We start from the raw sequence: 67,130 nt of genomic DNA, 5'->3' as shown, positions 1-67,130 counted from the left end.
CCTTCAGTTAGCTCAGTCTCCTACCAACACTGCATTGTTATCATATCACACAGTGACCAACACACTAAAACTGAATCTGCCTACATTTAATACAGAAAATAACAATTTATACAACAAACATCCTCAGCAGTTACTGCATACCCTACAGCACACACATTTCGTGCTGCGGAGAATCTCGTGAAGGTGACTCACAAGGCTCCACAGCACCCATGCAAACATTTCTGTTCCAAACCCAAAACAAGGGTCCCACTAATCACTCCTTGCTTTAAAGCAGCCTCAGGAGCATTCTGGGCCCCAAGTGTTTGGCTGAGTAGTGAGAGAGGTGCATTTGAAATATGCCTCTGCTTCTCTGAAGGGATTTTTACATACCAGTTGGTTGGATACATCTGCGTGATCCTTCCTTGTCATGCCCTCTCCAATAGCTGACTTCATCAGTCGAGACAAGGAGGGCAAGACATTAATAGGTGGGTAAATCTGAAAAAAGAAAAAGACATCCCCCAAAAAATCAGTAATAGTACTTCAAAAAAGCATAGAAATGATCTTAAACAGGTTCCAACCACTGTGGTACACACCTGCCTGTTGTGCAGCTGCCTGTCCACGTAGATTTGTCCCTCAGTGATGTATCCAGTCAAGTCAGGGATAGGATGAGTAATATCTTTGGGGAAAAAACGGTTTGTCAGTTTTCAGACCTTTTATATTCATTCTAGCAGTGATGTGCCAGCTTTTTCAAACACTTAAATAACTTCTAAAGTAAAATGCCATCAGTTAGTACCCCCATAAATCACTAAGTGCTCTTATGCAAGAGCTGCAAGTACTCCTGACAGAGCTGGAGAACAGTCCTGAAGTCTTAAATGGGCAAAGTATTTCTCTTAACCACACAGAGAAGACAGCCAACAAGTGCACTACCCAAATGAAAACCTAAAGGCCACAGGACCTACCTCGCTGTGCATCAGCAATAGGGCAGTCTGCTCTGAAGGAGTCCTTTAAAGTGCTAGTTATGAAAACCATTTGAAAATTACTCACCGTCATTGGGCATGGTAAGAATAGGAATCTGAGTAATGGAACCATTTCTGCCTTCCACACGCCCAGCACGCTCGTAGATGGTAGCCAAGTCAGTGTACATGTAACCTGGGAAGCCACGACGGCCAGGGACTTCCTCTCTAGCTGCTGAAACCTGAGAGTCAAGAGAAGCATTTGAGGAAGCCAGCTCACTCGCACAGACCTGCCACCTCCCCTAATTAATCCATAGCAGTCACTTAAAGGACCTATTCCCACGGCTGATACTGAAATACAGCCAATAAGCCCCTATAAAGGGAAATATGTCACCCCAGCTGTGTATGATGAGACAAGATGCCAAGGCAAACCAGAAAGTATTAAGCTGCTGAATGCCGCTAGTCAAATAAGTTTAGCTGTGAAAAAGGCAATAGCTTTTTGACTGCTGAATATAATTCTAGGCAATAAATGAGTAACTAAAAGCCTCACTGGCTAATTTAAGAACATTGTAAGGAATACTAATTGTAACAGCTTGAGCACAGATTTATATTCACATTATACTATGAACCCTTTGTGCCAACACCCAGCATACGAGTTAATAAATGCGTACCTCTCGCAGGGCTTCAGCGTAGGAGCTCATATCTGTCAGAATGACCAGCACATGCTTCTCACACTGATATGCCAAGAACTCTGCTGTTGTTAGAGCTAGACGAGGTGTGATAATGCGTTCAATGCTGAAACAGAACAGCACGGCCTATTTACGACAGGTACTTTAAGGCAGCAAAGTAACAGTTTGAAGTTATATACATTAAAACCCTCTGAAAAGTCTGCTACATGCACCGACTGGAGCACCAGCATTGCCAATTCCACTCAGCTGCAAAATGTCAACCAAAATGACACCTGGCAGGTCAACAGTGACGCTCTGGCTTCCAGTTTATTTGCTCTTCTCAGCCTTTTCCCAGCCAACGCAGGTAACTTACGTTGGATCGTTGGCCAAATTCAAGAACAGGCACACGTTGTCCATGGACCCATTTTCCTCAAAGTCCGATTTGAAGAACCGAGCAGTTTCCATGTTCACCTGAATCGTAATATTAAAGCATCAGTTCCAGACCAGATTTTAGCATCCTTCAGGTCTAAACACCTTATTACTAATCCATAAGCAAAGCTCTTCACACCACAGACTCCCCTTCAATCCCAACTGAATGAGTTATTTCTACAGAATTCCACCCAAGGGACAAAGTTTAATATTTTACTCTGACCAGGGAATCACTTTGGCTGAAAATCCCAAATAGATGGTAGTACTTTAACATTCAGCCAATTTACTATTTAGTTACACACATGACCTACCCAGAGAACTTTCAGAAAAAGTAACGTCCAGCTACCTGCAGCACTGTCTCATTACTTGAGCATCATTTTCCTCCAACAATATTGACTTACACCCATAGCAGCAAACACGATGGCAAAGTTTTCTTCACTGTAGTCCATCACATCTTTGGATTTCTTCACCAAGCCAGCTTGGCGACATATCTGAGCTGCAATCTAAAGGAGAAAGCTTATTAGTCCCTCTGCATATTTGATGCAGAATTTAACCTGCTTACTTTTTAACCCCAGTGAAATGCAATTTGCTTTAGCAGTTTTAAGAACAGCACTGAATACCCACCTCATTGTGGGGCAAGCCAGCAGCTGAGAATATTGGGATTTTCTGCCCCCTGGCAATACTGTTCATACCATCTATAGCAGAAATGCCAGTCTGGATCATTTCTTCTGGATAGATTCGACACTGGGGGTTAATTGGCTGACCTGTTATGTGTTTAGAGAACACACATTATTCCATATACATGTTTGAAGTTTGATCAAACTATCACTGATCCAAGGCTCATGTCAGAAGCTAGAAACCCCACCTTTAGGCCCATAAATTTTAAGATGCACCTGGTCAAATCTGAGCCTTTTGCTGATCTCAAGACTCTGGTATTCTACATTCATGTGAATGGTAAGAGTGCTTTCAAGAAAAGTCTGTCAGGTTATTACCTTTTTATCTCTAAGGCTATATAGTTAAGAGTCTACATACACTTCTCTGAACAGGTTTCAAGCACTTCTTCTACCCTAACCACCTGTACTTATATGAATTTGATTTGAGTTTGATGCTACACAGAAAAATAAAGATTAAACTCCTTCTAACATTTAGAACCTACGTTCAAAAACAAATCTATTTTAACACTCAGAAAACAGGAACAACAGATGCAAATAAATACCAGAAATGGACTAACATACCCATAATGTCAAGGAAATCTTCAGCCAAAACAATAGGGCCTCTGTCTATAGGTTTTCCTGATCCATTAAATACTCTGCCTGCAAGAAACAGCAATAAAAATAGAAGTGTAAGTTACTGCAAAAATAAGTTAGTGGGTAGTAAGTTTGTTCACTCTTCAAAGCAAGACTCAAGTACTTACCAAGCATATCTTCAGAGACAGGGGTTCGAAGAATATCCCCAGTAAATTCACAAGATGTTTTCTTTGCATCAATACCTGAAGTTCCCTCAAATACCTGTCAAAATACCAGGGAAAAAAGAAAGCACAAGAAAAAGTAGTATTGTGCTTTACAAAATAATGCACAGGAATGCTGCTTCACAGCTTGAGAATTTGATCAGCCGGAGGGAAGGAAAGCCAGGCAGTCCCCTGCTAGCAGAGGATTTCAGAAGCAGTTCACTCGTACAAAACATGACATAAAAACCTACTTTAAACAAAATTCATGAGGTGTATCAGCAGCAACCAACAAACCCAGTGCCATTCTTTTGATCTCAAGTATTTTCCTTTGCCAACAGGGTAAAGTTCTTCAGATAAGAAGAATTGTTATTAACAAGAAACAGCTGCCTAGAAGACAGACCTGCATCTGCATATCAGAGGAGCTGATCCTGAACCTAACGCTGTACAAACATAGTATGATTCCCTTAATCTAGCTGCAAGGGAATCAGGGTGTTGAGGGAGTGCAAATAAAAAAAAAAAAGTCATTCTCCGCTCCAGTTTTCAATCTTTTAAAATTATTCATACCATTTGCACTTGGAATAAGTGGATTTTTATTTATTTTTTACTTACAGTACAAAAAAATGCATCACAAGACATCTGACAAAGTTCAAATGTATACTGATTAATAAAGTATTTCTCCGTTGCATCCAGAGACAATACAGTCCCCAGTCTTACCTGAACAACAGCTTTGGAGCCACTGACTTCCAGAACCTGTCCGCTTCTTCTTGTGCCATCAGGAAGAGTCAAGTGGACAATCTCTGCATATCTAGGAAACTGAAAATGAGCAAGAAAGATCCATTAAATCTGTTTGTGGTTCCCTTTGAAATGGCACTATTATAATAACTAAAAGATCAAGAACAGAGTGATTATATATGTTTCTTCATTTAAGTTTGACAACATTGGGAGAGTTTGGTAGAACTGGAACGTTTCCTTTCCTTCTCAACAGCTTCAGCTACTCATCCCTTTCTGCTGGCACTGGGACAACTCTTTGGCTTTAATACCAATGGGCTTATTTTCTTTTATTTCAGCAGTCAAAAGCATATCTAGCGTTTAAATTGCTCAGACGACCCACAGATTTCACAACAGTCTGCATTTAAACTCTCACAGCTTATCCTGGAAAATATCCCTCAACAACTTCATTAAGAGTCTTTGTCTTTACCTTAACTTGATCCAAGATAACCAGGGGACCATTCACACCCGAAACTGTTTTATAAGCTGGAAGAAAGAGCCACAAGTCAGGTACTTCCTCAAAACATTGGAAATATCCCACATCAAGTTCTCAAAGTCTCATTCTTATCACCAGCCACAGTTTTGCAGATTTTGGGCCCAGCTCTGCATTGCTTCTCTGTTTATTATGAGCTCCACAAGAAGGATTCGGTGCTGAGCTGCATTGCCAGCATTTTGCCAGTACTCACAAAGCAGTGGAGGTAACTTTAAGATACACAATTCTGCCATTTTCTCGTCTGTCACAAATTCATCGATGCAAGCATTGTATCTGGGGATAACCAGAATGCTGGTGAAGTTCACCCTGCCACCAGAAACACAACTACAACGTAAAGCTACCATTTTAAAACAAAACAGTCATTTAAAATAAAACACTTCTTGAGCTATTCTGTGTTGACTTAAGGATTGACACCAGATACAAGGCCACGGCTCACCGGTGCACCACTAGGCTCATGCCTTAAACATCAGCAGCTCAGGTATAAGCACTAAATGCAGCTTTGCAAGGCACCAGAGTGCCCAGAAGTTAGAATTCATTACTCTGATATCAGCACTGCCGAAAAGCTGTGGAAACAGTGAAAAACCCTGCCCTGCTCCAAGGACACGCGAGCACCCCACCATCACTTGATCCAGGCAGAAGTAACGCCGAGTCAGAGCGTTATCAGGGTCACAAGGGAGCAGTGACCCAGAGCCAGCGTTAATCACTTGTCCCTAGGGGAAAAAATGAGCAAGTGGAGCCATTCACAGCACACAGAGACAGCAGCACCGCTACAAGGCAGGGGAAACGGGTGCCACAAAAAAGGTCCCAAATCCCACCGAGGCCAAGCTGCAGGGAATTGCCTACCTTAGGCACCCTGCAGCTCTGCCCAGGCCTGGCACACACACCTGGTGCTGTATCAACCATCAACAGAGCGCTGTTTACACCTAAGCAAAGCATTTGAACTGTTGCAATGTAATCTCTTAACTGCAACAATCAAAGCTGCATCAGATAAGGTCAGTGGGTGATGAGGCACATGAAGAGGCCTAATGCCAGAATTCCTCCTGTCTCAGTTTTAGCTCTTGTCTCACGTTGTTTGGCAGGATTTTGGTGTTATAAAATTGGCTTTAAACCAAAGCACAATGGGCCGCTGCTGTCACCTGGGCAAGGAGAATGACACAGGCCTCGGCCTGAGGAGAGGCCTCTGCACGGCCTGCGAGGGCTGGCAGCACAGCAAGAAGAGGGGAACATCCTCTTGAGCAACACACCTCATCCCATGACAGTCTTGTGAGCGTTTCTTCCTCATTTCCCTTGCTCTGACCACCAGAAAACATCCCTGGCACAAACAGCCCCAATCCCACCAGTGCAGCTCACCGCTGACTTTAATCCCCATCCCCAGGCAGATCGAGCCGCACCATGACAACCCAAAAGGAACCGAAACACCGCATTTCCCACACGCAGACGAAAGCAGAGGCAGTTTGGGGCAAAAGCCAGACAAAACGCGAATTGTGCAGGAAGCCGCAGCAGCTCCAGCCCTCAAGCCTTCACTACAGGCACAAGCAGAGCAGCTGGGCTGTGGTGGGAGGCCTTTTACGGATAGATTTGGATTTTATACCAGATAGAAGCGTTCAGGAAACAAACAGCACGGCCTAGGGAGCGCTCGCAGCGCCTCAGGGCCCGGCTGGCCCCGCACCCAGCCGCCTCCCGCAGCACCCCGCGACGCTCCCAAACCCCGCGGCTCCCCTCTTTCCTTCTCCCCCCAGCTCCCCGGCTCCCTTTTAGAGGCCGTGCGGCACTCACTGAGGCGAGGCTGGCTCACGAAGTCCCGCACCAGGACCGCCGCCTGCTCGCGGGCCCCGCCGAGCCCGGCGCCGTTGGGCAGCCCCCGGCCCGCCGCCGCCGCCCGCACCGCCGCCATCTTGTGCGCCCTGCGCCGCCCGGGCTCGGCTGCTGCGCATGCGCACATATAGGGGAGGGGAGGGGCCGGCCGCGGGGGGGAGGGAGCTGGCCAGGGTGCTGCGGGGGGGGGGGGAAAGGGGAAAAGGAAAGGAAATGAGGGAAAAAGGGAAAATAAAAGGAAATAAAGGAAATAAAAAGAGGGAAAAGAGGAAAAAATAAAGGAAAAAAAATAAAAGGAAATAAAAATGAGGAAAAGGAAATAAAGGAATAAATAAAAGGAAATAAAAAGAGGAAAGGGAAAAAAAATGGAAAAAAAGGAAAAAGGAAAAATAAAAGGAAAAGGAAATAAACGAAAAAGGAAAAATAAAAGGAAGTAAAAAACAAGAGGAAAAATGAAAAGAAAATAAAGGGGGAAATGAAATAAAAAGAGGAAAAGGAACAAAGGAAAAGGAAAAGGAAAAGGAAGGGAAAAAGGGTAAAGGGAGAGGAAAAGGAAGAGGAAAAAAGAAAATGGGAAAGGGAAAGGAAAAAAGGGAAAGGAAAAAGGGAAGAGGAAAATGAAATAAAGGGAAAAAAGAAAAGGAAAATAAAAATTAGGGAAAGAATAAAGAAAAAGAAAAAAGAAAAAGAAGAAGAATGAAAGAAAGAAGTACTAGAGAAAGAAGAAATAGAGAAAGAAGGAAAATGAGAATTAGAGAAGAAGTAGAGAAAGAAGAATTAGGGGAAAAAGTCTTTCTCCCAGACCTTTGCTTTAATAAAAAAGTTAGTGGCCGTAGTTAGAGCCGGCCCTGACTACCTCAGGCCACACTCATTTTGTTTCCGTACGGTTTTTGAAAGAAAAAAATCATGGAAAACATTTATCATTGTTAAAATAACAGAAATACTCAAAGAGAACTGCCTGGAAAAAGCTGACGGGCATGTGGAAATGCTTCCAAAGCACATCTGAGCAAGCTTTCCCGTCAGCTCTGCAGAGCAAGTGACATGACATTGCAGTCTCCTTCAGCCAAACGAGATGGTGCCTGACCTTGGGGCCCACAGGAGAATGAGATAACAACAATAATGTCTCCACAAGTCCCTCTTTGCCTGAAGGAGAGTCTAAAGTATTTTCTGCACAAAGCCCGAGTAGAGCTGAGCAATTCTGAGCTCCCTCAGTAGATGGTAGTGGTGCACTGCTCATCCGCTGTCTACTCTGCAGGTACTTTGAAAGTAATTTCCAGGCCTAGACGTTCAATTCTCAGCTCACAAAATGTATTTAAAGGCTTCAGCTTCTGCTGTAATGCACAGCCAGGGAATTCCTTGGTGGGATGCACTATTCTCATGTTATTGGCAATAGTTTTGGGCCATGCAGAAGCCAGACAAATAGCTTCAGTGGCAGATTTACATGTCAACAGAGAGAAGGTGAATATGTTTGGGATTTATTTTCTTTTACTGCAGTAAATCTCTGTATCCTGAATGAATGATGGTATCAGTTTGGGTTTAAAAAAGAAATGAAGGAGCTTTATGTCAAAAGTTTAAGAAGATAGAAATGATGGAAGAAAAGAGATAGCATTTTAAATAATATTTGCAGTACCTCAATCATGCACGGATGATTTCCATCCAGCTTTGCTTACGGGAAACCAGCCTTGTTAGTCTGAGAAATAGCTGGCTCCTGTCCCTGGAGATGAAGCAGGCAGGGTAAAAGTGCAGGGGAAGGCTGTGCTCGAAGCTCACCACTGCCAGCATCCCTCTGGATGCAGGCAACAGCAGAATATCGGACGCAGAGTGACCACAACTGTTTGGACCACAGCTGCTCTGGGATCGTGGCCTGGATCAGTGGATTTTGGCCTTAAAAATACTTCCGTCCACTATGAACGCTTATCATCACACTTTTAGTTTTGGAAATCCTGAAGTGATGATTTGCGTTGTGGACTGGGTAAAGGCAGCTTGCCAGTGCCCTGTGGACCAGCCAGAGCCTGGGGGCCAAGGAACCAGATATTTCTATATTCCTTCAGAGGAAGAGCTTTCTCTCAGTTTATTCTCCTTCTGATGTTAAAAAACATTCAGCACAAAAAGGGAAAAAACAAGCTGAGAAGCGATCCCTTGGAGGGAGCTGCTTGTACCACCTCCCACGGGAGAAGCTCTTGTACAAGCAGCTGCGGGGATTGTTCGACACACGGCTCTTTCCCCTCCCTTTGTAGGTTGTAAAGCAAAGCAGAGCTCACTGCAAAGCCTCCTCAAAACCCACAGCTGCTGCCTTTCCAGCTGGGTATCCTGCAGAAGCATCTCCCATCCTCACAGGGAGTCCCTCCAGACCCGATCGCTGGTGCAGCTCCTTCACCACATGCCTGCTGGGGGAGAGGGGATACAACCCCCATCTTTCTTCACATCGGGCTCCCCAAGTGATGGATGAGTTAACCCAAAATCCCCAGGGCACAGCAGGTCTCGCTGCTGACACCTGCCTGTGTTTATTGCAGGATGTGCAACACGGAGCCAAAGCTGGGGAGAGGACAGATGCACCAGGGACAAGCAGCTTTGGGCAGTGAGAAAATGGCCAGCAGTCACTGGAGGGTAGTCCAAGACCTAGACTGTGACCTGTTTTAAGATTGTGTTTCCCAGGGCCATTTAATGACGTTATTCTTTCCTCCCAGCCATGAATCCACACGCTGTTATTCCACAGGGGCAGATCAGGCTTGCCCTACAGAACAGAGGGTCCCCAGGCAGTAGGCTCGGTGTGCTCAGAAACAGACTGGCAGGGAGATGAGCATCACAGAGAGCCTGGCTAAATGCTTCTGAGATAAACGCTGCCGCCTCTCCCCCCGTCCCTCCGGTCCTGCTCTGACGCAGGGGGAGCTGCAGGGCTGAAGGAAACTTGTTTGAGCTCCTAATTACATCTCCATGGAAGAGGGACACTCATATCCTCTTCTGATAAAAGGCAGCGATAAATCCTCCGGGAGCAGCAGCTCCAGAGCACACCGCTGCCCGCTGCCACCAGCTCCTCACTCCGGGATGCACCCAGGGGTAAGGGGTTATTTCGCCCTGCTCCATGCAACAGGACTGTGCCTTGCGATTTGGGGGCTTCTTTACTCTGCTTGTCTTTATTTTCCCTACTTTCTTTACTCTCCTCTGTCCCAGTTGTTTTATACATATATATTTCTATTCTCCTGCATTCATTCTATTATTTTGTCTTTGCTCTTACCAGCTTAGTGACTCGTGTGGCACTCAGATCAGATGATGGAGGGTCTGGAGGCTTTGCTCTGTTTTGTTTTTTTATTGAAAATTGATAAATACCATTGCCTGGGATTTCAGGAAACCACAGGAGTACTGGCAAGAATGATAGTTGAGGCTCAGCTCTGTTCATTTTGCCGCTTAGTCGCTCAAGTTGCTACCAGCTATAAAAACGTAAAGGGCTAATTGGTTGGGTGGCTTAGCACAAATTTCTCTCTGATGTTTTCGGTGTGACCGAGAGAGTGATCTTCTCTCAGCCCCTCTGAAGCCCTGATCTTAATCACATATGTTAGGCTTTCAAGTCCTGAATCTTGCCATGACATTTCAATTAGGTCAAATGAAAAGACACGCAAGGTAAATGAATTTTCTTTGAGACCTAATTTAATCTCCAAAGAACAAACAGGGAAGGAAAGATGTAGAGATTACCACAGATAAGCTACTGGCCTGATTTGTGCTTTGAGTCTTTGAAAGACGACTTAAGTGATGCCTTGAAGCAGAGACGAGATGTCTCCGGAGAGTGGAAAGGGGCTAGAGAGTGCTGCGCCTCTTGGCCGTGATGACTTTAAATGTGAGATTGATGAAAATACGGTTTTTCATAGCAAAACCAGTGCTCACAGGGCACAGACACTGAGCGATCTTAGGCAGGAGGGAGAAGCCTTGAACCCTCGGGAGGTGCTAACCTCCTGCATCTCCTACAAAGGTGTCAGGACGCCCCCAGCCCTGAGCACCGGGAGGGAGCCAGAGGACCGAGCCCCCCGGCGATGCCCCCGGGTGCCGTCCCCGCGCCCCGGCGCTGGCTGGCGGAGGGCAGGGCGTCACGGAGGCTGGCGCTGGCGGTGGTGTTCGTGGCCCTGCTGCTGGACAACATGCTGCTGACGGTCGTGGGTAGGGCTGCGGGCCACCTCGGGGGGGATCCTGCATGCAGGGATGGCTGTGGTTTTGCTGGAAGGGGACAGCCACGGGGAGGGATGGGTGAGGGGGCTGCCAGGGCATCATCGTTGAGCCAGCACCCAGTTTAGCTGCCACAAAACCAACTAAAATCACTAACAACCATTTTATTTTTTTTTTCCAGTACCGATCATCCCCACCTTCCTTTACACAACAGAGTACAAAGGTGCTAACAGCTCTGCTGCCCCTCGCCAGCCTGAGACGGCTCCTCCAGCCGTGGAGGCTTCTCCTTTCTCCTCCGTGTTCTCCTATTTTGACAACAGCACCGTGACCGTCTCAGGCTCCAGCAGCACCGCAGAGCCGCTGAACGGGACCACGAGCGGGCACACGCTGCCGCCCCCCACGAGCCCCTCACCACCACCGAGGGGCTGCCTGGAGGGCGAGGAGTTCCTCGCCAACGAAAACGTCCGTGTGGGGCTGCTCTTTGCCTCCAAGGCTCTCGTCCAGCTCATGGTCAACCCCTTTGTGGGCCTCCTGACCAACAGGTACGTCCGAGACCCGCTCAGCACAGCCCTTTAGGGTGGCATATTTCCCCATCCACGCGTTCAGGAGGTGCTTACAGCCCCTCAGAGATGTGCGGGGTAAGGCTGGGCAGCAAGGCCAGGTCTCCGCCGGGAAATGAGCAACCCCCAGTGAGATCTTGCCTCTTTCCTCCCGTTCCAGGATAGGATACCACATCCCCATGTTCATCGGCTTCATCATCATGTTCCTCTCCACAGTCAGTGAGTATTGCCCTGCGGTCTGCCCTTCACACAAAGCAGGATGCTGGGCCTTTTCCCCAGCCACCAATCTGAAATAAAAGCAGAAAGAGAGAAAATTCCCCTGCTGTGTGCCCAGGCATGAGAAACAAGAAAGAGCAGAGCAGCTGCCTCAGAAACTGGAGGCAGGAATGGACGAGCAGTGCCCTCCACCCAGCAGCACCCAGGCTGGGCTCAAGCAGAGGCTGCTGTCACCCTTGGCAGGGTTTTAGATCTGCAGCTCTGCCTGACTCTCTGTTTCTCCTTCCTCCACAGTGTTTGCCTTCTCCGGCACCTACACCTTGCTGTTCATTGCCCGAGCTCTCCAAGGCGTCGGTTCCTCGTTCTCATCAGTGGCAGGTGAATGTTTGAGCTCCCTGCATGCTGCTACACCCAGCCTCAGCTCCTGCCCTACGCCACAGGGTCTGCGTTAGCTCAGTGAGCATCTTGGGTTCCCTCTGCCCCCAGGCTTGGGCATGCTGGCCAGCATCTACACGGACGACTTCGAGAGGGGCAACGCCATGGGCATCGCTCTCGGAGGCTTGGCTTTGGGTGTGCTGAGTAAGGATATTTTGCTCCCGAGGGGTTTTGCGCCCGCAGCACCTCCATCACACGCTGCTTTTGGTGGGCTGAGCATCCTTCAGCCCCACGGCCATGCCTGGCCCCTGCTGCTGTGTGACGAAGCCTTTCCCTTGCAGTCGGGGCCCCCTTCGGAAGCGTGATGTATGAATTCATGGGGAAAGCCTCTCCCTTCCTGGTCCTGGCCTTCTTAGCTCTGCTGGATGGAGGTGAGGAGCTGAGTGGTTCAATCCAACCAAAAAAACAAAGCCCGTGGCAGACACAAACACTGCTGTCTCGGGAAGGATCTCACAGGGCCCATGTAAAGGCAGAGGCAGATGAATGCAGCATGGGTGCTAGCATCAGCACGGGTTATTCTGTTATTGCTAAATCATATGTTTCCTACCGCCAGATGCATGACATAGCAGTACAGGAAGAATTAGTCCCTCATTACTTAATAAACCCTTTGATTGCTTTAATGGCTTGAATAGCACGCTCAGTAAAGCTCTGCGAGCAGAGTGCTCTCTGTACAAGGCACACGTGGTGCTGCCTGCAGCCTCTCCACCGTGCCACACGGGGATCAGACTTTGCCGGTGTGAACGGGGATCTGTGTTTTCTCAGAGAGAGGTACTATAAATCCAGGCCACGACGGTGTTCAGAGTGCAACAGCAAAGTTAGAGATAGCAGAAATGTGCATTTTTAGTGGAAAGCATTACGCTAATTAAATTACAGTCACAGTTACCATCTCTGCCTAGATGTAATGTGAGACATCTTTAATGAAGCGTGTAAGAGCCTTAGGAAAATGAAATATCGGTTCCCCACACTTGAAACCTTTTATTTTTTTTTATTTTTTTCTTTCATCCTATTCTTTTCCACGTCTAATTTCTGCCATGCTCCATTTGTGGCTCGATGGTGAGCAGCTCTGAGCCCGACAGTGAGCATTTCCAGATCTGTTTTGTGCCCGGATAAACCACTTGGAGCACGATGGCTGGCTCCTGCTCCTATTTCAGCTGACGGGAGCTCTGCTGTGCTCCCACAGGGGCAGGGCTGGCAACCAGCTCCCCCCACGGTGTCCCACGGGCACAGCTCCCTCATCCCTGGGGTCTCTGCTGATGGTCAGCACCCCGCTGAAGGAAAAGCCAGCGGGAGACGTGGCCTGAAGTGCTGCCACCCCCAAAAGTAGCCTAACAGCAGCATTTTCTTCCCAGCTTTGCAGCTTTGCATCCTGCAGCCCTCCAAGATCTCCCCCGAGGTGAGTACACTTTCCTCCCTCCTAAGAGGAGAGGGGAAAGGCGCTGTGAGCAACGTAGGTGGGAGGGCAGCTCGTGTCCCCCCTGCCCACGGCACCCGTGACCCCTCCATCTCCACCAGAGCACCCAGGGCACGCCGGTGCTCACCCTGCTGCGGGACCCCTACATCCTGGTGGCTGCAGGTAAGGTCTCTCCGCACCCAAACCTCCCCATCGGCTCCTGCCTGCCCCATTCAGCAGCAGGAGCAGCCCGAAGCAGAGCTTTTCTCCTTTTTCTCCCCACCAGGAGCCCTCTGCTTCTCCAACATGGGGGTGGCCATGCTGGAACCCACGCTGCCCATCTGGATGATGCAAACCATGTGCTCCCCGAAATGGCAGCTCGGTAGGCTGCTCCAATTTCAGCTGGAAGTGTCCTTAGCGGTAGCTGCACAATGTGTTTTTCCCTATTATTGAAAAAATTGTATAGAATCGGGCTCCCCACAACAGCAATAACAGCAGAAGAAAGGCAGTTTCGTGCACATGAAGCCTGTTGAATCCTCTGTTCTGCAGGGCAGAGAATCGTGGCGTGCTGGGCTGGAGTCATGGCAGCCAGATGGGTTTTGCAGAGGCAGCTCTGAGTAAAACAAGGCCATTTTGAGAGTCCCACAGAGGGCAGGATGGTACATGCGAATTACCAGCTGCCTCGAAAATGTGATCTAGAGATAGCATTGTCTGTCTTTGCTGCAAAAATAAAAACTGATTGTTATAAAACCCAACTGGCTGGGGAACGACCTGGGGGATGCCCCAGGTTACACTTAGATCCCAAATTGAATTGCAGCCTGGGAGCAGCAGGGCTGAGAAAGCCCCTAATCGAGTTATTCTCCGCTCAGGCAGGAGCATCCATCCCAATAAGAGCTCGGGATGCGTCGCCTGAGCAAGTGAGGGGGCAAGAGTGGGCGAGGGCAGAGCAGCGTCCCAGGGCTGAGCTGAGCTTGAGGGGAATCTTTGGGGTGACAGGTTTCACTGTGTCCTGTTAAAGAGGGGAAAGAAAATTAAACCTAAATCTGGGTGTTTCCATAAGGAAGTTGTCTTAGTGAAATACAGCTGGCTGGTTTTATTTCCAGTCGGCGGGAGAGTATATTAAAAATAAACAACGGGTAAATCAGCACGCCGTTCAAATATTTACATTTGGCTACATGACGAGCACTGAGCTTTACGCTTAAAGCAGTTTTATTCCGCTGTATTTGGTGAGCCAAAAGCAGGGAGAGAGAGGTGGAAGAGGAAGAAGATCTGACAGGAGAGGAGGTTGAAAGCAGTGGGGCTGAACAGTTCTGATTTCGCTGCTGGTTCCCCAAATGAGACATGCAGTCAGTGAAGGGAATGCTTTTGCAAATTCTCGCCAATTCCCCGTATTTCCTGGAGGATTACATGCTCTTTTTTATTCCTTCTCTCTCCTAGGGATGGCGTTCCTTCCTGCCAGCATATCCTACCTCATCGGCACCAACCTCTTTGGGGTCCTGGCTAACAAAATGGGCCGGTAAGTGGAAGGTGGAGATTTCAGCCTGGCCCTGTGTTGGCACCGACTCTGTTCATGGTGCTGCGACACCGAGAGCATCGCCTTGTGCTAACTGTGGCCTCCTTGCAGGTGGCTGTGCTCCCTGATCGGCATGGCTGTGGTGGGAATCAGTCTCCTTTGTGTGAGTAGAGACAATACTGGGAATATTCTGTGGAATAATCAGCAGGGGTGTGTGGGTGAGAGTATAGACGATCCCCTCCGCAGGGAGGGGACAGCAAAGCCCCAAATCTGCAACCAGACGTTCAGAGCATGCACCCCTGGGTGCGTTTCCCTCCCCTCAGAGCCCTTCTGGCCCCATTCACGCCTTCTCTCTTTCTTCTCCAAGGTGCCTCTGGCCAAAAGCATTTACGGGCTGATCGGCCCCAACGGCGGGCTGGGCTTTGCCATAGGTAAGCTGCCAGTATTCGGGTTTCAAAGGCAACCCAGAGGAGGCGATGACTGCCGAGGCTGTCCTTGCTTTGGGCAGGAATGGTGGATTCCTCCATGATGCCTCTCATGGGCTACCTCGTGGACCTTCGCCACACCTCGGTCTACGGCAATGTCTATGCCATAGCCGACGTCGCCTTCTGCATGGGCTTTGCGATTGGTATGGCCCAATTCGTGCACCTTCACCCCGTTTACCACCCTCTCTCCACCCCCTGTTCGCTGGCAGCAACTGATTCTGCCACAGTAACAGATCCCCTCCAAACCAGAGAGGCAAATTTTGCTCTTTTTCTGTCATCTGAGCTTTTTTTTTTTTTTTTACTTTTTAAACATCCAGGTCCATCCACAGGCGGTGCGATTGTACGAGCTGTGGGGTTTCCCTCGCTGATGGTCGTCATCGGAGTTCTCAACATTGCCTACGCCCCTCTCTGCTGGTACTTGCGCAGCCCTCCTGCTAGGGAGGAGAAGATCGTGAGTTTAAGTTTGGTTTATTCCCTTAAAGCATAGGGGCTGGATAATCCAGAGGCTCGTGGCAGATCAGAATGAATTTGGCAGGGACTTTGTCCTCCCTTTTGGGCTCTACTGTGCCCTCAGTGAAGGGACAGAGCAATCAGACAACAAAACCAGAAAGGTTTGGAGCTATGGTCCTTCTAACTCACAGATTGTGTTCCCTGGGCAAAAGTTGGCTGCTTTGGCTTTCTCTAAAAGTGGTAATGCTCCCATTTATTATTAATCACCATTCTCACTGAAGCATGACTTCTCTCCTTCATCCAGGCCATCCTAAACCAGGAATGCCCCATGCAAACCAAAAGCTATACCACTCAGAAGCCCCTGCGAGACTTCCCTCTCACAGATGACAGTGACGTGGAGGCAGAAAATGAGGAATAGCAGCAGCAAGGATGCGTGTCCTGTTTGAAGCTTAAGTTTACAGAGCCGTGGATGTGATTGCCCCAAGAATAACCCCGACTGCGCAAGACTAGTGACACAGGATGAATGTGGGCTGTGTTGTTCTCCATTCTCCAGGCCATGCAGCCCACATCAGGGACCCAGGATTTGGAGGCTCTGTCTGTTTAGCTGTGCTGTTCCTTTGCTGTGTGATTTCCAGGCAAGTCACCCAAATCACATCTCATCTGTAAAAAAATTAGGAGGATGAAAAGAACTGCATCATCCTGTCCTGCAAAACAACACTGTCCTGGGCACAGTCTGCCCACGTAGTAAGGGATAAGACCAACACCTCTCCCAGATGAGTCCAGTGGCATTTGCTAATGTCTTTAAAGTCCTTACTGCTCTTGAAAGAAAAGCACCAGAGAAATCTGAAATGAAATAATTAGCAACATTTCTTTCACCTGTGTCACTGCCAGTCTGCCAATAAAGGTATCTTTGTACTGTTAATGTGCTCCATGCTTGTCTGAAGACAGCTAAAAAAGTAGTTCATTGTTGTCTCGGTAAAGCTCTATGTGTTTTCCCACTTATGTACCGTTTATGGCTTCTTGTGCATCCCTTCTACCATTCATGAACTTTAAGAACCCTTTAAGAAATTCAGGTAGAAATAAGGTTGAAAGCAGTTTTAAAATCAGACAAAGAATTAACGAAGCTACTTAGCTCACTTGCACGAGTGACTAACAGAGCACTTTTAAATCTCAGCTTTTAGTGGAGATGGGGTAACAGGCTGTTTGTGACCCCAAGCCATCGCAATAAGCAGTACAGTAGGTTGATTTAATTGCCATTTTTCAATTTCCTGGCCCTGAGTTTAGAAAGAGAGCAGCTGCACTGTTTACAATACTAATGAAGTGTAATAAATTATCTTTAATACGGAAGTGATGTAAAGAGGGAGAGTTAGGTTATAAAAGTCACCAAATAATTATAAACCTGTCAAAGGAATTCACATGATTTTTATTTATTTATTTATTTATTTTTGTCAGTGAAATCTCAAAACTTGTAACTTCTCCAGCTCCACAGCTGGCAGTTTATGAACTCATTTCTGCATTGAAGGAGCAGGTGTTTATGGAAGGTGACTCCACTTGCCAAAAAACAACAGTTATCTCTGCTCTAGAGCCCCAGCAGCACAATGCTTTTGCCAGGAGGAAACAGGATAATAATAACTAAAATTAATCATCATTTGGTACCTCATGACTCATTACCAAAGGTCATAAGGCTATCATCAGAGAACCTCACGTACAGAGCATGAAACCCTCGCCCTGCACGTACAGGATGAAATTATATTTCTTAGGCTGACTGGAAATGACTAAGGCTAAGCCTGCCCTAAATCAACGTGGCTATTTTTATCTTCCACCTGCTTCCCTGCCTCGCCAAGACTCAAAGGAAAGCGCTCCCCCTCAGCAGCACCAGCCGCCATTTTGTATCGCCCCTGCCCCGTCACCATGGCAACCTGCCGCCATGACACCCCCTCGTTGCCATGGCAACCGCCCCGTCGCTCTCGCGAGACGCTGCTGTCCCCGCCCCTTCCGGTAATGGCCGCGCGGCCGACGAGCCGGCAGCATGCACTCGGACGATGTGAGTCCGCCGCTTGCTTCGGTCCCGTCCGCCGGTTGCTTCGGTTCCGTCCACCGCCTCCAGGCAGCCGCGTCGCAGCCAATCAGCGCCCGCCCCGCCGTTGGGTCGGCTGCGTCCGGCCGGGGCAGCGCCCCCCCCCGCCCCATTCCAGACACGTGGGGGCGGCTGGGGGCAGATTTTGGGGGGGGGGGGACCAGGAATAATGGGAATGGGGCTGGGGCTGGGGGGAGAAGGGGAGTTTGGGGGCAGCCAGGGGGTGGCCCTGTGTTTCCTCTCCCTGCCCCATTAGGTTGGGGGGTGCTGTGTTACAGCCTGGCTGGGGGGCAGAGGGATTTGGGGGGGGGGTCGGTAATAGGGTTGGTAATGGGGTAGGGGGGCGCAGGGTGCTGGGAGGGGGTCCCTGATTGGGGTTTTGTCCCCGCAGGTTGTCTGGGACACGCTGGGGAACAAGCAGTTCTGCTCCTACAAGATCAGGTGAGTCTATGGGATGTGGCCTCAGGGGCGGATGTGCTCCGGGGTGGGGGGTGGGGGGGCAAATTTGGGAATTTGGGTGCCCCCAGCTGGCAGCCCGCTCCCTGCGAGCTGCGTTTCCCTCCTCATTTGCAGGACGAAGACGCAGGGCTTCTGCCGCAATGAGTACAACCTGACCGGGCTCTGCAACCGCTCCTCCTGCCCGCTGGCCAACAGCCAGTACGCCACCATCAGGGAGGAGAAAGGTGAGCGCCCAGCTCTGTCCCCCCCCCATGTAAATGGGGGTTCGGTGCCTCTGTGGGGTCACCTTGCTCCTCTCCTCTTCCCTCCAGGCCGCTGTTACCTCTACATGAAGACGATCGAGCGGGCGCCCTTTCCCAGCCGACTGTGGGAGCGGGTGAGTTGTGATCAGGCTGCTGCCCGCAGCTGCTCTGACCTCCTCCCAAGCACAGAGGTGTTCTTGGGGTGTTGCTGCTCCGGATTTCAACCCTAATCCTTTTTTCCCCCCCACCCCAGGTTCTGCTGAGCAAGAACTACGAGAAAGCCCTGGAGGAGATAGACGAGAATCTCATCTACTGGCCCCGCTTCATCCGGCACAAATGCAAGCAGCGCTTCACCAAGATAACGCAGTACCTCATCCGCATCCGCAAGCTGACGCTGAAGCGACAGTAAGCGCTGCTACGAGCGAGCTGCCGTGCTGGTTTGCTGCCTGCAGAGACCTTCCCTGGCTCTAGTGCCCCTCCAGGCACTCGCTGTTTTCCTGCAGGGTGCAGGTTTTGGCAGGCTTGTAAAGAAACCCAGTTAAAAGCGATGTAATTGTGGTGTGAGGTGACTTTATAGGTGCACCTGAACTAGAACAGCCCCATTTCTGAGGATGCAGCCGCTGGTTTTTGCCCTGAGTGAGCATTTTCTCACCTGCTACAGAGGGGGCTGAAGGATTCCCTAATTGTTCTTGTTCCCTCGCAGGAGGAAAATCGTTCCCTTAAGCAGAAAGATTGAAAGGCGAGAGAAAAGAAGAGAGGTAACGTGGCTGTTCCCTGCGATCTCCTCTTGGTGCTTCTGTTCTCGCGTCTCTGAGCGCGCTGACACGAGGCCTCTTTGCTCTGGTAGGAGAAAGCCCTGATCGCTGCTCAGCTGGACAACGCCATCGAGAAGGAATTGCTGGAGAGGCTGAAGCAGGACACGGTAGGGATCACCCTTGTCAGAGCACAGCAGGAAAAGTGCTCCCAGTGCCCTCTGTCCCGATGCTTCTGCAGGGAGGGGGTGCGGGTTGGTACGAAGGGAGGGCAGGGGGTGACTGCTGAGTGGGTTTGGAGCAGCCTGGAGAACTTCTTCCCCAAAAGGCAGAGCCCTGAAACGTGAATTTGGTTTTTTAGAATAGGAAATTGTCTTTTCTGTGAAGCTCGTGCTTCAGAATTAGGAAAGTGGGAACCTCCAGTTGAGCCTGTCTCGATGCAGGCCTCAGACGACCCCAGCACCGCTGGCTGTTTCCCCTCAGCACCTCACAAAACGTTTTCCTTTTCAGTACGGGGACATTTACAACTTCCCCATCCACGCCTTCGACAAAGCTCTGCAGCAGCAAGACGAAGGAAGCGAGAGCGAGTCTGACGTGGAAAAGGAAGAGGAAGAAGATGAAGACAAGGAGGTAAGGGTAACGCTCCCCCCACAGCACCACGCTCGATCTTTCCCTGCTGGTGAAGGCTGTGATGAGCTCCCGGCTTTGTTTCTTACAGGAAACAGATGAAAGAGAGTTCGTGGAAGCAGATGACAGCGACATCAGTGACTTTGAGGTAAATAAAACACCAGGCGTGAATGTTTGGAAGTGACCTCCACCAGCCTGGTGTCCCTGGTGATGGATCAGAGCTGGTGGAAGCGGGTTTGAGGAGCACAAGACAGAGTCAGGCTGCTCTGCTGCACCCCTGGCCCTCTGGCTGGGACCAGGAATTAGGAAGTGGGATTGGATAATTCTGCAGAAAGTGGAGGTTTTGGTACTACACACACACCTCTTCCTTTCTCAGGACATGGATAAGTTGGAGACGAGCAGCGAAGAGGAGCAGGAAGACGAGGAAGAAACAGAGAAGAAAGCGCACTCCAAATCCAAGGGGAAAACTCCCCTGAAAGGGCCAACCAGAAGAAAACGTCCCCACCTGGAAATCGAGTATGAAAAGGAAACAGAGCCAGCTGCCAAGAGTAAAGCCTCCTGACTCCCTCCTGGACTGGTGTTTTTTACTGAATGACCACATCTGTCCTCTGGATCTGCTCCAGCTTCGCCCCTCTGAGCACCATCAGAAGTTACTTCTCCAATATTTTAGAGCAAAAACTTTCTTTTTTTTTTAAAGGAAAGGAGGGTTTCAGGATGTCCGGGTTTCTGTCCTGACCCCAGGCAGTTGCAATAACTTTGGACAGCTCTGCACAAAGTGCAGTTTTTAGGAAGAAGGCTCCCCAAAACCACGCGAGGCTCAGCTCAGCGTGCTTCAGGAAAGAACCTGGCCTCAGAACGCCGCTGCAGCAACCCGCAGGCAGCTCGGAGAGGCACAACCCAACCTCGTTCGGGGCAGGTATGAGGCTAACGGGGCAGAGATGGGGGAAAGACAACTTAAAAATAAATATTTTACTGTACAAAGCCGGCGAGCAGCGGATCAGCCGTGCCTCCTCACGTGTTCTCTCGCACTTTCCTGAGGCAGTCCCGCACGCAGCTCTCCTCGCAGCTGCTGTAGACGCCCTCCAGCAGGATCTGGAACAGAAAGCAGCGTTTTCCAGAGCCCTGGCACACCGAGGCTAACGGCATTACCAGCCCTGCCCAGCGGTCTGTTGGAAGGGAATGATATTGAGCACCTTATCTCTGGTTGTACATAAAGTCACCCATCAGTTAGGTCAGATACTAACCCCGGGGTGAGTGGAAATCTTTGTAAATCTTGTTTTACTGAAGCAGGCTCCTGCATGTAGTGTCCTGCCGCTTCCTTTAAGGGGGCAGAGAGCAGAAATGAAGCAGGAGGTCCCCAGCTCACCTTCACCTGTCCCGCAGAGCAGCGATCCAGCAGGATGAGGCACTCGGTGGCCCCCTGGAGCAGGGCAGCTTTCACCGGCTCCGGCGTCGGGCCTTGGTCGGTGTGGACATCCCACATCATCCTCAGCAGGGCCTGGAGGAGCTCGGGGAGCCTGCAGGGCATCCTGAGAAGGGAATCCAGCACGTGCAGCTTTTTGTAAATGCTCTTTGTGAGCCGGGTAAAGCACAGCCCTGCTCAGCAGTACCAGCCAGTGATGTGTGAAGGTAAACTGCAGCTGGGCTGGGAGGGAAATGCAGGTGGAGTAACAAAAACTGCCAGCACAGGGCCCTAATTAGCAGCATGGGGCTTATTACGCAGCTCTGCTGTGCACAGAATGTAGATTCTGTAGATTCAGCTCTTAGCCAAAGTTATTTTCACCTGACTTTTTCCTGCTCTAGAAGCACGAGGGCCCAAATTAACTTTTGGGCAAGGTTTTCCCAGGAAAGCAGCAATGCTAACGATTGTTTCCTAAGAGGTTTTGGAGCCCTTTCCTCAAACAACCCTAACTTTGGCTCTGGAAAAGACGTAACATTCAGGATAAGCTTCCTTAAGGATCTTTTACCCCCAGAGCAGCACCTGGGCCAGGCGTGCTCTATGGTGCACCTCAGCGTCTGCAGGATTCCCAGCCTGGCTTCCTCCTCGGGGCCGTCGCAGACTTCCAGGTAGCCCACGATGACTCGCTGCAGCCTCTTCAGGTGCCGCACCACCAGGACGCCCAGCCTGCCGCCACGAAGCACAAAACTGAGGGAGGGGACACACCCCAGGGCTAAAGCACATCCCTGCGGGTTTTGGGGGCCGCTCTCACCTCTGCACGAAGGCAGGCAGGCTCCTGGCGTACAGGCGCCGCAGCGCCAGGCGATGCTCGGCCTCCATGTGGGTCAGCAGCAGCTGCAGCACCTCGTCGGAGCGGCTGGGAGCTCTGGGCTGCTGCTGCTGCCGGTGCTGAGCTCGCTCCAGGACGGGCAGCAAGTCCAGCAGGCACAGCAGCACTGCCTGGGGGGGGACAGGACGCCTGGGTGATCCCCCAAAAGTCCCCTCACAGCCCCCCCAGTTCACTTGGCAGCCTGCTACTGCCTGCGGCCACTGAGGCCGGCCCTGAGGGCTGCCACCTCCTTTGAGTTGTTCCTAAAATCCTCTGAGTTATTCCTGGCCGCAAGGATCGGCTGTTAACAGCCTGAAGCTAGGCCTGGAGCGCCTGTGAGTGCTCCTCCTCGTGCCCTCAGCTCCCTGTCCCATGTAGGATTGATTCACAGCACTGTGAGGCTGCTAAAAATTCAGTTCTGCTGCCCTACCTGGAGGAGGGGGGCCTCTCGTGAGTAGAGGTGGTTGTAGAGGGCGTGGTACACGACCTGAGCCCTGTTGTACTGGCACAGATCAGCACCTGGCTGCAACAAGAGGGAGAGAAACATCATTCCTGTGCCTCATGCTATTGAGCACAGGGCAAAATCCCGAGGTTAATACAAGAACCAGAAAGAAAAGTTCGGAAATCCAACAGGCACCCAACCCCCTTCCTTCAAACAACGCCCACAGAGGGATGTGGCTCCCCAGCCCCTTACCACATTGAGGACGAGGTGATGCAGGCAGCGCACGCCCAGGATCTTGTTCTCCTCACGGTAATCGTCCGAGATGAGCAGCGACGGGGGGAGGACGCTCTCCAGGTAGTGGCTGAGCCAGGGCCGCGTGACGTGAGGCAGCGTCCAGGAGAAGACGTGCTTCGTGGCAGGGTTACGCTTCCACGTGTCTCTAGGAGCACAAACTCAGTGAATGCTGGAACTGCAGAGCTCTCATTTCTTGTAATTTGTCCCTCTCGGTACAGGATTTCCCTTCCTCTTGCCCCATTATCAGGGTGTTTCTCAAGTTCTTGGTCCTATGTTTATCACCTAGTGCTTGTACCACGTGCACTCACAGCTGCACCAGCACAATTCCCCGATTCTCCCAGTATTTCCTCCGTGGAGACCAGCCAAACACGCCACCCCCTCCGCTGCAGCCCTCCCCTCCTTACTCACTTGGTCAGCTCCTGCTTCAGCAGCCCCATCACGGCCGCGAATCTCCCCTCCTCGTCCTCCTTCTTCCCCCGCAGGAACTCCGCCACCGACCTGCAGTCTGCAGCCCGAACCAGCGACTCCAGCAGCTCCCTGGCCACCGCCCGAGACCTCGCATTTGTCCAGGGCTGGTCCACGACGTGTGTCACAGCGCAGATATAGATGGGCGCTGCCACACGGCGCAGGATCGGACCCACCACGGGCTCACCCGGAGTCTCTTCAGTCCTGGCAGCCTCCAGCTTGGCGAGGAGGCGCAGGAGCACGGCGCCCACCTCCACCGCTCGCTCAGCGACGGCCTCGTAGGCGCTGTCCTTGGCGGGCAGCTCGGCAGCCTCCTGCTGCTGCTCGGGAGGCGCCGCGAAGCGGCTCAGCGAAGCCACCAGCTCGCCCAGCGTGCCGGGGCTCACGTCCCCGAAGAGCCGGCGGCTGCCCGCGGCCTCCAGGAGCGCCCCCAGCTCGCTGAGCGCCCCGGGACCCTCAGTGGTGAGCGGCCGGGGCTGGGGCAGCGCCCGCTCAGCCGGCGGCGGGGCTGGGGGCGGCCGCTCCCCGGGCACCTGAGGGGGCTGCAAGAAGCCGGCGAGCTCCATGACCCCTTCCCTGGCTCCTCGAGTCTTTTAAGCGCTCCCCAAATCCTTTAAGACCCCCCCCCAAACCCTTTAAGGTTCCCCTAAATCTTTTAAGGCGCCCCCGGGACGGAGAAGCCGCGACGCTCCTCAGCGCTCCCCTCAGACACAACCCGCCGCCGTAAAGCGCGCCGCCGCCGCCGAGCTCGCAGCAGTCGCAAAACCACAACTGTCGTAAAGGCGAGGCGAGTGGGCGTGGCGCTGCGTGAATAAATTAGCATGGGTAATAAGGCAAAAACGGGGGTGTTTTTTGGCCCCAAAAAGGCTCAAAACGAGAAGCAGCGAGCGCAAAGCTCTGGTGGACACTGGAATGAATTAAAATAAGGTGGGAAATTTGGGATATCGCTGCTCGCCGTGACCTTAGGATCAGTGGCGCGGCCTTGGGGTGGGGCGCTGCAAACCTGGGCCCGATCCTTCCGGTTCATAGCGCATGATGAATGGGAGTGGCACGCGGCTGCGTGACGTGTGCACCCTGCGTTACGACGTGGCACAGTCCCTTCTGAGCGCCGGGGGGTCAATGGCGTTATTGATGGCGTCACTTCAGGACGTTTTAGTTCAAAATCACTCGATTTTGGGGACTTAAAGAGATCGTGGGCTACTAATGCTTTTCCGTCGGCCACCCCAAAATGCCCCGGAACCCACCCGAGTATCCAGAGCCGGCTGACAAACTGTCCTTTTAATCGTGGCGTTACACAAAACTGCGCAATCCCTCCCCAAAACGGGGAGCCTCAGAGTCCGGAGGGGGCAGCTACAAAAACAACCCCACGCGGGGAGCAGCGGGGGCGCAGCCCTGCCCGTGCCGTGGGCTCTGCCTTCCGTCAGCAAGCCCAGGCGGTCCTGACAGAGAGCATCCAGGGGTGGCATTAAAAATCACCCCCAAAACCAACGCAACGCCCCCATGAGTTAAAAACCCCAGCTCCGAAATCCCGAATCCTCCAAGACGAAGCGTTCGTCCCCCCCAGGGACACGGGGCCGCTCACACCAGCTCGTCCAGCAGCGTCCCGATGCCGGCGCGGGGCTGTGCCGGCCCCGCCATGGGCTTGTTGCACATGGGGCACACGCAGCGCACCTCCAGCCACTTCACCAGGCACCTGCAGGGGTGTGGGGGGGAAATGTGAGGCTGAAAAACCCCCGTGGGGAGGAAATCCCCGCTCCCCGCTGCACTGTACTCACTTTCGGTGGAAGGCGTGCTGGCACGGCAGCACCCCCAGCTCCTCCTTCGCCTTGAAATCCTCCAGGCAGACGGCACAGGTCTGCTGCGGGAGATGAGATGGGGGTTTGGGATGGTGTGAAAGCACAGGACCCTATAAAATGCCCACGCACAGCCTGCTATGCTCCTGCTATGATGCTGTGGCCAGGGAAAGCCCTGGGTGGTGGGGTCTCTTCCCAGGAATTTTTGGCAGGGAGTTTCCCTCCCCAATTTCCAACCAGTTTCATGCGGTGCTGGCACGTCCCTGTCCTGCCTCGCGGAGCAATGGGGACCCAAAGCACCATCCCCGTGAGCCCCAGAGGGGTTTCTGCGCTCACCCCATGCACGTTCAGCCTCCGGGCATCGCCTTTCAAAACCACCTGCGGGAAAAAAGGAGACAGGATCAGGAGCAGGAGCAGCCAGGACCGAGCTGGGCAGTGGGATTCACTGCAAACAAGCACTGAGCTGGCAAAAATCCAGGCTGGATGGGCAGCGACCGCGTGTCCAGGCCTGGATCCCATCGGGATTTTGCCAATGGGATCCAAAATGAGCCAGGAAAGGGCAGGTCGAGCTCAGGCACAGCAGCAGCAGTGTCCCATCACGCGGCCTTTGAATATCTCAGGTCAGCTGGGGACGAGAAGCATCAGTCCCTGCTGCACCCCCACCTCCCGCTTGGCCCCAAATCAATGTCTGCGTGTAGGAAACAGCCGTGACTTTACCTCCTTGTACCCGAACCTCTCGCTCTGAGCCTGGTGCCGCAGTTTGCTGGAGAAGGGGGGAGAAAAAGGCACCGTGAGCTTTACAACACCCTCAAGAGCCACCTGGGAGCAGCACAACCCCGAAATTTCAGGAGGCACCAGGGCAGCGTGGTGCTGCCCAGCCCGGGGATGGGATTTAGGGCTGAGTCGTGCTGGGGCAGGACCCAGTCCCACAGCACTGGGGAGCTGTCAGGAATCAGCAGCAGGGTGCGATAAGAGCCGGCGGCCCCGATTGTTTGCCTTAGGAAGTCGTTGGTGGCGCAGGAAGCGCTCGATTTCCAGCGCTCGCCCGCCGGCAGCTCCCAGCCCCGCTGCGACTTTGGCCGAGGCGAGGGTGCCAGGGAAAACTGCCTCGGAGAGAGCCCCAGCAAGGCACAGGGGGAAGGAGACCTCACTGCCTTCGCTTCTCCTCCACGCCAAGCCCCGAAACGTCCTTCTGCAGCCCCCCCGGAGCGGCTGAGAGATGCTGGGGCTGGCAGCAGAGAGTTGGGGCATCCCACAGAGAAGGGCTGGAGGCCCGCAGAAAGGCCAGCTGCTGCCTCCGAGTTTAAAAATAGCCCTGGCTGAGCAGGGAGGGCAATGTAAAGACATCCTCTGCCGTGCAGCGCCGCTCCTCCCCCTGCCCGACACAATGCAGCCCTCCGAAACGTCCCCTGGAAAACAGGAGCCCCTTCCTGCGCTTCCTGCCCTGCTCCACCGCGGGGACCACGGGGGCTGCAGGCGTGCCTGGCCCCGCTCCGGGGTCAGATCCCCGTGGCAAAAGGCTCCTGGGGTGTGGGGCAGAACAATGGGGCACGGGGAAGGGCAAGGCGGGGGCGCCTACGGGGCTGGGATGGCTCCGAGGGGGGTGGCCGGCTCACCTGATGAAGTAGCAGCAGAAAATGAGGCTGAGCACGAAGACGAAGATGCCGGTGCCGAAAATGACCATGTAGATGTTGAGCGGCAGGTCCTGGAACGTGATGGGGGGCATCGTGCAGGGTTTAGGGGTATAAATCAGGCCCAGACTGCAGGAGCACCCTTGGGGGAGGAAAGAGAAGTCAGCAGTTAGAATGGAAGAGGAAAAGAGCCCCTGAAGTGGCTGCAGCCACTTCTGTGCTTTCACGGTCCCAAAAACCCTTCTCCAGCAGCACAAATGCGAGGCAAAGTCCCGGTGTCTGGAAGGAAAGGAGGCCCCAGGGGAGCCAGGAGGGGATTTAGGGAGGGATGGAGCTCGGAAAGCCGGAGCAGCTGGTGCCTGTCAGTGCTTGGAGGGAGCCAGGAGCAGCCCCGGGGCTGTGCTGGGTGGCACAGAGACCAAACGGGGCAGGAGGGCACCGCACGGGGTGGTGGCAGCACAGGGAGGGCAGCAGGGTGCCCACCCAGCGAGGGAACACCAAACCCACTGCTGGCTGATGCAAAATCGGGGTCTGGCAGCGGGTGAGTGCTGCTGCTTGTCTTGAAACGGTGCTGACCCCACAAGGGCTTTGATTTCCCAGCAGATCGGGCTCACACGGGACTTCAAAGCAGAGCGGAGGCCCCGGCTGTGCTCTGCGGAGCATCTGCCCGCGATGCGCAGCGCAGGGACAGAGGGTGCCGGGCCAGCTCATCAAAAAGCTCCTCCAGAAACACTTCTGGGTTTAATTACAGCCCGCTAAAATCCTCCGCCTGCTTCTCAGGAGAGGAGGAAAACTGCTTTCCACCGGGACAGCAGAGACAGGCAGGGCACGGCGTTAGAAAGCTCTGCACGAGCAGCGAGGTCCCTGGGGAGCAGCAGGACGCACACCGATGCCCCCAGCCTCGTGGTGCTCCCAGCTGGGCTTCTGCCGGGTGTCTGTGTCCTCGTGCACGCTGAATTTACTCAGAGTTTACACGTGGTGTGCTGGCCAAACCCTGCGTGGCTGGAGAGAGGCGTCTGGGCTGTAGGAAACGTGTTTTTTTTTTGCTGGCCACGCCACCTCTGCCTCCTCACCCACACAGCAGGGAAAGGGAGGATTTGTTTGCTGGGTCCTGCTCTCCCTGCCTCCTGCTCTCGAGACCACCAGGTGCAGGGAAAGACAATAAGAAAGCTGTTTTTTTATTTTTTTTTTTCTCTTTTTCTTTTTTTTTTTTTTTTCCATTTCCTTACTGGAAATGATTGAGAAATGCTCGGAAAATAGAATGAGAAAAAAAAAAACACCAAACAAACAAGTCAATGAGGTAATGCTGGTGTGTGGTGGGGGGACATGGGCTGGCAGCAGCTGTCGATGGGACATTAAAAATCCCTTGCACGGGCACCCGAGGGGCAGCAGAAGAGGGAAAAGGCGAGGTGGAAGAGGAGAAGCCCCAAGTCCCGGCCCTGTACCGAAGAGGAGCTGGTCCAACACGTCCCCGCCAGCCGCAGCACAGCTGGCAAGGCTAATTTTAGGCTCGCCAGCTCAGCCGGGCTCATTCCTGCTAAAGAAGCTTTCCAGCCCCCACGAGCTCCAGGCAGAGCCACGGGCTGGGAGGCGAAGCTGCTGCCGGGGGAAGCCCTCGAGCAGCGGGTCCCAGGGGGGAGATGCGACCCCCTCCCCAAATCCGGGGCCTCCCCAACCCTGGCCGGCCCCTTCCAGCTCCCCCCAGCAGCAGGCTGGGCGCTGGCTCGGCTGTGGTTTTAATTAGCACAACCCCCTTCTCCTGACAAAGGCTTTCAATATTTTTAGCTCGGGAGGCACAGAAGGCAGCTGGTTTTAATACAATGAAGGCCTGAGGGGCACCAAACCCAAACCGAAACAACCCCGTCACCAGCCTCAGTCCACCCAGGGACGGTTTTGCACCTGAAGCCAGGAGCCTTGAAAGCTGCTCCAACAATTATTTAGGTGAAAAAAAGGAGAAAAGAGGACATCTGCAGAAGGGCTGCAGACACACGGTGTCTTTCTCACCCTTCTCGCTACCCGAGGGCTGCTCGGGAAGGCGGCGTGCCCTGCCAGCGGAGCGTTTTCTCATGCCAACCCCAAAAACTCCCCTGTGTAAGCAGGAAAGGTGCAGCCCGACCTGTCGGGGCACTGGGGTTGCGCCACCTCCAACCCCAGCAGGTTCAGGCTGCCTGGTGGATTTCGGTGCTGAGCTGGCCCAAATAACAACGCACGCAGCGTGAGGGTGACCCCGTCCTGCTCCCCCGGCCAGGATTAATTCCTCCGGGACACGCAGCCAGGAGCAGTGACACTTCTCAAGGTCCCAGCCATCCTTCTCACTGGCCTGGAGAAAAACTACAGAGGAAAAGCAGACACCTAACTGTGTCCCCCTCCGATTCCAGCCCTGACGCTGCAACGCGCCTCTGAGAGCCCCGGGGATAATTTCTGCCGCCAAATGACCAAAAAATGGATGCATGGTCCAAAAAATGCCCCCCACATCCATGTCTGTGCCCTGCAAAGTGCTGGGCTGAAGTCACGGGGCCCCGCAGCATTTGGGGTCGAACAGCACACCTTTGACCACCGCGACCCCCCAGCTCCAGGCAGGATTTTAAACCGGGACAGACACGAGCTCTGCACGGGCACTGGGTTTTTGGGTTTTTGCTGAGCCGAGCTTCTCCCTCACCCCAATTCTTCTTCAACACCAGGAATGGAAAACTCAGCAGGTCATGAAATAAAACCCATTCTTTCCCCTCCCACACAAAAGCCGTGGGCTTCGCATCACAAAATTGAATGCAGCTTCCAGGTCACGTCTGCTGTGATGCGGGAACGGGCTTCCTCCAAAAGGCTCCCCTGTGCCAGGCAGCTCGCAGCGGGGGTAGCCAAGTCCCCGCCGGACCAAATTACCTGCAAAATGCCCCAAACTACGGCTGAGCAACAGGAGGAGCCGTGATGTGAAAGAGGAGCTGCAACTCCAAGCCAGCACAGCGCCTGCCTGCTGCTCAGACCTTTGGGACGTGTCTGTGAACGGCGAAAACTTCATTTCTTTACTGAGATTCGGACTTAAACCACCGGCCCTTGTTCTTGCCAGGGTCCTCAGCAGCGCTTCCCCCTGCCCCCGGGGGGGTGACACCATGGGGGTGACCCCAAAGAGCACGGCACCCCTTGCCTGGGGGGCAAAACTTATTGGGGTGGATGTGGGGGGCTGCCTGCTCCCCGGCATTGCTGCCCCCAAAACTCCCAGAAGGAGCAGCAGCCCCCTGACCCCCCAAAGCCCTCCTGACCCCACAAACTCCTCCTGCCCCCTCCAAACCCCTTGTACACCCCCAAACTCCTCTTGCCCCCCCAGACCCCTCCTGGTGCCCCTAAACTCCCTCCCAGCCTCCCCAAAACCCCTCCTGACCCCCAAACCCCTCCTTCCCCCTCCAAACCCCTTGTACCCCCCCAAACTCCTCCTGCCTCCCCCTTTAACCCCCCCAAACCCCTCCTGACCCCAAACCCCCTCCTTCCCCTCCAGCCCCCTTGTACCCCCCATAAACTCCTCCTACCCTATCCCAACCCCCTCCTGGCGCCCCTAAACCCCTCCCAGCCCCCCCAGGACCCCCAAAACCCCCCCAAAAAAACCCTTTTCTCACCGTGGCACCACTGGAACGGGGGCATCCGGGAGCGGCTCCGCGGGGCCGGGCCGGCTCCGCCGTGCGCGGCTCGGGGCCATGGCCGGGAGCGGGGCCGGGCCGGGAGCCGGGGAACGGGGCCGGGCCGCAAACTCCGCCCCAAGCCGGGCCCCCAAGTCCCGGGGCCGCCCCCGAGTTAAAGGGGGGACCGGTGAAGGGCTCCGGGACCCCCCCAGGGCATGGGGAGGCAGCTGGATGTAGCACCGGGTTGGGGCTCGCACGCAGCGTGGGGCCCCCAAGGCGTGGGGAGCCCAGCCCTATAGAGCCCCCCCGGCCCTATAGAGCTCCCCCTGGTCCCATAGAGCCCCCCCGGCCCTATAGAACCCCCCTTGGTCCCAAACAGCTTCCCCTGGGGGTGTGTGGCCCCCAAAAGGGAAAGCTCCAGGGGAGCTGGGGGGGGTCTCTGTTTTGGGGCACAGGGTTGGGACCTGGGTAAAGGCTTTGAACTAAAATAGCAGGGATTTGGGTTGGATATACGGAAGAAATTTTTCACTCTGAGGGCAGTGAGGTGCTCCACAGGGTGCCCCAAAGAGCTGGGGGTGCCCCCCATGCCTGGCAGTGGCCAAGGTCAGGCTGGGTGGGCTTTGGGCGAGCTGGGCTCAGGCAGGGGGTTGGGATGAGATGATCTTGAAGGGCCCTTCCACCCCAAAGCAGCCTGTGGTCCTGTTCACCAGCCCTTTTGGGAGCCTTGCTGAAGCTCCCAGTGTCTCTCAGCCTTGTGCAGGAGGTTTTGGACACTGTCAGCACCCCCAGCCATGCCGGGGAGCCTGCAGGAGACCCCAAGGGGGCCATAGGGTGGGCACCATAGGGTGCCACCCAGGGCAAGGCTTCTCCACCAAGCCAGATCCTGGCCCAAACAAAAAGTCTGTCCTAAAGCACTCGAGGGACGGCCAGACTTCTTCCTTAGCGCTGTCTTTATTTTCACAGGTTAACACTAGGCGTGGAGGACATCCAAACACGATGACAAAAGGCCTGTTTGCCAGAGCCCACACACCAGACCGACTTCACATTGCTACACAGACCGAAAACAAATGGGAAACGAGACGAGGAACACACACAGCTTCAGTCTCCCGGGAGGGAGGGATGGGACCGGCTTGGCAAATGCGTCTGCCACGTGGGAGAGCCAACCCTTGAAGGCTTCCTGGAGCCAAACGGGGTAGGGAAAAACCTGAAACGTGGGGCTGAGTCCCTCCAGAGGCATCTCTGAGCGAGCAGGCTGGGAAGGAGGCGATAGATCAGGCCTACCGAAGTGCTGAGATTGCAGGTTGAGGGCCTAGACTTTACCACTAGGAATAGCTCGCATGTCTGGGGACCCCCTCAGCTGAGGGGGGGGCCGGTTGCACGGGACCCTATTTAGCTGCCAAGCATCTGCACTGGGAGGAAAGGCCTACCCCTATCACTCAGCGGGCACGGGGGAAAGGGGAGCACCGCACAGCCCTTCTCATCCTCCTTCACGAACTCCTCTTCAGCCTCAGGGCATTGTCCAGGGCGACCAGCTGGCGCAAGAAGCCCCGGTTGGGGATGATACCGCGGTGGTCCTTCACCGTCTTTATGGCTTCTACAAGGGGCATGTGGTGGCGGATCATGAGGTAGGCGAGGACCAAGGTGGCCGACCTGCTCACCCCGACAGCACAGTGCACAAGGATCCTTCCTGGGGAGGGGGCAAAACACAGGGGCTGTGTCACAGCAGACCAAATATCCCAATTAAAAAATAAATAAATAAAAGAGGACCCAACCGTTTGTCATGGTGCAGCCTAGCACTGCAGGTGTGCAGCCTCCAGGGCCCCAAATTTAATAGGGACGTGATGCACTGAGGTCCTCCTCTTGGGAAAGGGTGTCAGTGCATCAGGATATCCCAAAACAGCCTGAATAGGAACTGGACACAGGGTGAGGCTGTGATCTATGGGGCTAGTGCTCTAATTTTGCCCATCTCCTCTTTGGATCAGGCAATCCAGAGCAGAAGACACCACACCAATCTAGAAATACCCCCATTTTCTACGATGCTTAGCAATAGGATGTTGATCCAGCTTTCCACCCACCAAAGGGAGCTTCTCCCTTCCCCAATTCGCCCCACCAGTCTTTACCACTGACCTTCATTCAGCGCCTGGTGGATGAAGTCAGCGGCAGGGTAGAAGTAGGGGCTCATGTCGAAGGAAGGCGAGTCGTGGGCCTCGATGCCCAGGTAGCGGATGCCCGTGCCCTCGTAGTACTCGGCGCCCCCCCTCCACTTGCTGTGCGAGGCGTTGAGGATGTGGGTGATGCGCAGGTGGGCCAGCTCGCGGCGGTTGGCTGCTATATCTCTGCAGGGAGGAACAGAGAAGAGGTGTGCGAGTTTAGAAACGTCAAACGCTAAAAAAAATAATCCCAAGGACGGTGTAAGGGCTGTCCATTTTCATCAGAGGCAAAGGAAAGATGCCAGGCTCAGATGCCAGAATTTTAAGTCAATCTCATGGACTCCATGGGCACACCACCTCCTCCCACCCTCCCACAGCAGCTCTCTCAGCACAGCTGTGCTCACGTCCTTCCTCCTCCAACCCATCGCATCCTCCTCTCCCTCACACTTCCAGCTTTCCTCTCCCGGACCTCTGCGTTTCAAGCACCCCTCAGCCCCCCGTTCTTGTCCCCCTCCGATACATACTGATCGCCCAGGTAGAGGCCTGGCCAGACCTCGTCGGCGTGGTTGCAGGCTGTCTTCCCCGTGTACAGCAGCCTTTCCAGTTCGAAGACGCTGAGGATGGGGTGGTTGCTGCGCTCCTCCCGCGAGCCCCGGCTCGGCGACCTGGTGCCGTTCCTGGAGAACCTGGACAGGAAAGCCATGGGAGCTGCCGAGACCCACAAGGCATACCTGTGGGGTCGTGAAGGCCGGCGGGGGGCCTGGAGGTCTCTTCTGCTGCTGCTGCCACCCACGGTCCTGGCACAGAAGCGGAGGAGATGCTGTTAGAAGAGCCGGGGACCTCTCGCTCCAGCCCTTTTGTAGAAATGCTGGCCCGAAGCAGCCAAAAGCCTGACCTTCCTGGCAAGAGGGCTGTGTCGAGCCAACTTCCCAGCAGCTCCTGCTGTGAGACACGCTCACCTGCGCTCCCTTCCAAGAAGGGATGCTGCTGGGGAGCAGCTTGCGGTGCCAGGGAAGCTGGAGAAGCAGCCAGATTGCTGAGTCTCCACGGGCTGAGGTTTTGCTCCAGCCCCACGAGTTGGGTTGAGGCCACATTGGCAGGAGATGCTCTGTACAGGACCACCTTCCTCCTGAGCTGGCTCGGGGGTTTTGCCTGCCAGCGGGACAATGCCAGCTCGAGAACTGACGCTGCCAACCTGTGATCAGAAGCAGCGGAAGGCGGCCAGCTCCGGGCAAGCCATCAGGATCGGGGAGGAAAAGCCCCAAACAGGTGGAGGATTCCATATGGCACCACGTGGAGTCTGGCTGGGGCCCAGACTCCTGCGGACCAGGCACAAAAGCCTGCGGGGAGGGAGAGGCAGCCTTAACCCCTCCGAACACAGCCGTCTTGCTGCTGCATTTGAACACCCAGGGACAGGTTTGGGGTGGGTAAGAGTTAATTTCAGGGGATGTGAAAGCTCATTTAACAGAGCCCATCCTCTGGGACACGGCTCTGCCTTCAGCCCTTTAGATGATGCCGATATTTGTCAGGAAACCTCCCTGGCCAGCCTCGGAGCAGTGACAGTCCCCGTGGCCAGGCAGAGCCCCCTGGTTTTGCTCGCTGGCTGCTGCCTCACCAGCTCGCAGAGCCCCCCTACATGAGCAGATCGAGCAGATCATTTCCCTTCCTGCCCTGGAGGGGCTGGAAGGTGTCCAAAATGCGTCCCACCTCAGCCACCCAGCGCTGGCACCCTTGGGCCGGGCTGGCTGCCCTCAGCCTGCCTGCTCGGACATCTCGCCCAAGGCGCAGGCCAGCAGCCAACAGTGCAGAAGGAAGCAGCCTCCGGCCATTTCTTGGCAAGGCACGGAGGAGGAAAACATTGCAAGGGCATGAGGCAGCTCAGGGGGAGACTGGAGACACTGCACGTCTCCCTCCCCACTCCCTGTTCTGCAAGGGGAGCAGCTCAGACCCTGCCTGGCACCCTGGGGTGCTGCCCATGCTGCTCGCCCCTAGCACAGAGCACAGGCCACCCCCTCTGCCCTGATGAATTTTGGACTCCTTCTCGCTGGGCATCCCGACTTGGCAAAACCCACCTGGAAATGGCATTTGGCACGGCCGCGTGCCGGGCCCTTAAACCTTGGGTGACCTTGGCTGCAGCACAGCCACGCGCCACCAGCCCCGGGCAGCGTCAGGGAACGGGCAGCAGAGGGGTCTGAAAAACCACCATGTCCCCAACACAAGGCTGTAAAGAGCCAGACAGCCCCTCGGATTGCTACAGCCCGCTGGTAAAACAGCAGCCTGTACCTATGGAGGGATGTAGCTCACAAAACCTCAGGCCCAGAGCTGGCCTCCAGCATCCCCCCCCCCAGCACACCACCGTGCCAGCCCCCCCAAGTGCTGCAGGGAAGAGAAATTGCCCCCATTCATGTCCTCCAAACAGCCCCCCCAGCACTCCCAGCACCCAAATCCCTCCCAAACCCCACCTGCATCCCCCCTGTGGGTGCCAAGCCCGGAGGGGGGGCTCGCTCCCAGCTCTCCCAAGCAGGCTCCTGGCTGTCCCCAAGCCCCTCTGGCAGCCGTGCAGGGCTCGGAGGGAAGGGGGAAGCAGCCAGAGGCTGCCTGGGCGCAGAGCAAGAGGCATCGCCGAGCGAGCACAGGCTCACGGAGACAGACAGACAGACACGGGGAGGAAGGAGACGCCCCCCCCGTACTCTACCTTAGCGAGGGCTGAGGCTTCCCCTGCTCAGAGCGAGGGTGGCAGGCAGATCCAGTCGGCCATGTCTTCCTGCTGCTGCCGCCGCCGCTGGAGAACGGCTGATGTATGAACATCTATTTTAAGCCATGGCATGTCCAGAGGCAGGTTTGTTTATAGCACGCCGTGCATGGGTGGCTACGGGAGGAACGAGGGAGACGGGCACGGAGTCGGAGACCGCATGCAGGCATGCACAGGCACACACGGAGGTGCCCATCACTATGCGGACGAAAACAGCAGCAGCAGCAACAACACACCGAAACGCTGCTGCCAGCTTTGCTTTCACTCCTCCTCCTGCAAACCAAAAGCCACAGGCATGCAGAGAAGGAGAAAAAGCTGACAAAGTGGTGCCGATGACATGGTTACCTACATCGGAGCTCTGTGGCTGTCTCCAGAGGATGCTCTCTCATTTCTTTTTTATAATTGACCCCATCCAACCCCCCTCGCTTAGGGTCGGTTTGGCAGAGCCAGGGCTTGGTGACATTTTCTTCATTTGCTAAGAAAATAAGCCTGTGTGTATGTGTGTGTGTGTGTGTGTGTGTGTAGATACGTGGTATCTATTTACAAATTCACATCAAAGTCAGGGAATACCTTTTTTCCCCCCTAGAAAAAATAAAAAGTTCAAAAAATTGAAGCTTTTTGTTTTGACATTCTCTAAATGACACCATTCATTTCAGAAGCGCTGCAATATTTCACTTAAGCATTTTCCAGGCAGAATATTCTCCATCCCCTTAGAAGTGCTGGCGTTTGATTTAAAAGTTTGACTCAAATCAGAAAGTAGGAGTGTGGTGGGAAAAACAATCTGAGGAAGAGTCGAAACACGCTGTTCCAGGCCAAACAACACATCCCAAGGTTTGTGGCGTTCCCTGCCTCCCTCCTGTTCAATTAAACGGGAACATTTTCTGTCTTGTTTTCGTCTGAATCTGTAATGGTCTCAGATGCAACCTCAGAAGCTCTGGGCACGAACCCAGCATCACCAGCAACCTGCCCTGTCCCCTACACTGGGTATGGATGCCTCCACATCCCTCAGCCACACACCAAGGAATTACAGTCCCAGTAGTCTGAAAAACATGCTTCTACACAGAAGTGCCTACAACCCTCGTCACAAAAGGTTAAATCTGAGTAAGAAGAAAACAACATGGAATAAAATTAGCTGGATAAACGTTTTGGCAGAGAGTTGCCCGCAGGGAACTTACTGGCCGTTTAAACAGAGGATTAGTAGTTGGTATGTTTTTACTCCAATAATAATACTGGAATTGCTTTGTAAAGCAGCCAGAAGTCCCCAGCAAAGCCAGTGACTGCTTCTTAGATAATGAAGTCTCAGACGCTTCAGAATGCCTGGGCAGCTGCAGCAAGAAGTGTCAGCAATCTGGCTTTTTATAAGGGAAGTTTCTCAGACATGCAGCTGACCTCCCTGACTCGCCTCCTCTCCTTGTTTTCCATAAACATCGGTGTTGTAGCAGAGGCTGACTCACTCCTTGCTCCCTGATAGCATTTATCGGCTCGGCGTGTCCCTTCTCCCTTCTGAAGCATCTCTCCTTGAAGGCAGGAGGTGACCCGAAGCACTGCAACGGGTCTGCAGGCTCGGAGGGGGCACAAACACTGCTGGGGGGTTGAAACCTTCTCTCTTACCAGCGGTGACTCTCAAAACTGCTCCCCAGGGATGTACCCAGATGCAGAACCAGCCCCAAAAACATCCTGCAACCCCACTTTCCTCTGGGCTTCATCACCTCGTGATGCTGAGCCCCCTGAGCAGGGCCATTGGTGCTGGGCAGCTAAAGCACAGCTGTGGGCACCCAGGAGAGGTAAAGGCCAGCTCTCCCCAGCCATGGGCACCACCACAGGCTGCTCTAGGGTTGGACAGCACCAGCATGGATTTCCTACATCCCCTAGCTGGCAGACTTGCTTGCAGCGGGGTGCTGCTGTTCCAGCAGGGGCAGGATGCTGGCACAGGCAGCCACCACATCCCCACGTCTCATCTAGTGTCAGAAACTGCTGCGTGCAGCAGCGAGGACAGAGCAGCTGCTTTCAGCTCCATTAGGAGGGGAATCGGCTCCCAGCAGAATAAGCAGGGCACCCGCTGCTCCCAGCTGTCCCTTTTCACCGAGCCAGAGCTCGGAGCAGGGAGGAATCGGGGTTGGGGCTCTGCAAAACCCGCAAGCAAGCTACAATAAAGGGCAGCTCGGAAAAGTTCACAGCTCCAACCACTGGAGGCTGCTCTGGTTATACATAAATCACCACCGCGCGCATTGTCAAACATGGAAAACTCAGCCCAAGGAAATAAAGGGCAGGGGTTAGAGAGTTTCAGAGCTGCTATTTCCTGGCTTTACACGCCACACGCATGCAAATTCGCCGCGGTCTTCACAGCTCTATTTTAAAGATCAGAGATCAATCACTTCACGCACTAAATGCTGCAAGTCCAAAAGCCACCTGGAAGGCAGAGGCGCCAGAGTTTATTACACTCAATCATAAACAGAAAGAATATGTATTTCATCCAACGTGTGCCATATGATAGGCCCGCCGCAGAGGAGGGTGGCAGACGGAGGGAGCACGGAGGGCAGAGAGAGCTGCAGAATAACCACAGAAAATTAAGCCTCTTTGCATTAGTGGTCAGGGTGGGAAGGTGGCGTTGTTGAAAGGGGTCGTGCAGGATGGCAGAGCTGCATTACAGCAATGTACTGGATAGGATTTGGACAAGCATGATTCTCCTGGCACCGAAGGTAAGTCCACCACACTCTTCCCTGGCTGTATGGATGCAGCATTGCATCCCTGGGGGATCCTGCAGGCTGCCTCAAAAAAATAAATCATTGAAAATTTATCCACAGAGGGCTTCTAAGGTCATGTGGCCAGTATATCCAAGGTAGCACCAACTCTTGATCAAAGCAATAAAGTAATCTTCACTCTCTTCTTGCCTGCGTTTAGGGCAGGGATAAAGGTTTCTTTTGGGGCTCCAGCAATCTGGAAGCAAACTGCAAAGCTTGAGGTTACAGCCTTCCTGGGGCTCTCCCAAGCCTCTCCAGTCTCAGCACCTTTTGGACAGCATTCGAGCACTGTAAAATCCTCTCCCAGCCCCAGAACAGACGCCTGCTTCCCTGTAAGAAATGTGATCGAAGGCAATAAACCCTTGCAAGGGAGGATGTGCAGGTAACACAACTCCTCGGTGCTCATTGCGGCAGCGCCAGCCAGGAGTTAAAGCCTCATCACTCGGCTCTATCGATTCACTGCTGGAGGGGGCCACTTGAGTTCTGGCAACACTGAGATATTTTCCATTAAAAGAAAGAAAAAGGAAGGAAAAAAAAAAAAAGGAAGAGGAAATAACAGCACCAGACTCATTGTCCGACAGCTGTAAAACCTGCAGAGCCTCAATTTGCGAGGAAGCAGCGCTTGTCCAGAGGGAGAGAGACAGCTGCTGGCTTTGTTGCAAACTTGCAGTGTTTATGATTACTTAGCAGGGAGACTCTGAATTGCTCGTGGACGCATCCTGCCTGTCATCCACTGTCTTGTTAATGTCAGAAGCAGCCTGGGATGAATCTGAGTTGCTATAGTGTACAGAGGAAAAAAAAAATCACTGAAAAAAAAAAGCAGCCGAAAAGCCCAGCAAGTTGCTGGCAAAGTCTGCTGTGAAATCGTGATGCTTTCTGTCTAACTGCTCACTTCAGCTTGTCACATCTTGTTAGGAGAGCAGGCTGGGGCACAGTCCAAACCTTCTTAAAGCTGGTGGGAGGTTTGCTGTTGACCTGCTCCTCATTGTGTTTAAATGCTCGGAAAGATGTCAGAAGGGAGAGAACTACCCAGGGCTGAGCCAGCCACGATCCCCATTAGCAAAGAGCCTGAGCTACTCACGCTTTCTAAAGGCTAATCTTTCAAGATGAAGGTCACATCTATCTTGCATAGCAAAGAGATCTTTGAAATAGAGCCAATCAGCACTGGAAACCTGCACCTCGAAGGCGCTGGGCTGGGAGCAGAGCCCGGTGTGCTGGGACGGCCGCGCTCTGTAACCAGCATCACCTCTGCACCGTGTGCCTCGAGCTGTGCACTCCCAGAGCTGCAGCCCTCACTGCGCCACCTCTGCCTCCAGAAGCTCCATTCTTGCTCTTGCAAATCCAAAAGCCTTTGGGAAATCTGCTCGGGAGGAAAAAAAAGGAATTATATCTGCATCGGGGTGGGAGCTGGGGGCAGGTCCCTGGTAAATTCATGCTGACTTCAGAGAGGCCAGGACCCATCCGTGATTATTTCTCTCCTTCGTGTTCTTGGAGCAAGAACTAATCGCAGTGAGCACGACATGCAGCAGCGGTGTCTTTTTGAAGTCTGCAGCTACTCTTAACACAATGAGTTTCTATTCACTGTATCTGTGGCACTAAGTACCCCAACAGCCCAGCCACGATTTCTAAAGCAGGGAGAAGAGCTTAGGAGCTCAAATAGAAAGCCAGCGAGAGTTGGGTGCCTAATTCCTTTCAATCTTCTTTTTAATTCCTAGCCTTAGGGCTTTGAGGAAGTGGCTGGTTTGATTTGATGAAGAAAAAAGCTGTTCCATTAACAGGTCTGATGTTGGAGAGGTTTCTTTCAGCCTGTGATGAATCCCAGCACCCTTTAGCAGGCCACACTCGCTGCTAGATCATATTTTCCCTTCAGTGACATTACATCTCAAGCAGGCTTTCACTGTAATAACATTTGCAGTAATGAAATCACCCGGCTGTACGGTCTTCTTTTAACAGCACAAATATCCGAGCTGGCGACAAAGGGAGATTTAAATGTCACACAGCTCGTGCTGTATGTGTCCATCAGAAGATAAGGTTTCTCTTTGTCGATGAACGGAGATGCAACGGCGGCTGCTGGGCGTTGGGAGCACAAAGGCTCGCCGCAGCTCTGAATAGGGAATGAGGAGGCTCGGGGTGTGGGACGAGCTAATATAGAGAGCTTCCCAAATCCCACGCTGGCTACAGGGCTCCGAAAGATGTACCAATGACACAGCACTGAATTTGCAAATGAAAGGACTTCGAATCAGCTCCTCTCTTGCCTCCTGAGTTTGGGTTTGCTCTAACAGCAGCTGGTGGTACAGGACGGGGAAGCAAGGGATGGAAGATCTGAGCTGGGGGAGAACAGCCCCAGCAGGTGTGCTCCCAAAAACCTGTAGAAACCTTACGCAGGTTACCATGCGGGATGCCACTGCTGCCCATGAGAGCTTCACACCCACCCAGGAAATTCAGCTCATGGTCAAATGGAAAACGTCAGCAGAGAGGAAAAAACCCACTGGGTCAACCCAAACCAAACATTTAAAATTAATAAACAGCAAAAAAAATGTTTTGTCATTTCTTAATTGTTTTCTTGCAGCAAACACAGGCACAATGGGTCTCCCCAATAAACACAAACTGATTTTCCTTGCATGTGCTCAAGATGACTTGGGCCTGATTTGTTTCAGCCGATTAGACCCCAAACTGATGTTTCTAATTAGACTATCAGAAGTAGTCTTCCTTTTGAAAATGTTGCTGCTTGATTTTGTAGTATGGAAATCCTTTCCTACCTATCCCCAGGAAAGCTCTCGTGTGATTGATTTACTCCAATAAAAGGGCTAAAAATTCCCAGATCCATCAATGCCAGTTGTAAAACTCCCAACATCTGAAGGCAGGATTTTACCAGCACACTTAGTTCTGCCTCAGGGTTGTTGTTTTTTTTTTTTTTTTTCTTAACAAAAAATGAGAAACTGCTCTGTCAATGACTTGAAGGGTTACATTAGAAACCATTACATTTTGCTGCTGGCTCTTATGGTAACACGACTTGTACCTCCAGCTTGGCTTTCCATCTGCTACCAGCAGAGACAGTAATGCTCCAGTCAACACAGAAGGTACTCATGTTTCAAGGAGAGGAGAGTAATAATGAAAGAAGAAAAACATTAGAGACGATGATTTAGCCTGAGAAAGGGCAGATCACCTCAACCGATATGCCACGTAGCACGGCTATGAAAGGAGTAACATCTCCTCGGCAGGAATGTTTGGTGCAGTGGGAAGAGGGACCAATTTCCCACCTCTGTTTTTAGCAGAAATGTTAATTTTAGCAAAAGAAGTAAAGGTCGTGAAGGACAAAAGATTGTGAGGCAGTAAAAAAAACAAACCTCCTCCTCTCCCCTCCCCAAAGACGTGACAGTCTGAGCTGCTTCGCCTAGTGGAAACAGGCAGCAAAGAACATTTTAGCTTTAATAATTCTAATTATTCCACAGTATTGTGAAACAAATTAGAAATCCAAATGAAATCAGTGTCCCATGGCACTAGGAAACGTACAGTCACAGAATGCAGGTATCTAAATCTATCCTGAGTTCTGTCTGGCTTAGACAAGACAGAAAATAATGGAAAATATGCTTAGAAACAGGAGAGAAAATTAAAGCACATATTTCTGCACACTGACTACTGCAAAGTCATGCAGGGAGCTGAAGGAAAATCAGCCCTGAAACTAAGCCTCCTGCACACCGCTCCTATGCCAGAGCTTTCCTTTTCCAATTTTTTCTCTAACTGATTTTTCCCTGTTTATTTTTCCCCTCTGCCCTTCTCCTGGGGATACGCGGCTGTGATCCCTGGGCCTGGTGCTTCCAGCAGCTCTGGGTCCCTCAGGAACAGGGTGCCTCGGGAGCTGGGAGGTGCCAAGGGATCAGGCACTTAACAGGCTGTGAAATCCCCGAGGATTTGCTGCAGCCAGAATATGAAGCCCTGAAACTCCCCCAAGGGCATTCGTGGTGCTCCCCTGGAGTCCCTGCCCCACGGGAAGGAGCTGACTGCAAGCAGGGAAGAAATTCACTTTTATTTACAGTAAGGGAGCAGAAAACCCCCAGCTCCCATCCTAAGGCACAGCTTTAACCCTGGGCTTGGCATTCAGAGATCTTTAACAGTTGTTCATGAGGCAGGTGAGCAGGAAGACAATTTACACGGCCACATATGAGAACTAAGGACCAAAAATAGTCCTTCTCGTGGAGGCAGCTATTTATCAGCATCCTCATCCATCACACTGAAGCATGAAAGGCCAAATAAATGACCCTGCTCCCGGCCACTATTATTCCTGCATGCTCACAGGAAGGCAAATACCTTGAAAGAACTTGGCTGAGGCTGGGAGCAGAGGGCAGTGCCTGCCTCCCATAAAGTGCTGGGATGAATGGGATATGACAGCAGGTAAACAAGCGTGGCCAGGTGAAGCCATCCTGGCGAGGGCAGTCAGCACTGTGCAGTGCCTCCTGCCTGGTTTATGCTGCCCAGGTGCAACAAAGCTCTTCCTCCACCTCCACAACAAGCTTTTCACTCACAACAGTGCTAACCTGGCCTCAGCAGGCTGTTATCTCCCCACACAGACCCGGTGCTTGAGCAAAAAACACTCCCCTTCATTTTTCTCAGTGGGACAACAAAGCAGAATTGGGGGCATCTGCTTGACCGTGGCCATGCTGCTCTGCCAAGGGGTGCTTTTACCTGCTGCCATCCAGCCCTCCGTTCACAGCCAGTCCCGAAGCTACAGCAGAAATCCCAAAAGCAGCCATTAATGCAGGACCTGCCTTTATCTTCTCCATGCACCTGGCAGGCACTGACGGCAATATCCTCACAGCTGAGGCCGGTGGTGCTGGAGCAAGGGAGGACGAGCCACCTGCAGCAGGTGTTCAAATGAATGCCCAGGGGAAAGAGGGCTAACAGCAAGTGTTGCCATCCCCGTTATTAAAATACAGAGATCGTGACACTGAGCCACTAAGGGAAAAATCCACAAAGATCACTTGCAGGGTCCTAAGTCTTACCAGAATGACTCACAAAGGGAAACTATCTCACTTCTGAGCCACTGCCTAAAGGACCCCTGCTCTGCTAAATTGCCTTTCCTGCATATGCCCAAATAGCAGCCTGGAGATATGTTGATTGCACTCTCTTAGATAGTCCCCGTGTGCTTTGGGCAGCACCAGTCGAGCATTGCAAAGTCCATCTATCTTCATGTTTCTTGCTTTCAGTGATTTACGACGGCACATGGAAGCTGGAGGCAGAGCAGGAAATTAAAGCAGCTTTCCCGGTGTGACCCCCGCCTCTGAATCCCTCCATGCCTCACCGGCGGGTTTATGCAAACTCATATGAACTCAGGAGAACTGAGGCATGAAGAGAATAAGTGATTTACACTGTTCATGTAAGGAATATGACAGAAATTGGGAAGAAAGGAAGCTCTGTGAAGCCAGAGCCCTCACCTACCAGGACATCCCAGGCAGTCTCCTGGGTCCCTGGCTGCAAGCGCCCACCCAGCAGCACTGGGGGCTTGCCAGCAGCTCCCCTGCTCTCTCCAACAGGGTTTGAGATGCACAGCTTTGCATCCCGCAGCCCCTGCCTTGGCTTTACTGCTGTCACACGCTGACAGATACTTTATGAGCCCGGGGACCCAACTCCTTCTGTTCACTTCAGAAACACTTTGCTGAGCAAACGGAGGCAAGGGGTGAGTGGAGCCGGTGCGCCTCCCAGGCAAGGCTGGGCTCTTTGGGGTTGAGTCTTTTGTTCTTTTCCCTCATTGCCTCCGCTGGCTTTGGCGATCTTTCTTCATAAGTTTCCCAAAAGTGACAAGGGCAATTTATTACGTGCGCGCAAGGCCTTGGGAATCTCCTGGAGACATATCATTCCTGCTATTATCCTCCTCACACGAGGAGCCGTTGTTCTTGTCAAGCTCGCTCGCTTCCTCCCTTGCAAAGAGAAGAAAGGATGCCGGGGATTTTTCATTAATCATTTTTACGCCCAGAGCTGCAGCTCCCGTCTGCATTCTGATCACTTCTGATCTCTGCCACCATTTTTCATGGGAGCACTTATGAGGATTGTTTTATGCTGCTGATTCGAAGTGTGTTAATGACCAACCATTCAATGTCCAGAGCAAAGCCTTAAATTTAGCGTACACTCCGGTGGGGAAAATCTATTACGGCTATACATTGTCGTTCTTGCTATTCTTCTTCAAGGAAGGTGCCAGTTGCAAAGAGTCAGGGAGTGAGAGGGAAAGCTGGCAGAAGGAGTTTGGTTTATGGTGAAAATGAAGAAGCAAGCAGAGGTTTCTGCACCTGAGCTAGGGTTTGGGGCTGCCGTGGTTGAAAATTGGAAGCTCTAGCCAAGGAATGGCCAAGCTGGAAGGGAGAATATTGCCAAAACAGAATTGTTTCAGCTGATGGCAGCTCAGCACGCCCTGATTTCTAGTCTGTAAGGTAAAGCTGCTCCTGACAGTGTGCCAGGGTCTCCAAGTGGATGGCTTTTTTTGGGATGGCACCAAGCACCAGGTGCTCCATCTCAGCCATGGCCTCTTCACACAGACCTCTTGGAGTAACAGCGAGGTTACACACGGCTGAGGCTGAGTTTGGTCCTGGGCTGATTTCCTCACCTCCCTGGGCATAACCAGTTTCCAACAACTGCGCTGATGAGCACAGTAGGTGATTATTAATAATGACAAAAACGTGTAACTTCTGTCACGTCAGTTCCAAGTCCTTCCAAAATACAGCAGGACCAAGCAGCAGTCTCCCATTTCCTCTCTAGAGGGTGGTAAAATATGCTCAATCTAAAAATAACAGTAAAACTGGACCTTGAATAAGTCCCTTCCTCGTGCTGTGCCTCTGGACTCCTCCCGGTGACTGTCTCCTGTGCTAATTTTGTGCTGGCTCCCTGAAGCAGGGCAGAAGAGCCTGATCCTGGCACCTGGAATCAGTGCCCCTTCCTCGGTGTGCAAGTACCGGCACCTCCAGCCACACAGAATTCATCCCAAATGTAATCTTGTCTTTTTACACAAGGGTCAGGAACTGGCTCCTATTCTGTGTCTGAATGAGTGAATACACAGTGCATTGTAATTCTGACCCTCTGACACCTCATTTTAATACAAAAAGCATAAAACATAGGAGCCAGAGATTGGAAAAGACCTTCTGGACCATGAAGTTCAGCTCTCTGAGATAAGATCTCATTCATACCCTATCACATTTTCTCTTGAAACTGTTAGGCTTCCTCTGCCACTGCCCTTAGTTCAGGATCAGCCTTTTCAATGTGCTAAAATCTCCCAAATTTTGAGCATAAGCTTACTCACAGTGAGGTTGCTCTTGTACTAACACCGTCCTTTAGCTGAAATAGTAACCCCAGTACTAACAATAATAATAGTTAATTACAAGCCCAGAGGGGCTGTTGCTGGAACCAAAAAATAACCATGGTAATAGCCCAATGCATTCAAGCCGGGGGATAGCAATAAATAACCTCTCGGATCCATCAGCAGTAAAATGGCACGTCCATGTCAGAGTCCAGGAGGGAGGAGATGCTGCAACGAGTGCAAGTGGTGAGGCAGGCTCCTAGGGCGCCGCTCCAAGCGGGTGCGGTTGGACGAAGAAAAATGTGAGGAGGGAAGAAAAGAAACCTTATTCCCTTGTGTGGAGCAATTTTCAGACAGCTGCTCGGTCCCCTGGGACCAGGCAGAGGTGGAGAGACAGAAAGATGTTCTTGCTGCCTTTCAGGCTAGACCTACATCAAACTCATTAATGTCAATAGGAGGGAAATTGAACTGAGCTTTGTTGTAACCCTAATGAATCCTTTGCCAGTTACAGTAAATTTATTCTTTTGATTTCCCTTTCTCCCCCCATCTTGTTTCATGTGGGCTTTTTTCCCCCCCTTTATTTAATGTTCCTTTTCTGGCAGCTTCTTCTTTTTATTTCTCTCCAATTTAAAACACAGTTAAAAAGCTGTGGTTGATTCCAATTAAACACCCCCTTTGGGATTACTAAAACACACACACACACACAAAGACCCCCTTCTTTGATTGTTTCCACGGCAACGTATTTAAATATCTCATTCACGGTGTCCAAGTGAAGAGCTGAAGGATTTGGAGAAGCTTTCTTTTTCTGCTCCCTCACCTCCCTCCTCCCCAAATTACTCATGCTGTAGCGGTAACCGGTGTGATACACACACTGCGCTTGCCAGGCTTTGGCCAGAATGCAGAATGGATCTGGAACCCGTGGATATGCTCCTGGAATCCCAGAGGAGGAGGAGAACAGGGCCAATATTATGTCTGACAGCAATGCAGAGCTATTGTAATTACTTAGGAACTGGGAACGATAGGGAAGCATCATCAGCAACCAGACAGCCCAAATTCTGCCGTTCCCTACACCAGCAGACAGCACAGTAACTCTGCTGGGACTCGTGGGGCTGTGCTGGCTGGGAGCTGGTTAAGAAAGAAGTGGAAAGGGGCTGGTCTTGATAGTGCAGGTACCTGGAACCACCAAAACCAGCGAAAATCTGAAGGAGACAGTTGGGTCTGCAAGCACAGATCTGGGGAGGTAAAGGAAGTTTTCCTCTCCTCTTCAGCACAGAGGTTTTAGCGTTGAATGCAGACACTGACTGGGAACAGTAACCCAGCCTCCAAAAAGCCTCAGTCTGTGAAATCCCTGTGCTGAGCGCTCCAGCAGAGGCCCACCAGAGTCGATTTGGAAATGACTATCAGTGCCAGAAGTTCACTTTCTCTGCCCACAAAACTCTTACAGAACACAGAACTACAGTGGCTTTTCTGCTTGATTTTTTTTTTTTTTCTTCTGTGTTTTGTCATATTTCTGTAGGAAGTGCTTGAATTTTCCTTCCTCTGCTGGCTCATCAATCTGTGCTCTATGCTGCTCGCTCTGCCCTCCTGCAGGGCGCACATCCCAAGGCCTGCAACTCCCACACGGGGCTGAGCTGGGACCTCGCTGTTCACTCTGGGGATAGAGATTCACCCATGAATGTCCTCTCCACAGAGGCATCAGGAGGCAGGACAGGCTGCAGCTGGCACAGTTTTAACCACTGACCACTTCTTCAGGGTGGGAAGCAAAGCTCGGAGCCTTCTGTGGCTGTGAGCAGGGCCGTGTGCTCCTGGGGTGACTGCAGCCACTTGTGAATTCATGTAATGGCATATTAAAGTGGGTAATAATGAGTGTCTACGTTAGTATATGTACCACTTAGGTACACTGGGCCATGGGGACACACCTGCCCCAGCTCCAGGACTGCTCAGTGAGGGCAGAGCTTAGGCCCTACCTCTCGGGAGCCTGTGTGCTCCCGGCCATGACTTGTACATACCATGTCCCATGACTTGTATGTGCCATGTACCATGATTTGTACATGCCACAGAGCCATGAGCATGTGTGCAGAGCTGGATGTGCAGTCTGCCCACAGACATGGGCACGAGCGATCGATAAACCTCCCCTCAGCCGCAATCAGCCGCAGGCTGGGAGGCACCCGCGGCACCTGCTGTGCCCTTGACATTTTCCCCCTTCCTTCGCGGCTGAGGAAGCTCACTCCAGTGCGAACGGGTTGCTTTGCAGCTGTTAAATATTACTTCTGCTTTAACAAAGGGGGTATTTTATCATTAAGTGTTCTGTCTCCAAGGAGGGGAAAGGCCCAACAGCAGAAGTGCACAAGCCAAATCATTGTTGCGGTAATGAGAGGAGGACTCCTACAAGGCGCTCATTTCACCTGCTGTTCTTTTCCCTTTCTGTTGCTTTGTGTTCACTCCCTTCTTGACTCCAAGAAACACGGCTTCTGGCTGAGTTTTCCACACCCACACAATTGGCCCAATTTAGGGAAGGGAAATTTATAACGCAGAGGTGCTGTTTTGTGTGTGGCCAATACAATCCCCGCTTGCTTTTGAGCATTTCACACAGAAGATATGGCCTCTGTCAGTCACTTACAAACTGTTGTTCTTTCGGAAACAAATGGCAGACGTAAACACATAGTTTTCTTTTCAGAGGGAAATTATCCAGCCCCGTTGGTTTGCTCGTGCGTAGTGGCATTCTTTGCAGCTCCAGGCCTGTGTAGCTTAACCAGCAAGGGGTTAAAAAGCAGCACAGGCTCTGAGGGTGCCTCCAAAGAGCAGGGAAGGGAATAATCAAGTTAACAGACGTGTGGTCTGCTTGTTAAAAGAACTTGGTATCCAGCGTGAGCTCTTTGAGTGACCTGGCCTCATATTTTGGTCCCTTAATGGGAGAAAAACAGCTCTGGAGATCTCTCCCTCCTGGGTTTCTTCCAAGTCTCGCTGAAGTCAGTGCATCAGAGCCAGGACCATAACATCTTAATTTCGATTTTTCTTAAAAAGGGAGAGAGGGAACGACAAAAGCTTGAAAACATGAAGCAAGAGCAACTAGAAAAATCAGAAATCAGAAGATGATGTATTATAGCATTGCTAAACCTCTGGCTTTTTTTTTTTTTTTTTTTTTTAAGATTAAAATATTTCTGGGTGATGCTCATAATTTCTCAATGCTTGGTAGAGACCATAGGAACTTGCGAAATAGTTCACATTTGTAAATATTTCATTCCTGTGACTAAAACTCATGTGATTTAAGTGTACATTGCTCCATGTTCTAGTACAAGGACTGAATAATAAACGGCCATGTTAGAAACTACCTGGCTAGAAAACAACAAAAAAACCTCACTGTGCATTATCTGACTATGACAAGTGAGATGCTGGTGGGAGAGAGAAGGAAGACTGGTGGCTCACTGTAGATTTACTCAGGGAACTCTGCAAAGACAGGCATTTTCTGCAACTTTCTCCTTCGCTTGTTTTATTCCATTTCTGGGCTGTCATTTCAGCAACATCTTTAACAAATGAAAACCCTCTGTAGAGTCAATAGTAATTATAGGAATTTATCACAATTGCCAATCAAGGTGCGTTGGAAAGACTCATCTTTCTATTTTAAATTAGCTTTCACTGCACACAGACCACAAGTTATCTTTAGGAAATCAATTGCAGAAAAATGACAGCTTTTGTGGTGTTATGTGACCTCACCAGCCATCGTACAGCATAATTCCCCTCCTCAGGCACTTGTGTGGCCTCATACAACATGTTTTCTAGGATAAAAGAGGACAGAAACCCTCAACGCAAAGCTGGAAATACTTCTCTATGCACCTAAATATAGGGAGGATATTGAACAAAATGCAGGCTCAGCTTAGACATTTTTGTAAATGAATTTGATAAGAGAAGGCCCTGGCCATATTTACACCTTGATCTGGTTTGCTGCTCCAAACCACACCAGCACAAATTCTGCCTTCAGCTCTGCTGATGCAGCTCCCATTTTAAATGGAGACCAAACAGACACACCTGAAGGCAAAATTCAACTGTGCGTGTAGCTGCAAACACTTCCTCCTAGATAATTAATGCACATTTGTCAGGAGTCCCTTCTCTGCTGATAATGCTGCCATGAGGAAGATGCTCACCTGATATATATCAGCCTGAGATCCGACTCGGTAGGAGAGGACAGGTTAAGTAATTCAAACCAATAAGAGGCCAATGATTTCATTCTGCTGATAAAGTCTATATTCCTGTATCAGCTAGAGTTATTCTGCCACCCACATACTCCTATTTCTAGGTTTTGGCCAAGCACATATGTCAGGGACTATACGAACCACAGACTGACACACTTGAGAAATTAAATTAGATCATAAAACTGCCCAGGGATTGCTGACTCCTTCCCTTGACCTAGCTGTGCATCTGGAAATGATTTATTACTTGAGTTTTACATCTGAACATAACCCTTTGTCTGAAGAGGAACCCTGTCCTGCATTTGCTTATGCAGACGTGCAGTGAGAGCAGGACCACCTGTAGGGTAACAGCAGAAGAAATCAAGAGACACAGCCAACTGTTCCCTGATCCTGTCCTACGCTTCCATCCGAGATGAATTTCTGTTGCAATCCACTGACTCCACTGACTTTCAGTGAGATCTGCTGTTTTTAAGGGATTTCAGGTATCCAGTTGCCATTAATTCCTCAACACCTCAACAAATTTTAAAATTCTGAGCCTCGGTTATTTTTACACTGGCATAGCCTGTTAACTTTCAGTAGGGCTTTTCTTGTTCTGCATTGCCGTGGGTAAGCTAAGGAGGTTGTCACAGATTAACTGTAGGAGCTCGGTCAGCTCTGGCAGAGCTTCGTCCATGGGTGCTGCCTCCATCCCCAGCACTGCTCCTTCACCTCCTCCTGTTCCTTGCTGCTGCCGCCAGCTCCTCTCTTGCACAACACTCATGCTCCTGTTTCTACTGACTGGCTTTTGTCTGATTCTGACATCTACCTAGGAAGGGGAGTGATTAATTAATAGGGCTCATCATTTTACAGGAGCTACATAAGCAAATATCTTACCCTGCATCTTAAGCGCTTTCAGAGTGCTGTTCATCCTTCCAAGGCACCTAAGTGACAGCTGTTTAAAAATCATATGGATGCCTGGCAGCTCAAAGAGACTGCGCTCTGTCAGCTATTGTGTTAACAGAAGTCTGTGCACTTAACAATTTACCTTTCCCTGGCACAATATGGAGCCTGTCATTTGTGGGGGAGTAGTGGAGCTGCGAACACACTGGGTGATATGAGAAAATAACTTGGGCTCCAGCCCTGCTGACAAAAGTTCCTCAAGGTTAAGAAAGGCAGAAAGACAGAGAAAGGGAGAAAGAGAGAGAGAGAGAGAGAAATAGAAGAGAGAGAGAGAGAGAAATAGAAAGAAAGAAAGAAAGAAAGAAAGAAAGAAAGAAAGAAAGAAAGAAAGAAAGAAAGAAAGAAAGAAAGAAAGAAAGAAAGAAAGAAAGAAAGAAAGAAAGAAAGAAAGAAAGAAAGAAAGAAAGAAAGAAAGCAGTTGATATATAATGGCTTGAGGGTCAGGGAAAACACAGGGTGAAAAATAAAATGGAATTTATGGAAAAATCACTCCAATCCACACTTGTCTGTTCCAGAGGATGAGCCACATCAGCCCTCATAAACTGTCACAACTGATGGAGTGATTTAAAATTGCAGTGGAGAAGTACAAAAGGAATGTAAAGAGCTGTGAATAATTACTGTTGTGGGTGGCTGCGGGCTGTGCGAGCAGTGACTTGCAGATGAAACAAGCTCTGCGCTGCTGCTAGTGCTGTAGCTGCCAGTGAGGTTTCCTCTTCCCCCATCTGGAATGGCAACTGTGGACAGGGACAGTCCTGGAAAAAATCTTAACAAGGACAATGTGCAGCACACAGAAATAACATTCCTTTCATTTACACCCATGTGAACTGGGATTCGCTCCAGTGAGCTTGTGCATTTGTGCTAGGAAGTAAATCTGGCATCAGTTTTGCACAGATGTGATCTTAGGGGTAAAAACAAGATGCTGGAGGTCTTTAGTTCCTGGCCCTGCACCAGAAACACTAAATGAGGCACTGAGAGGCATGGCCAAACTACCAGCTCGGTGGGGGACACACATCACATACGATTCAGGGGCGTAACATCGAGCATCAGCATTGCCTGCTAGGGATGATTTATGCTGAATTGCAACTGCTTCCCTTCACCGACTGTAGGGGCAGTCCCACTGACGATCTGTCTCAAACCTTTACATAATCCAAATGCTGTTCCCATTAAATCCCAGTAAACATCAAAGCCTGGATAAGGGGCTGATTTCAAGCACTGCTCCTTTCACTTCTCCTGTGGCCAGGCACCAGGGTGCCCGCAGCAGGGGGTCACACATCTCCTCTGCCCTCCTGTGCAGCCCTGCAGCCTGTTTGCTCCCTCCTCTTTTAAGCCCCAAATCTCGTGCCTCACAGTCTCTCACAACGGATGGATACGACCTGGTACTGTAGGTCTTATTCTCAGCTGGGGGCTGTAAACGCTGTCATACCATAAATACTACTACAAACCTTGAGGGTTTCTTCAAAGCCACAGAAGTACAGAGCATCCAGAGGTCAGGAGCAGAAAATTATGGCCTCTGCTGGGCAATTTCTTTCTCGGTTAATGAGGTATAAAGCAAACAAGTATGTTTAAAAGAGGGCTGATAGTCAAAGGAGCTTCACAGCAGCAAACATCTGGAGGAAGAACACCGACCTGCAATGTTGCCTTGAGCTCTCTTTGGTCCACAAACCAGCTCCCCAGGCCCCAGCTCCTCCCAGTGTCTGCACTCCCTGCCTGCAACCTGTTGGGTTGTAGCTCTTCCTAATTAAAGTTAGCAAAGCCATCATGCCCATTAAGTACAAAACCTCAAGTTCAGCAGCGTGGAGGTGGGGACAGGCAGGTAATATATCTCTGGAGATGAAGAGGACTCCACGTTTCTGAGGAGGGAGGGGAGTATCCACGGGATGTGAAATTAAAAAGCCAGAAGAGAAGAGGCCATCATTTAAATCCACCTGTTCCGATTCTGCAAGGTGCTTCTTAGCTCCCGCTAAATATGCTGAGAGGGGCTGAGAGATAAATGGGGCAAGCTCGGCCTTTGTCAGCACTCTTGCATCACTAAATCTCCGCAGTCCTTCCATGGCTGTAATTGTTTACTGGGTTCCCAGGCTTAGGGAGGCATTTCCACATTAAAAATATGCTTTCTTTTCTTTCAGAAAACTGTCTCTTTTTTTGGTCAATCCCCACTGGGGAAGAAAGTTTTCCCTGCAGATAGATGACATTTCCTCACCCTGAAATACCTGCACAGGAACAGAAAGAGGAGAGGTAAGAGGAGGATGCTGGATGGGATCTGCTGGGCACACCGGGGGCTGATCCTCTCCGATCCCAGCCCCAGGAGCTTGTCCCAGCACCAAGGCCTGGTCCATGCTCAGCATCCGCAGAGCCGAGCAAACAGCAGAACACAGCACGCTCCTCCTCCTAACTCCTCCTGCCATCCAAACGTGATTCCTCCATCTTTTAAGTCATAAAAAGGTCTCCAGTGCTGGAAGAGCACAAATAGAAGTTGTTCCACTCCCCCAAGCATCTGCTTCATGCGCCGGCTTTCTCGGCTCGCCTTAAATGACTATCTCCCGCACTTTGTTAATTACGTGATTACAGCATCCACTGACAATGAGAAAATTAAAACTCCATGCCGCCTTTCAGACAACACTTTATTACTCTGCAAAAGAGGCCGAATGCAATTTAGCAAAGCGCCGTGCTGAACAACCGGAATTGTTCTCTTCCACAGGCTTCCTCCTCCACTCCCACTGTTCCCCCAGGGACAGCAGTGTTTGCAGAGGCTTAATAAAGCAGGAAAGAGAGCAGGTGTGAAAGGAAACATCAATTACCATTAGCCCTGACAATGCTGGACGATCCCACCCATGGAGAAGGAGCAATGACAGTCAATTCTGTATTTCTTTCCTTCTATGCAGATAACTGAGGGCTTTGCTTTCTCGGAAGGGTGGAGATGGTTAGGACCCAGGGACGAAGGCAAGGAAGGGGTTACCATCACTAATCTCTGTGCTCAGGTGCGATGTTAGGCCTGGAATGAGTTCATATTCCCACAAACAATGCCTACCCGGAAGATTTTGCAACCTAAACACACAGGAGAATTGATGGTCCTGCCCGCACCGTTCTAGTTAGAGATGAGGACTTAATGGGCACACACACACAAGTGCCAAACGGGTCTTTTACAGCACCAAATGCTAAACCCTTCAGAGGAACTGAGCCCCTGACAGTTTCTGATGATGGCCCAGGCTCTCCCAAGCCCAGGATCCCCTACAAACCTCAGGCAGGGCAGGATGCTGGGCTCCTGGTGATTTTGGGACCTCCCCACGGGGGTTGTTTGTCCTGGCCCAGCAGGAGCCGCTTTGGGCAACCTCCTCGGTCTTCAGCTCCCTTTCCTGATGATCATCTTCTTCCCCCAACTTGGCCATTTGTTTGCAGCAAATTTCACAGGTCCTTCGATAGCTAATAGGAGGTATTTATTTCCATTCCTTGGGTGCTTCAGCTTTAAGTATAGCAATAATTCAATGTTTCTCATTTGGGGGGAATGAAAGATTACTCTTATTTTCAGCTCATTTTTTTGTGTTTTATTTCTCTCTCTCCCTTTTTTATTGAGCTCTGAACATTAATAATCAGCCCTCATTAACTCAGTTAATTCTTCAAATCCTCATATTCTTCATGCCCAGCACTATAAAGTCAAAGAGGAGACTAATGAAAACTGAAGAGATGGTTAGAGTTATTAAAAATCAATTTTTTTTTTTTTTATTTGGTAACCCTGGGGTGTTAATATTCTCATCTCACATCTTCCCAGTGTCATTCCTCCCAGAGGAACTCTGAGCTTTGTGGATTTGCAAGGCACAAAGACCTCTGCCAAGTCTGCAGCAGCCCTTTAGTTTTGAGGCATTAAGGTCCCACCTAAGTCACCTTCCAGGGCTTCTCCTGGGGGACTGCTGATGTCTCTGGAGCTCAGGAAGGGAAAAAAGGGTTTTGCAGAGCAGAAAACTGTCACACGTTACTGTCCATCCTCCCTGCAGGGCTTTTCACTGCGTTCAGCACAGGGGAAGGGCAGGGAGAGGCTCCGCTGCCACAGCCAGCTCTGGCACAGAGGCAGCCGGGGCTCCTGCCTCTCATTTCAGGAGATTAGCAGTAATGGAAAATTCAGAACATTAAACACTGCAGCGATTGCACTGCGGAGGAGGGCTGGCAAATAGAGTCGTCCCAATGCAAGGGTGTGCAAAGGGGGTCACAAAGCTGAGTTTACTTCAAGATTAAGAAGCGAGAGAAATGTTTTCCGGGTTTTGCAACCATTCATTCCTGTCTTGTTTTCGATATGACTTCATTCCCCGAGCGTGCCTTTCCTTCTGGCAGCACCTTTAATTTATGAACGCATATGCGTGCCCTTTGGTCACCTGTCCTAATAACTTATCCTTCCCATTTCCTTTATTGGGGTGAGTCCAAGCATCCCCCTCCAGATCCTGCTCATTAAAACACAAGGGAAGAAAACCAGCAGAGAGGCTCTCAGTTGCCTTTGCAGGGCAAGACGGAGCTGGTTTAGGGGAGAGGGATGAAAAAGGGATCTGGGAAGCTGGCCACGAACAGCAGGTCTCCAGCTGGTGATCTGCATGGCATCTGCAGAGGCACGCTGCCTGCTCGATCCCTGCTCGTTATCATCATGTGGAGCCCAGGAGCCATGGCAACCACGGCCAGCTCCCTCTCTCCTCTTTCAGCGATGCTCCTTTAGCTCCCAAGCCCCTTCTCTGCTGAATGGGTGATGATCTCGTTAGCTAAGGTGGAGAAACGCCCTTTTTCCAGCACCTTCCCCTAACATCTAGTTGGGAACAGCCCTGGAAAAGCAGCCTTCTGAAGGGGGTGAGCCACCAGCTCTCCATCCTAATTCCATGGGACAAAAGGCTGGGGGTGTGGGATGGCCGTGCCCGCTGAGCTCTGCTCCTGCCAGAGCATCCTCGATGCCTACTATGTCAGATTTCACTGACCAGGGCAGCTCTCGGGGGGATTTCTGTTGTGTATGCTGGCCAGGTTCCTGCGGGATTCGCTTTTAAATCTCCTTTCCAAACAGATAATTAAAACATAATGGTGTTTACATTACAGATGGAGCTGAGAGAAAAATAATAATAGTAATAATAATCGTAATAAACACTACTTTGCCACTTGGGAGTTTGTCAAAGGGCTCTTAGAGAGGCTTGGCACACTTTAATGAGTTTAAAGAAGAGGATTTACACTGAACAAACTTACTCAATTGTTCACACACGACTGGTGAGGTGAAGAAGCAGTCAGGAGCGTGCAACTGGAGCAGCCAGCACTGATTCTGCAGCAGAACAAAAGGAAGAAAATAAAGGAAATGGTATTAAAATCCCATAATTTTTACTGCAGTGGATATGCAGAATGGAACTGCAGCCCTGCAGAGTCCAGAAGCTATTCTAAATTAATGGCTTGGCTTTTCCAGTCCATTCAAACAAGCTCATTTCATGCAAGATAAATTACAGGACCCTGCCACCCTCACTCCCCGAAGAGAGCTTTTTATAATTCACAATGTGTGTGTAAGGGAATGGGCGGCTGGCTTTTCTGACAGATATCCTGTGGCACAATGACCTGCTCTGGAGCTGCGATATTTGATTCACCCAGCGCCAGCTGGAGCAACAAGTCTCAGCAAGAGGGGGAACGGGCCACAAGAAAGCCCTCAGTACAGCCAGCTCAAACAAACCCCTAAGAAATGAGAGACGAGCTACATAAATGTCTTCCAAACTCTAGGTGGCCACCACAAGCCTTAAGCTGTGGTTCAAAACAAGAAGCATCTTGTAGTGGAGCCCAGAAGAGCAGAGGCAGCTTGAGGGCTGTCTGATCTCAGTGCCATTTGCAAAGGAAATAAAGATAACCCCAACCTAACAAAGATCCAGTCGCAGTATCCCAGAATTTCATTTTCTCCCTATTTTTTAGTGTTAAAACTGCTGAGAGGCGATAGCTACCATCCAGGGGACTTTTTTCCTAAGCACGTTCCCGTCCCTCTTCTGCCAACATCTTCTCTGCACTCCTCTGATGTGTTTTTGTCACCCATTTGGGCCACATAATTACACTCCCTTTTCTTTTGGAAAAAGCTGACACGCAATTATTTTCATGATTAACACTCTTGTGCAGCTAATTGTAATTATACCTTATAATCACAGTTATGATCGTCAATTACTCATCTTTGCCTCATTTCAATGCTTTTCTTTATCGGAGTTTTGGGAAGTTGTCTCGACTGGCTATAGATGCATAACAAACTAGCCCAGCTTCCTAAACTTCAGTTTTTCTCCGCGGGGATTAATTTGAGGCCATAATAAAGGGCAGATCATTGCTGGTGTAAATCAATGCAGCTCCACTGGTGTCAGCACGGTGATGGTGATTTGCAGCAGTTGAGGTGTCAGATATTTTACTAAGAAACCAGTGTCATCTAAGAAAATATATGTGCCTGAGAGTCGTTTTTTATATGGTCTGCACATATTGAGCACTGCATATTTTTTCTTTTTATATCTCTATCCCTTTATATATTTTAGGGAACTAAGAAAAACCTAACCATCCTGTATACTTGCTCGCTTGCACATTATGCAGGATCTCGAAACATCTTGAAAATACCCAGGGGACTGATTCCCCTCTTGCTCATGCCAACTTTAACGTGATGTAGTTGTCAATTTGAATCAGATGGCTCCTGGTTTACACCCTAGTGCATGTAAACAGCATCAGATAAATATATCAGTTTTACAGGGAGGATAATAGGATAAATTCTAATCCAGGCCACATACAGGAAGCTCGATAGCCAAAGCCACATACTCGCAGAACATGACTTACAGAATATAATTTCCAGCTCACAGCCTGGTCGGGGTTTTGCTAGGCTTGCTCTAACCCACTGACAGGTGAAAATAGAGCTTTAATTGTAGAGGGTGCCCAGGAGCTCAGCTTCATGACTTAATGAACCTGGACAATGCCAGGTGGGAATACAAAATGGCATAACAGAAAACGCTGATGGAAAACTGTCAGTGTGGTTTCCTTGCTCCATCCTCCTCTGCCCTCTCTGGGCAAGTGCCTTATTTCTGTTTGCTGTGCTGCAGGCTGGCTCTTCCCAGCCAGAGCATGCCCAGCACAGGGGCTGAGCTGCTGCTTTAAAACCTATTCCCCATTCCCAAAGACTTGGATGAATGAGTAAGGAGGTGAACTCCCAACCTGGAGATTACTGCTGCATTAATAAAGCAACTGTGAACGAATTGTCTCTGCTGCCTGAGCCAACCAGGATTATTAAACCAGCTCCCTGATTTAATTAGAGTGCTTAAAACTCATGCTAAAAACAAAAATGCAGCTCTCAGCTAGAACCTGAGCTTTGTGCGGGATGGGTCACTGCGAAGGTCAGCTCTTCCCACAGTTTATTCATGGTTATTGAATCAAATGCTAAGGGGGAAGCGGAGGCTGCGCAGAGCTCTTGTCCCCGCTCTGCAGCTCCGGGCGCTGCCTGAGGCCAGCAGACGCTGCAGGTTATTTCTGCCTGCCCAGCAGCTCGTGTGAAATGGCCGGGAGGAATGAGGCCCACATCGGGCTGAAAAAAAGCCCGATGCACGTGCACCAGAGCTGCCAGCCCCGTTACGAGGCAGACAGAGCGACGCTGGTCCGGCTGCCACCACTTGCACCTTGTCCCCGCAGCAGGAGCAGCGCGGCTGGCACTCAGTCACCGCGGGCACCTCCTCGCATCAGCAGAAGTTTGTGACACCTGAACTGGCCGTGCAGCTCCTCGGCAGTGCCAATTCAATTAGATGCCCCTTGCCTGAGCAGCAGAACACGGGCCTGAAGTAATGCCTCGTGACTGACCGAGCCTTACACGCTATTTAGTCTTTAACTCTGAGGCTGGGTTTGAACTGTGACCACAGGAGAAAGGCACTGCTGCTTTTTTTTTTTTTTTTCCTTTTGAAGAAAAGCAATTTTCAGTCTTTGAAGGCTCCGTACCTCAGCTGTTTTTTCCTGGCCTCCGCCTCTGCTGCATGTTTTTCCTCATCTGACAAAGGAGCAGCAGCTGGGAGCTCTGGCAGCATCTGCAGACCACCACAAACGATGCTCTGCCCCTCCTGCCCGCGACGGCTCCCCAGCTCAGCCTCTGGAGCTCACCAGCTCTGAGAACACAGCACAAACTCCCTTTAATAATGGCAAGCGTTGATAAGAAGGTGCAGGCAAATTAAGCTTCACAAAGGAAAAGTTAAATGATTCTATTGTTAGCCGAGTAGTTTCTAAATGAACCCATCAAAGTTTGGAAAATTGTTTTAATTGATAGCCAGATTAACAATGAGATAAATAGAGAGATTAGAAGACGCCCGTTACACTCAGCTGAGGCTGTAGCAATTGTCAGCCCCAGCTAATTGTTCCGTTTCACAGTTTTAATGAAGTGCAGCCTCCTGAGCTGAACTGCTCCAGGAGCAGAGCAGAGGACAGCACCCGGAGCCTCTCAGATCCCCTTCCACTGCCATGCTCCAACTGAGAGACTGGGGCTGGGTGCTGTATGCATGCACCAGAGGAGCTGGGAGGTGCCCAGGCTGCCCTCTGTGCCCAAAAACACTCCCTGACAGCTCCGTTCTCCAGCCATCTCCGCAGCACAGCAAGCTTATCCCACAGGCTGACTGGTAACTGCACAAAATGGGCTGTTCATTCAGGCCAAGGGCTCCATTTGTTCCTGCAACGTTACTTGGAAGAGGAACTGGTATATTTAATTAAGCACCACGTTACGCTAGGCATGGAGGATTAAGCAGCAGGGCAATTTCAGGAGGTTTGATGCTGCGGAGCCAAGAGCAGTGCTGGGGGCTGAGCTAGCCGCTTTTGGGCTGCCTGGAAAAAAGGGTTTGTGGCTTTCCCCAAGGTGTTGGGAAGCACAGGGGATGGGTTATCTTGTGAATACTGACGGTGTATCAGTGCAAATAATTCCTCCTTTAATTTTGCTGGCACTTAGATAGGTAGCAAGATGTGTTGGGTTTTGGCTATCTGGAAGAGGTTTCCTGTCTGGGATTTTTCTTCTCAAAATTCTTGTCGCAAACAAAATTTGAAAGATTGATTTGGGGGACACTGAAAGAGCAGCTGTAACTAGTGAGCTCTGGAGCAATTGCAAGGGCATGGGGAAAAAAAGGTCACTTTTTCCTTTTTAAGCATGTCATCTCCTAGCTCAATTATGTATCTATTTTTAATAAACCCAGCAGAAGCCCTTGCAAGCCACCGGGTTTAATACCACTTGGTCTTGGGAGTTAGGAGAGCTTTTCCTGGTTTGCCACTAACTTAATAAATTAACATCAATCTACATAGCATGCCTGTCCATGTGTCCCCACTTGTACCTGTATAACAAGGATAATGGCAAATGCTCTGAGTTCTAGGTGTAAAATTTACCTCCTCACCATCTTATCTTCCAGCCACTGAAGGCAAGAAAAGTAAGCACAACTCTGTGGCCCTTCCAGTCCCCAACTGCATGGCGTGTTTTAAGGAGAAGGCACAGCCCAGCGTGCAAATATGCTCCGATGCAATAGCTAAATCTTCTCATCTTCCTGCTTGACAGCAATGAAAAATGAAAACAAGTGAGGGTGCTTGGCTTCTCACCCCTGCTCTCAGGGTTGTCTGTGCAGCTCCCGTTTGCAAAGCGATGATCATTAAACAGCCACGGTTGGCCCCATGCTGCTCTGGCTTTGCAACGCTCACAGAGGAATCATCCCGGGGCTCTGAGAGGGGTCACTGGAGTCGTGCTCAGGACCCAGACATTTTAGCAATTGGGAGAGGAAGGCGATGGAAATGCCCCCCTCTGCAGCTGTGTTTCCTTGCATCTGTTCAGCTTCTAAGGCTGATGGTCAGGCAGAGGACAGAAGCGCAGCTGAGAAAGGATGAAATACAAAAACCTCACAGGAAAAGCTCAAGGGAGCAGGGGGCAGCGGGGAAGGGGAGCTGAGATGCATTGTTATAGCTGACATAACGGGGAGAGAAAAGCAACTTGGAGCTGACAGGGAGGGAGCAAATAGGTAGGGCTCCCACAGCAGAAGAGAATTGCAGATTTGGTTATTGCAGTCGTCTTTGCCAATTTACTACCACGGAAGGTACAAACCTCTGCCTTTCACCGTAAATGAAGATGGACGCGGATGCGCGCTGGCAGGCGGGCTTGCACAGAGGACATTCCTGCACACTAATGTACTCCGAAGAACCCTGAGTTTGTGCTTAATCGGAGGAAAAATACACCAATCCACATATCCTGCTGTTGCTTCAGGTCACCCTGACAAAGCCAGCAGCTGGGGCTCTGGGACCGGGCTGCTGGTGTATTATACCTGCCACTCTTCATTTGTTAGGATGGCAAGAGTTCTGCATTAGCAGGGTAATTCATGAGGCCGTGTTCAGGAGAAGACAGAGGAGATGCAGTGCACGGTAGTAACACATCTTTGGTATGCATTAAGGGGATTCATCTTATCATCACTGTTCCACAAAGTTTTTAACCATACCCTTAACTTTAAATAGCAAATAAAAATAGAGCCATCAGCAGGAGTCCTTTGTGTATTTATACACACGGTCACGGATCTTTTTATGGAACATCATTTAAAGCGCTGTCATACCAATAAAATGCCTACAAACTACCTAGAGATGAAGCAACGCTGCATTTGCATTTCCTACCTGGCTGCGCCGCTGATTCTTTGAGTCATTTTGCACAGCCTCAATTTTACACAATTTTACACATTTGGTGTGCAGGCACAGAACTGCACGGGTGTGATTGTTTGCCCACAGAACTTGAACCTTGAGAACTGGTGTTCATGTTCCTAAATTCCTCTTCCCCAGGCACTCTCTGCACCAGCGATGATGACCACACAGAGATCAGAAACATCTTCCAAAAAAATTCAGGTTGTATTAAGAGCCTTATCCTTAATCCCTCAACTTGAGTTTATTGATAAGAAAATGCCAATTAAGATCCATATTCCCATGCTGGACCTGTAGTCAGAGACTAAGGAGATTATGTGATCATTCTAATTTCCCACCCAAGAATGTTAAATAGTTATAACTTTATCTCATTCACAACAGCCGTGGCCCAGGAGCTCCAGGGTCCTTTTGGCCTATTTGCTGCTACCACTGCAGATGTCCCTCGCCCTTCAATCGGGACGAGGCGGGTGGCCTCCCCGTACCTTCCAAGGGAAGATTTCTGCACGGGGAGCGGGTGACATTCGTTAGCAGCCTGACTAGACCAGAACTGAAGTGCTCCACCTGAGTCCTCATGACAGATCCAAGCATGGATGACAATATTAATGAACAGCTGCCAGCACCAGGAACCGTGGCTCTGCTGCCTGATTGCATGAGACAAGAATATAAGCTTACGTTTGCTAAGATTGCAGGAGACAAAGAGGTTTTTTTTACACACCTGAATCCACCAGGCACACCTAAAATCAGGGAAGAGCAATAGGACAAATTTGCAGGAGAGACTTCCAACCCATGTGGAGGGCTTGCAGCTGTACGATTTTATGTTTGATACAAATTTATATAAAGTGAGATGACAAACGCAGGTCAGGGGATGTTTTATCATCTTTAACAGCATGGGAGAATACGGATTGAACTGGGAAACCCCACAAAGCCTAATTCTTTGTCCTGACAAAACCCAGGTAAAAGAGGAAGGGATTTGGGGATTCAGACCGACTAGCACAGAAGCTCACGAGGCTGCTGATAGCGGCTGGGCAGGGGATGAGATGAGCCTTGTGCTGTTGATTGGTTTAGTGCATCTCCATTAGGTACCTAAAAGCTAGCCGTGAAGGTAACCCATCCGATAACGCTATCGTGTTCCTGTTGCTCTGACATCTTCCATCCCTCTTCATTTTTTTTCCTGTACCCATTAGGCTCCGGTCCTGGATAAGATCTGGAGGGACAGGCTCCTTCTTTAGCTGCTGCTGAAGCCATTAAGCCCCTGCATGAGCTGCTGGAGCTCGCTCCTGGCCGGTGGCCCCGGGCTGCAGCTGCCTCCTGCTGCCCGTGCCTGCAGCACCCGGCAGAGCCGGGCTGGCTTGGCACTAATGCACTATGAAAAGCAGTCATAAAAAATAACAGCTCCGGGCTCTACAGATGTGGGAAAACCGACTCCAGCTTTGGTTATCGCAAGGCATTATTTTTACAGGGACAAAAGAGCGGGGAGCATTTTGTGAACACGCACACCGACGTTCCCTGGCTGCGGCAGCTTGCAGCCCGGGCAGTGTGAGCCCAAGCTTTCACTTGGCGTTAGGAGGCAATGAACTAACCTTTTCCATTTCATTTCTGCAAACTCCAAACTAATTATCTTTTCATTCTTCTTCCATCCTTTCACTGCCAAGGGAAAGAAATCAGGACAGCACTCCTGGGCTTTCTAGATCTTGCAATATTTATCACCTGAAGCCTTGTTCCCAACAGGAACAGGCAGCACTGAATCTTTTGTGCTTAAATGAAACCAGCCAGGGAGACCGGGACAGACACCGGGAGCATTGTTCTGCAGACAGCCCTGAAGGGAACACTGTGCTTCCATATGGGTAGAGCCAAACCACTAACTAAATATCAGATTTTATTTTTTTTTCCCCTGAGTAGGCACCCAGAAGAACGAGATGGCTGGATGGCTGTAGGAAAAAAATGGAAGAAACATGAAAAATCATTAAAAAGGGTAAAGATTGGAAAAAAAAAAAAAAAAAAAAAAAAAAAAAGAGGCATTAGGGATTAGGATTCAGGCCAGCATTGTCTGCAGCCTTCCAAACCATATGATATATCTAAGGAAGAGGCAGACAGAACATCTGAGCAAAAATTACAGGTGGCTGAATTAATTAGCTCCAAATCCCAACACCCCCAAACATCAGGCGCTGGGATTAAGGACTCAAAGCTAGTTTGCTGCTGAATCCCAAACCTCAGATATTATTTGGATTCAAATTGGAAGTGTTGCAGATGGGTTCGTTTAGGGAAAGAGAGAGCTGTCTCTTCCCATCCTCCCTTTGGCTGAGGCAGAAAGGCACCTTTCTCCTCCCTTATTCATAACAAAATATTAAACCAACCGCAGCCTTCCCTACAAGATCTGTCCTTGGTTCCCATTGATCTGAATGAGCTTTCAGCTCTTCAAACACCCTGGTGCTGCAAGATGGGCTGGGAGAGATTCACATCACAGCAATGGGAAATTTGCCTCTTTCCATCCTCTTTGCCTACGGGACATTATGTGTAAGGAATTTAATGTCCCTAAATGATGATGAAGTCTTATTGTGGGACTAAACAATGGGACCCAATGACAAACTGAACCTGATTTTAGCCTGAAACACTGACAAATTGCCAGTTTCACTTGATTTTGAGGCAAAGCCCCTAAAAGGTTACCAATAACCATGTACATCCAGATTCAGAGAAGTTAATAAAAACAGTTGATAGGCATCACAAGAACTAGATTCACCTCCTGGTCCCACCACCTCCTCCCTGTGTTAAGTCATTTGATCTCTGTATGATTCACATCTGCCTATAAAATGGGAACAATCCTCAGCTGGTTACCAGCAGCATAGGTGGAATGAAGCACTCACGCTGCTGAGACATTCGGATGTTATCCTCAGCTAGGCTGGGGGAGAATCTGCGTAGGTTGAAAAGTTCATGGATCTTGCGATGAAAATCACCTGCGTCTCCTGCTAAATCAGGTGAGCATCATTATTTGCCAGGACCATCTTGCACAGGTCTAATTATCTGCTGGCAAAAGATGTACAGAGGCATAACTGGCAGTGCGCTTGCTTCATCTGGCTGGTGCCAAACAAGCTGGTAAGTTCAGCACAGCCTGTGTAAAGCATCCAGAAGTAGTACACAGGGAGACAATTAGTGTTCATGTGGCTTTCATAGTGGATGCGATCAGAAGGCTGGAAGATATTTGTGTTTATTACAGCATTGGGTACTCAGTCAGGACTGAAAACAGCCATCACCGAGACGCTCACAGGAAAAAGGATTTGATGGACAGAGTTTGGAAAAGCTTGAACAAGGAGGGAAAAGAGGCAGCTTTGGAACAGTGTAATCACGTTGCAGTAAAACACTGAGGATGGCAGTTAATTATTGACCATGGATCCCTTTCTTTGTCTTTCCCTTGTTTCCCAGGGCTCTGCAGCTCTCCCAAACAGCACGCCAGAGTTAATCAGGTATTTGCTCCCACCTGGGGAGGTGGCTGCATGTCTCTAATGGACCCGGCACAGCTTGAATGCCATAGCTTCTCATCAGGCCTGGCTTTATATATAATCAGGCACACTTTGCGATCTGCAGGTGGCTCAGCAGGTTGCAACGGATTTTTACTGCTTTTCTGTTCTGCCTTGACCACACATCCATCCCATGGAGCAAGCTGCCAGCGGCACTGGGCAGAGCTTGCCTGGAAGAGGAGCACTGGTGATGTGCAGCCGAGCTGTGCGCACGCAGGGATAGCAGCTGCCATCTCACCAGGTTGTTCTCAGATCCCTCAGCATCCATGCTGGTACCAAATCCTCTTGGTAAGAAGCACAGGATAAAGGCAGGGCAGTCCTGCATGCAGCTGGCAGAGCGCTTCTTCAGGCTGGGGGGAGATGCAGCAAAGCCCTGGCTGAGGGTGGGAAAATGGTTTTTGATTCCAAGGTATTTCCAGGAAATGGGATGCTCCAAAAAGCTAAGCACCTGTTCTTGTCCTTTCTACAACCAAAACAGCTTCAAAACAAACAAACAGCTTTCAAACAAACAAAGAAACAAACAAAGATTCTGGCTCATTCTCAAACCCACTGAGCAAAAAGAGTTTGGAGGCTCTGCATCCCCACCCCTTGGAAGGTGACAGATGAGCTGATAAACACGACTTATATTGCCTCACCGGTGCTTACAACAGTGCGATGTTTTCTGGCAGGTTAAAACAGGGCGGGGATTCTCTCAGCTGTCAATATGCATTAGCACTGACGGGAGCTTTAGCAGGGAGCTCTCAGCGTGAGCTGACCCCAAGTAATGCCACCGGAGGAGAAAGCCACACGTGGCAGGATGGGGACCAGCCGAATTTCCTGCTGCAACTCTCTGAATCCACCCAAACATTTGGGAACTTCTGCTTTTGGCGCCACTGCTTGCTGGAGCTGGCATCTGGGACAAGGATTTGTGAGTGTCACCCTCCCCCTCCAGCACATCAATGGATTTCCACTGTTCCTCCTAAAACCAAATGGTGCTTGCATTGCAAGTCACTTCGGTTGGACAGCTCTGCCAACTCTGCTGCAGGTGGTGCCTGTACACTTCCTCCTACATCTTCTCTTGGCACACGAGCGAGCCTTTGGGTTATAAGAAGCTGTCAGGAAAGCAGAGCTGTCGCAGTTTCTTTGACAACAGTCAGATCAGGGCAGAGCTTCTCCCTGTTGTCGGCAGCGTTGATCTGAGATCACAAACAAGAAGTTGCCAGAGATTTTTGATCAGCTCCGCTGCATGGCTGGCGTGCGCAGGGTGACAGACCAAGGTGACACGAGGGACAGCATACCAGAGGAGCTGCTTTAAGATCTCACTTTCCATACAAGTTCTGAGCACAATTAATGCTGCAGATGTCACCCTGTGAACACAAGCTCGATCCAAAGGCCACAGCAGCCCTGCCCAGATTTCAATCATGGGCTCCTTGTAAATACATTAGCGACATGGAGCTACAAGGCTCTCCGACTTGTAGCCAGCTCAATTACCTCCACGTATCCCTTATTCAAATGGTGCTGAGAGGCAGTGAAGCCCAGGGGTCTATCTGTCTGTCAGTCGTTGTCCATTAGTGGGGACAGCTCTCCCATCTGTCTCTGTTCCCCTCATTACGGGGACAGCAGGTGGCAGAGCGGATGATGGATGGGCAGAGGATGAACCAGAATAGGATCTACTCATCATCCATTCGTGCACCAGAGCATGATAGATGGTCATGAGGAGTTTTCAATTTAACCACAGGCTGAGTCACAAAGCCAAATCATGGGTCCTGCAAGGGCCCATCTGCAGGAAAGGGGGAAACTCATCTGTGGCCACTGATGGGCCAGGCACCAGGGAGGGCAGAGCTGGCTCAGGCCTGGAGATGTTGGAAATACAACCAACCTACAGGCTGGACACCCACATTTGAGCTTCTCGTGGATAGCCATGGCCTTCTGTAGGGAGGGAAATCCTCCATGGCTTTTCCTAGAAAGGCAAAGTAAATCTTGCAGAGGGGAATCCTCCAGGTAGGCTGTAAGAGATAGAGATTTGTTAGTTACAGCTGTAGGCTGTGGACCTAACCCTTCTACTAGGCACCATGCAGGAATTAAATGTTAAAAGCTAAACAGCCCTGAGGGACAGCCAGGCTAACAGTAGTCTATCTGGGCAGAAAACATGGGCCAAGACGGTGGGCAAACAAACTCATGCTTCAGCAGCTCATAGTCTTACAAAATGTGGTCCTATAACTTGTCCTTGGGCCTGAAAAGGCAGGAGGGGGAACCTGCGTCTCCTGCAAAACTCTGCTGACAGCAGCAGAAGACAAACAAGTAGCCGGAGGTGGTGGTTGAAAGGGAATAAGCTCCAAGCAAAGAGCATGTGCCAAAGAACTTTTATTTTTGCTAGTTATTCAAAATTTGCCCCTACCTCTGCAGCTTCCTCCGTTTTTTTTCAGACGATCAAAAACCTCATTCCATACCAACATGCTCCTATTCTCTCCCTCCAGTATACAGAGGAGCAAATTCAATCTGTGGAGCTTTTGTCAGCCTCTGACTTGCAC

At 50.9% G+C, this 67,130-nt stretch overlaps 6 protein-coding genes across 11 annotated transcripts in view; 2 read left to right on the top strand and 4 right to left on the bottom strand.

Annotated features, from left to right (window-relative positions):
- ATP6V1B2 (ATPase H+ transporting V1 subunit B2) overlaps window positions 1–6,632 on the bottom strand; it is an 8,670-nt gene extending 2,038 nt beyond the window's left edge. Inside the window, exons 1-12 of the mRNA XM_082779483.1 lie at window positions 6,514–6,632; window positions 4,675–4,730; window positions 4,191–4,289; window positions 3,444–3,537; window positions 3,265–3,342; window positions 2,654–2,793; window positions 2,431–2,532; window positions 1,974–2,071; window positions 1,604–1,727; window positions 1,024–1,174; window positions 573–655; window positions 370–474 (exon numbers count right to left, since the gene is read on the bottom strand). Coding sequence (XP_082635609.1) covers window positions 370–474; window positions 573–655; window positions 1,024–1,174; window positions 1,604–1,727; window positions 1,974–2,071; window positions 2,431–2,532; window positions 2,654–2,793; window positions 3,265–3,342; window positions 3,444–3,537; window positions 4,191–4,289; window positions 4,675–4,730; window positions 6,514–6,631 — 1,248 coding nt within the window. The 5' untranslated portion in view covers window position 6,632. The remainder of the gene's footprint in view (window positions 1–369; window positions 475–572; window positions 656–1,023; window positions 1,175–1,603; window positions 1,728–1,973; window positions 2,072–2,430; window positions 2,533–2,653; window positions 2,794–3,264; window positions 3,343–3,443; window positions 3,538–4,190; window positions 4,290–4,674; window positions 4,731–6,513) is intronic.
- Window positions 6,633–10,577: 3,945 nt separating this feature from the next.
- Window positions 10,578–16,174, top strand: SLC18A1 (solute carrier family 18 member A1; the record flags this gene model as incomplete). Its single annotated transcript, XM_082779577.1, has 15 exons — window positions 10,578–10,701; window positions 10,889–11,249; window positions 11,428–11,486; window positions 11,778–11,861; window positions 11,970–12,062; window positions 12,200–12,289; window positions 13,268–13,311; window positions 13,431–13,491; window positions 13,595–13,690; window positions 14,746–14,824; window positions 14,933–14,984; window positions 15,189–15,252; window positions 15,330–15,449; window positions 15,624–15,757; window positions 16,061–16,174. 15 exons carry the CDS (start codon window positions 10,578–10,580, stop codon window positions 16,172–16,174), a joined length of 1,575 nt encoding a protein of 524 aa, XP_082635703.1.
- A 1,590-nt stretch (window positions 16,175–17,764) lies between these two features.
- On the top strand, window positions 17,765–20,479 carry MAK16 (MAK16 homolog). The gene is made up of 10 exons (XM_082779620.1): window positions 17,765–17,800; window positions 18,225–18,274; window positions 18,407–18,516; window positions 18,604–18,668; window positions 18,788–18,939; window positions 19,238–19,292; window positions 19,382–19,456; window positions 19,797–19,916; window positions 20,005–20,061; window positions 20,290–20,479. The coding sequence occupies exons 1-10, from the start codon at window positions 17,786–17,788 to the stop codon at window positions 20,473–20,475; spliced, it is 885 nt and encodes a 294-aa protein (XP_082635746.1). The 5' UTR covers window positions 17,765–17,785; the 3' UTR covers window positions 20,476–20,479.
- A 388-nt stretch (window positions 20,480–20,867) lies between these two features.
- Window positions 20,868–24,072, bottom strand: TTI2 (TELO2 interacting protein 2). Of its 3 annotated transcripts, none has more exons than XR_014319084.1 (7): window positions 23,325–24,072; window positions 22,875–23,061; window positions 22,611–22,703; window positions 22,124–22,311; window positions 21,881–22,038; window positions 21,280–21,442; window positions 20,868–21,005 (listed from the first exon to the last, which is right to left on the bottom strand). XR_014319084.1 is itself a non-coding variant. In XM_082779618.1 (7 exons), the coding sequence occupies exons 1-7, from the start codon at window positions 23,945–23,947 to the stop codon at window positions 20,925–20,927; spliced, it is 1,479 nt and encodes a 492-aa protein (XP_082635744.1). In that variant the 5' UTR covers window positions 23,948–24,072; the 3' UTR covers window positions 20,868–20,924. The 3 variants fall into 3 exon arrangements, 2 of the variants coding, with proteins under 2 accessions (XP_082635744.1, XP_082635745.1); XM_082779618.1 differs by having other exon boundaries at window positions 21,895–22,038; XM_082779619.1 differs by having other exon boundaries at window positions 21,922–22,038.
- A 245-nt stretch (window positions 24,073–24,317) lies between these two features.
- Window positions 24,318–30,513, bottom strand: RNF122 (ring finger protein 122). 3 transcript variants are annotated; one of them, XM_082779623.1, is made up of 7 exons: window positions 30,414–30,478; window positions 28,922–29,136; window positions 26,791–26,947; window positions 25,892–25,937; window positions 25,511–25,552; window positions 25,157–25,239; window positions 24,318–25,074 (listed from the first exon to the last, which is right to left on the bottom strand). In XM_082779623.1, exons 3-7 carry the CDS (start codon window positions 26,898–26,900, stop codon window positions 24,960–24,962), a joined length of 396 nt encoding a protein of 131 aa, XP_082635749.1. In that variant the 5' UTR covers window positions 26,901–26,947; window positions 28,922–29,136; window positions 30,414–30,478; the 3' UTR covers window positions 24,318–24,959. The 3 variants fall into 3 exon arrangements, with proteins under 3 accessions (XP_082635749.1, XP_082635747.1, XP_082635748.1); XM_082779621.1 differs by lacking the exon at window positions 28,922–29,136 and having other exon boundaries at window positions 30,414–30,513; XM_082779622.1 differs by lacking the exon at window positions 28,922–29,136 and having other exon boundaries at window positions 25,157–25,236; window positions 30,414–30,513.
- An 842-nt stretch (window positions 30,514–31,355) lies between these two features.
- Window positions 31,356–35,692, bottom strand: DUSP26 (dual specificity phosphatase 26). 2 transcript variants are annotated; one of them, XM_082779390.1, is made up of 4 exons: window positions 35,262–35,692; window positions 33,091–33,252; window positions 32,544–32,752; window positions 31,356–32,103 (listed from the first exon to the last, which is right to left on the bottom strand). In XM_082779390.1, exons 1-4 carry the CDS (start codon window positions 35,372–35,374, stop codon window positions 31,904–31,906), a joined length of 684 nt encoding a protein of 227 aa, XP_082635516.1. In that variant the 5' UTR covers window positions 35,375–35,692; the 3' UTR covers window positions 31,356–31,903. The 2 variants fall into 2 exon arrangements, with proteins under 2 accessions (XP_082635516.1, XP_082635515.1); XM_082779389.1 differs by having other exon boundaries at window positions 33,091–33,363; window positions 35,262–35,690.
- Window positions 35,693–67,130: the final 31,438 nt, after the last annotated feature.

Source organism: Aythya marila (genome assembly GCF_965140915.1).
Source record: "Aythya marila genome assembly, chromosome: 26".
Taxonomy (NCBI): domain Eukaryota; kingdom Metazoa; phylum Chordata; class Aves; order Anseriformes; family Anatidae; genus Aythya; species Aythya marila.
Note: the sequence above shows the minus strand (reverse complement) of the source record. Positions and strands in the feature narration are given on the sequence as shown.

What these genes read in the sequence shown, in the direction of transcription:
- TTI2 (XM_082779618.1), bottom strand. Translation starts at nt 23,947, where the DNA reads ATGGAGCTCGCCGGCTTCTTGCAGCCCCCTCAGGTGCCCGGGGAGCGG. An exon ending in CTGAAGCAGGAGCTGACCAA is followed by an intron (nt 23,062 to 23,324) that starts GTGAGTAAGGAG and finishes TTGTGCTCCTAG; the next exon opens with AGACACGTGGAAGCGTAACC. An exon ending in ATAGAGCACGCCTGGCCCAG is followed by an intron (nt 21,443 to 21,894) that starts GTGCTGCTCTGG and finishes TTCCCTTCTCAG; the next exon opens with GATGCCCTGCAGGCTCCCCG.
- DUSP26 (XM_082779389.1), bottom strand. Translation starts at nt 35,374, where the DNA reads ATGTTCATACATCAGCCGTTCTCCAGCGGCGGCGGCAGCAGCAGGAAG. An exon ending in GGCCTCTACCTGGGCGATCA is followed by an intron (nt 32,753 to 33,090) that starts GTATGTATCGGA and finishes TCCTCCCTGCAG; the next exon opens with AGATATAGCAGCCAACCGCC. An exon ending in CCACCAGGCGCTGAATGAAG is followed by an intron (nt 32,104 to 32,543) that starts GTCAGTGGTAAA and finishes CCCCCTCCCCAG; the next exon opens with GAAGGATCCTTGTGCACTGT.
- MAK16 (XM_082779620.1), top strand. An exon ending in AGAGGCTGAAGCAGGACACG is followed by an intron (nt 19,457 to 19,796) that starts GTAGGGATCACC and finishes TTTCCTTTTCAG; the next exon opens with TACGGGGACATTTACAACTT. An exon ending in GCGACATCAGTGACTTTGAG is followed by an intron (nt 20,062 to 20,289) that starts GTAAATAAAACA and finishes TTCCTTTCTCAG; the next exon opens with GACATGGATAAGTTGGAGAC.
- RNF122 (XM_082779621.1), bottom strand. Translation starts at nt 30,438, where the DNA reads ATGCCCCCGTTCCAGTGGTGCCACG. An exon ending in CCCGTTCCAGTGGTGCCACG is followed by an intron (nt 26,948 to 30,413) that starts GTGAGAAAAGGG and finishes TCCTCCCCCAAG; the next exon opens with GGTGCTCCTGCAGTCTGGGC. An exon ending in TTCTGCTGCTACTTCATCAG is followed by an intron (nt 25,938 to 26,790) that starts GTGAGCCGGCCA and finishes CCCCTTCTCCAG; the next exon opens with CAAACTGCGGCACCAGGCTC.